At 42.1% G+C, this 60,948-nt stretch overlaps 1 protein-coding gene across 3 annotated transcripts; it reads right to left on the bottom strand.

Moving 5' to 3' along the window:
• Positions 1-1,025: 1,025 nt before the first annotated feature.
• Positions 1,026-34,109, bottom strand: LOC132769175 (hyaluronidase-4-like). 3 transcript variants are annotated; one of them, XM_060765854.2, is made up of 4 exons: positions 33,990-34,103; positions 6,256-7,249; positions 4,518-4,607; positions 1,026-2,060 (listed from the first exon to the last, which is right to left on the bottom strand). In XM_060765854.2, exons 1-4 carry the CDS (start codon positions 34,028-34,030, stop codon positions 1,668-1,670), a joined length of 1,518 nt encoding a protein of 505 aa, XP_060621837.2. In that variant the 5' UTR covers positions 34,031-34,103; the 3' UTR covers positions 1,026-1,667. The 3 variants fall into 3 exon arrangements, with proteins under 3 accessions (XP_060621837.2, XP_060621838.2, XP_060621840.2); XM_060765855.2 differs by lacking the exon at positions 33,990-34,103 and adding an exon at positions 14,773-15,205; XM_060765857.2 differs by lacking the exon at positions 4,518-4,607 and having other exon boundaries at positions 33,990-34,109.
• Positions 34,110-60,948: the final 26,839 nt, after the last annotated feature.

Genomic DNA, 60,948 nt, shown 5'->3' with positions numbered 1-60,948 from the left:
TTCCGGCATGGCAGGGGATTGGTCTGGATGGCCCTTGGGTCTCTTCCAGCTCTAGGATTCTATATCAGGAGTAGGCAATACGAGGGCCTAATGAGCACACTTTTTCTCTCCTGTCTACCATTTTATCCTGACGAAGGCTAACCCTTTTGGGATTCAAACATTTTCCGTCATTCCTTTACTTTCTGCCCATCCCACTCCGGCCTGCCATGCAATCCCCAAGTTAGAAAGTTTGTTCATGCCTGGTGTAGATGCACCTGTAGTGCTATATCTGTCTGGTATGTAAGAGTTCTTATTGACTGAAGAAGGATGGCACAGAAGAAATCTGGAACTCCTTTGATAGATGAAGGAACACAATTTCTGTGCCAGGGATGAGTGTGAGATGGAGTTTTGGGGGTGATCAATTATGCTGTTTTGTGTGAATACTTGGATTTCCAAAACTGTTTTTGGGAGCTGGCTACACTCTGGGAGCCTAAGCAGTTTCCTCCCTGTGCTCCTCCTTGCCTTGCTACCTGACCACCAGACAGAAGCCAGATGTGAGTGTCCTCTGTAATGGTTGCCCATGATCTCGCTTCTGGCCGCTCTAGTTGGGATAATTATGTCTTAAATGTGTGGTTTTTACTATATTGCAGAAAAGGTGCAAATTCTGTTTTTAAATTAGAGTTCAGCACTGTTACGACAGCTGACATTTTCACTAGCAACCCAAAGTCTGACTTGCATGCTCAGTTTTGGATGGCTGCCCCAAGGTTTGGTACTGGTTTGGTCTTCATTTGGGGTAGAACCTTTACAATAACAAAACCATTTAATGAGGTACCATCAGGACATGGCTTACCACTCTGTCATTGTCAACTGTGTTCATTGCATGTGTTAAACCCTGCAGCTGGAAAAGCCATCACAAGACATCTGAATTGGTTGAGTGCATGCACGCATATTGAAAACCTTCCAGAGTTACTCACTCTTGCTCTAGATTGGTTCTAGGCTTTCGATGGACAACTATCTAGAGGAATAAAGTACTGGAACAATGTGTGTCACATGAAAATATTAATTAAAATTTATTTTTTTGAAAAAAAATCTCTCCCCCTTGATAAGAGAGGTAGTTTGTGTACATACACACACGCACTCCAGTTAAACGGCACGAGTCACATTCAGAGGACACATAATTGCTTCAAGTGGAAACTGTTTGCATATAAATTATTTCCTTAAGTGGAGTATAGTGCTGTAAAAATGACTGCATTGCTATGTTAGCCTCATAAATACTAAATCCTGGTTGAATACATTTTATTTCTTTTAAAAAAATAGAAAATGGCTGTTCTTGTCACAGTTCAGGAAAATGTGGCCATTGAGTAGTAAAGATGCTGGTGAAAAGAGAGATAAGTAACTTAAAGGGAGGTGGAGGAAAAAAAATTCTGTATATTGGAAGAATAGAAATCCTGCATAGGTTTATGGATGTTGCTGAGGAGAAATCCACACGTGCCAATTTTTCCAGTGAAACACCACAAGAAGAGAACATCCCAGGAGGCCAGCGGAAATCACAGAACACTTCACAAGACTTTTGTCACCAAACGCCATGCTTGCATTACCCTTCCCTTCTCTCCACCATGCTGTGGGAATGTTAGGTTCACGTCACACCACTGGCTTCACACAGATTTATAGCAACCGGTCCAAGTGGCTCATAAATGCCACATCCATAGCACAGCAAGAACCATCCCAGGAATGCAGCAGCTGCTTGCTTGCAGTCTCAAGCCTTGGCCCCGGGAAAAGCAGCTCTCCCCATTCCAGCCCTGATAACAGTGACAGGTAAACTCTTGCCACATCTTGTCCTTCTGTTGAGAGGTCAAACTGCCTGTCACTGATACTTTGGTTTGATTGCCCTCCATGCTTGTCTGGATCTGGAAGGAACTGGGACTGAGGTGCAAATAGGTGTCCGAGTCCATCCTTCTGCGAACACAGCGGCCATGGTTATTACAGAGGTTTTGGCTGCAAAGTCTGGTTGCTGTAGTCACGTTGAGGATGTAAGGGCCCAAGGTGCTCCTCAAGTACTCTTGAATCTTTAAGCAGTTGGTCTTCAAGAGGAAAAAGCATATAAGAACAGTTAATAGAGATGACAACCAGAGAAAACCTGTTCTGCTAGTTTGTGCAGTCATAAATATAGGACTTCTCTGGTGACAAGTACTTTAAATGACTGAGTTGAGACCAAGTCCCATTGAATTTTGAAAGCAACAAAATCTATGGAAAGAGGTTGTCATTATCTTCAAATTAGCCTCTTGGCTTCAGGTAGGCGACTGTCAGACAGGATACAGGGATTTTAGTTAATTCAGGCAGGGGAATGTCAGACAGGATAGATGTTTTTTAGTCCTTAGCATTACTAATATAAAAATGTATCGCACCAAGCTGTGATCCCACAGTATTTATTTATTTATTTCATGCATTTATACCCTGTCCTTTTCACCCCTGAAGGAGGACTCAGGGCAGCTTTACAACTATTAAATGCTGAACATAATTTAAATAATCATAATTAAACAGAAGTTAAAAACAGTTATAAATATTCATTTTAAAGTTCCACCAGTCCAAAAATCATGGTCCAAGGCCAGTCCATTGCTGGTCACGCAAAATCATTGTCATTCAAATCGCTACATCTATTGCTCAAATGCTTAATCCCAAAGCCAAGATTTAAGTTTTGTACAAAAGGCCAGGAAGGAGGGGGCAGATCTGATTTCATTGGGGAGGGTGTTCCACAGCCGAGGAGCCACCACTGAGAAGGCCCCATCTCTCGTCCCCACTAGTCGCACTTGCAAGGGTGGTGGAACCAAAAGCAGGGCTTCCTCAGATGATCTTAGCCTTCTTGATGGTTCATAGAGGGAGATACAGTAGTTATGCAATCACAGATAGTGGCAGCATACTACGATTGTCAACTTTGCTATCACACCTCTTGGCATTTTACACGACTGTGCCATTTCATCATCCACAATCATACTTCTGCTTATGTTTGAAATGCTGCCTTCCCACCATTCCGCTGTTCCACTATATATATATATATATGTGTGTGTGTGTGTGTGTGTGTGTGTGTGTGTGTGTGTGCGCGCGTGCACAGTTCCAACTAGTTTGGGAATAATGGGAGGAGGAGTGTGTGAGAGAAGGAAAATCCTGCACCCTAACATCATGCTGGTGTGAAAGCAAAACAGCCACATTGCAGCACATAAGTGATGGGAATGTGGTGTGATCTGCCACTATTGACATGATTTCTCATCCATAGCAGGAGATGGACTTATCATAGGGGGATACCAGACTAGCAATGGGATCTGTACAGCATCATGCAATAGGAAGTATAATCAAAGATCATGATCCTGCTTCAATGCTGGTTTGGCCAATCTGCTGAAAAAGTGACTGATTTTAATCTTTCAAAAACTACTAGATCATTATGCTCCACTGCTATGTGTCAATTTACAAAACAAGAGTGCATGATCAGGCTATATTAATAACCACACACTCTTATCTGGTGACATGCAAAGAATGCACTGAGAAATATCTAAGAAATTGCAAGATTCCTTATAGGGACAGTCCTGTCTGTCCATTATCTGTAGGACATAGAGTATTAGCTCTTTGGTCATTCCAGTTCAATGCACTGTGCCTCACCAACATCTACCTGCTATCATCTAAGCTGGTTCTCAATCTGTGGGTCCCCAGATGTTTTGGCCTTCAACTCCCAGAAATCCTAAAAACTAGCAAACTGGCTGGGATTTCTGGGAGTTGTAGGCCAAAACCCACAGGTTGAGAACCACCGATCTAAGCCTTTCTTTGGATACATAGAACTTCCTCCCAATGCCCCCTTCCCCACAACCATTTTATGGCTGGAGATAGTCAGAGAAGCATTTGACTGTGTCCTCATAGCCTGATGCAAACTGAGGAAGTCTTCTCCTGGGATCCACTGTAGTCCTCTGGAGATCTCAACAAATGAGTCTTTGGTTTGTATCTGCCTACAGGAACATAGCCAGACACATCTCAAATCCCCTATGCTCTTCAATACTAACAGAATTGTTATTGGGGTGATTATGGGAATATCATTGTGGCTCTTTGGTGGAGACTTTGATCAGTAAAGAGAGTGAGAGAGAATCCCACATCCACAATGACCAAAAAAATCACAAACAAAAAAAGTAAAGTGGACTTAAACCTGTAAAAGTCATTGAGAGAAATTTGGTTTACAGAAATTTTTATACAAATTGTCAGTCATGTTCTGATCTACAGTGCTGTAACGCAATCTCCAATGATCTTTCAGTAGTAAATACATTCCAGCAGGGGTGGGCACAGTGCAGCTCCCCAGGTGTTGCTGGGCTAGAGCTACCATCGTATCTAGTCAGCAAAGCTAATGGTGAGGAATGTGGAAGTGGCAACATCGGACAACATCTGAAGGGTCAATGTTTTCTCCTGAGCTAATCTACATTGTACTTCAGAATAATAAACAGAAGAGAAGAGAGAGTTGAAAAGAATAAGAAAAGCAGCTTTAATAGCTACTGTGCAATTACCCGGTTGCGAGAATAGTCTGCCTCTCCCCAAAGTACAATGCCGTGTGCTCCCATGGCGGCTGCTTGCCCAATGGTGTACTCCAAATCTGTCTAGAATAGCAACAGAAACCAGTACACGTGAATTTGCAGGAATAAGACAGACACCAAGCCATTTCTGATGGATATCTTGGCCCCTTCCACACTTGTTCAATATATTCCCAGGGCTTAGAGATTTGGTTCACAGAAGAAGGATCAAGGGCCCCTTTCACACTGCCCCTATATCCCAGAATATCCCAGATTGTCTGTTTATCCCAGGTAATCTGGCAGTGGGGAGTCATATAACCAATCTCAAAGCAGATAATCTGGGATCAGATCCTGAGATATAGGGCGCTGTGGAAGGGGCCCTTGAGCTTTCTTCTGTGGACCAAATCTCTAAACTCTGGGAATATATTAAACAAGAGTAGACACATTGAATTCACTGTTGAATGGTGATCCAACACATAGGAACATTCAATGGAGTCAAGGATTCGACTCTAGTTATTTCGAGGGGCTACATATCCCAGGATCCCATCTTCTAACCAACACGATCACTTTTTTTTAAAGAACAACTTTCTCAAGCTGTAGGAAAAATGACATGTTCATCTGCTTCTGCATAAAAAGGGAGGAGTGGGGAAATCCAGTAGCACCCTTGATTTATTTTCTGGATCCACTTCTTCAGTTTGGCTTCTTAGATCAGGGCCTGCCATTTTATGAAGATGAATTAAGGAAATGATGGGTTGTACCTTGCAGCAGTTGCCAATATTGTTTTTGCTAAGAGTCACACAGGACCCTTCCACACAGCCCTATATCCCAGAATATCAAGGCAGAAAACCGCATTGCTTTGAACTGGATTATCTGAGTCCACACTCAGATAATGTGGGGTTTTCTGACTTGATATTCTGGGATATAGGGCTGTGTGGAAGGGCTCACAGACTTGATCAAAAGGGCTTTAAATCGGGTTATGTGTGGGAGGGAGACTATTCTTGAGGGCAGCAGTTCATCAAGTGCTGGAGAATATAGACTGTTATAGCGAGGAGAGACGTGCTTAAATATTTGAAAGGATGTCATATTGAAGTTGAAGCCAGCTTGATTTCTGCTGCTCCAGAAAATATGACATGGTCCAATGCTTTCAAACTAAACATTAAGAAGAATGTCTTGATGAAGAGCTGTTTAAGACTAGAACATGCTGTCTTAAGAGTGTGGTGAAGTCCCCTCTGCATGTTTTTAAACAGAGACTAAATAGCCACTTGTTTAACATGCTTTGTTTGTGTATTCTTACATTTCAGGGAGTGGGACTGAATGGGCTGTATCACTTTTTTGAATTTTGATTCTATGAAGTGAATAAATAAATGGACTCCTACATCAGTGAAGAAATGGCAGCATGAGAGACTCATCCTGGCAGGTAGTGAATCAAATGATATCTTCTTTTTTCAGTTCCTCTGGGCCACAGTATTTCTTGTATAGCTTTAATTAAGCATATCTGTCTAATGCTGTGGGTTGATCACAGGCTTCTTGATGATATCACCAACTTTTCAAGCTAAACACATAGGTTACATTTGCCCTCCCTCCCAGATGTGGCTGAAATCCAGCTCCCATTGGTTCCAGAAACATAGTTGGTTTATCCAATATGATAGCAATTGTGTCCCATTACATCTGGATTTGCAAATGCATCTATCCAAAGTGTAGTTTGGGGGCAAATGGAGGAGGGGAAGCATCTCACCTGGGTCAACTCCTTCAGTGTGTAGGTATAGAATGGCCTGGCATACACAAAGACAGGCAAGGAATGCTGTGTAGATGGCAGTTCAGCCACTCTCAGGGCTTCACCCATTTTGGCCTGCACAAATCTCTTCCCTTGGATGGAAGATCTCAGGACCTCCTCCACGTAAATGGAAGGATAGAGCGCCTTGCTGTTCTCCCAAAGCCAAATCAGCTTATTGTTACGCTCCACCTCCAATGGAGGGCAGTGCCCTGTGAAGTTTGCAAAGTTTTCCAAGTACTGGTAGTTGTAGCACTCTGGGAAGAGATAGTAGCCCCACCAGCCATTGGGCCGCAGAGACTGAGAAAGCTGCAGGGTGTCCAACATGAATTTCTCTGCAGCTGTCTCAAATTCCCACTTGGCCTTCATTTCTGCCTGTGGATCAGACAAACTGGGGCTCCATTTCTTGACAAGCTGGAGCGACATGTTCCGATATACCATTTTCTTATCCCAGTTCCGAATCCACTGAGGCCTCCAGTGCTCCCAGTCAATCACAGAGAGGCCTGCAAAGGATTCTGAAGGTATGATGGTCCCAATATCACTCTTCATTTTGTCCAAGTGTCCTGTCAGGCTGGAGTTCTGGGGGCAGCCCCCATTAACCGCAGTGGGGGGCACCGTTGTGTCCAAGTAATAAGGATACAAGCCCAGCTGATCATAGTAGAAAATGGTGATGTTTCCTCCAGCAAAGGCTTCTTGGGAGTTCACCAGGATGCCATAGGAGTCAAGGTTCAGGGGGGCCTCATAGGCCGATGAACACCGAGCAGTTGGTGCATTCCAGGTCACTAGGAAAGGGTTGTTTTTTATAATTGGAGGCAGGGATGGTTTCAAGTTGTAAGAGGCTGCAGGTAGATCTGGGAATATGAGCAGCAGTAGCAAGAAATGCTTGTGAAGCCTCAAGAGTATCAAAGTCCGCTGGGGTGGTCCAGCTGAACACAAGGTTTCCACATTGTGGGCAACACTGCAGGAAGAGAAGAAGAGACAGTCCATTGAATGACACACTGCATTATCAGATATCACCCATTTTAAAATAAACTCCTCATTCTCCCAGTCTTGAACTTCTGTTTATTGATTATTTGTGTGTTATATTTATATACTTCCTTCAACATAGTTGATACACTTTTCCACTTTATAAGAACCCCCAATAACAGGTGTGGTTTTGTGGCTTGGGATGGGCAGAACAATTTGCATCCTCCAAGTCTCAGTCTAACTCCTACAGCTTGCTAGCTCATTCCTATATAAGAGTACGATTACTTCAGGGTTATCGCAAGCACTAGATATGTGCAGGATCGTGTACTGTGGATGGTGTCATCTGACAGACATTATTCATTTTAGGAGTATCATGGAGCTCCTAAAGTTTCTGAAAGTTAGGCTCCCCATGTTCAGTCACTCTTGCTAACCATGTTTGCCGTTAATCAATTACAGGCAGTCCCCAAGATATGAACAAGATAGGTTCTGTAGGCTTATTCTTAAGTAGAATATGTATGTAAGTCAGAACAGGTGCATTTTAAAGTGTAATTACAGCCTAGATAGATAGATAGATAGATAGATAGATAGATAGATAGATAATTTTGGATATCACAGGGAAGGGCTCACACCATTGTGGAGTTTGTTTTGCTATCTGTGCCCCTATACAGAAGATTTCCCCTAACTTTCTGTCCCTGTAATAATTGATTTTGAAAAATTTGGCTTGTTGTGGAAATAAGTATTGGTTATAAAACTTCAATGGAGACTCCTTTCACCCATGATAACTCTTTCAGGAGTGAATTTCTCTTCCTGGGGGAAGATTTCTCATGCTTCCTATTGTCTCACTCCTATTCTTAGCTATGAGTAATTTGTAAGTCAGATATTTGTAACTTGCATCGCTTCCTTGGCACTTGGAGGGTAAATGGGGTGGGACCTGCCAAGTGTCATCTGATTACACTCAGCAGACCCCGTCCCCAAAATGCTTCAAAGGGGCAAAATGCCCCAGTGTGATGAAGTGGCAAGGAACAACTGTTCTAAGAATAATAAACCATCTTCTCCTCCCCTTTGGGCATTTGGAATACCAGTGACACAACTGAGGATGAACTGACATGCTTTTGAAAGTCTCCTTTCTAGAAAGTCTAGAGAGAGGCTGTCTGTTTGCTAATTGCCTTTGCTGTGGGAGATTTCTCAAAGCTAATTTGCTGAGTAATTCAATTGGCAGTATACACAAATGAGGTGGCAAGGGAACACACATGGCTACTGCACTTTAGAGATCATTCGACTCTGGGGTCATGAATCTGCCTGCAGGGCGATTCACTAACAGGGGGGAAAGCTAGCCTCCCCTTGCTAGGTCACTTGCTGCACTCACTTTATCACTAGCCTTTCTGTTTAAAATGTAATCCCTTGTAGAATTTAATCCCCTTTCAAAAGGAAACAAAATCCTACTGCCTTTGCACTGAAAGGTTTACGGGTCATCATGGATGCAAGTTCTGAACCGAGAGCCGCGAGGCTCCAGTTGTTATTAGTAGACACATGTAGACACACAGAAACATGCTTTCAGGATGCTCTTTGCTGACACTGCCCTAGCAATGGAAGCTTCTTTTCCTCCTCTTGTAATGCTCTCCAACTTCACGGGGCCAATTCCACTGGGAGCTGAGCAGTCACATTAACCTCATTCTGCATAGGCCACAGAGCAGACATCCAATGATTACAGCCTTCAATCACTGCTGACCTGTATTAAGCCTACTATTCCCTTAGAAATGGAACACGTCATTGTCAAATGCATTATCCGCTAATGTCCTGAGCTCTAAGAAAACCTCCTATATTAACCTGATGGAACAAGGGCAACTGGAGAGAGTATCACTGGGAGCAGGTGTGGCACTCATGCAGAGGGTAGGGCATGAATCTGCCCTGGATTTCAGACCAAACTTTAAAGGAAAGATATCTGGAAATGGGGCAGTCCCTAGCCATAGCGGGGATGGACATTGGTCCTAATGTGCAACAGTCAATCCCCTGGCTCCTCTACTTAGTAGACACATAACAACCCCTTTTTGGATTCAGACATTATGAAACTGCTCATGTCTACTTCCTGAAGATCCAAGTTCCTTACTGAATTCCAGCCCATATCATTTTTGTTGTTGCCACTTCTGACTTATGGCAGGCCTAAAATGAACCTAGCACAGATTTTTGAGTGCTGAGCGTGTAGGGCTCAGCCAAAGTCACTCAGTGGGTTTCCATGGCTGAGTGGGAAGTCAAACCCTAGTTTCTAGAGGCGTAGTTCAACATGCAAAGCATTATACCACATTGGCTTATCATTCATTTTTCACAAATGCCAATTAAAGTTCACCCCATCCTGTTTTCTTGTAAAAGAGGCACAAAGCCCCTCATTCTTGTTAGCTTAAGTACTGTCTTCTTATCCTGCTTGGGTCTACTAAACAGTGGGCTTGTCTGTGAATGAATGACAATGGAGCTCTTTCATAAATACAAATCCGTGTTTGAGGTGCTGAATTTATTGGTAGGAGACAGAGTTCAGCACTTTGGACAGCTCCATAAACAAAAGCCATGGAAGCCAACAGCTCAACTTCTCTAGAATAGAGAAGTTGAGCTGTTGTTAATATTTCACCAGTGTCACCTAAATACCCTGCAATTGCCAGATCTCATATGATTTAGGGAACAAAGCAAGGACAACTCTGGTTAGTACTTGGAAGGGAGACACAAAAAAACCTATGATATTCAGGGGTTTGTTATAAGGCAACAGGTGACTTGAAGACACATACTTCAGATTACCTTAATACCCTACCTATTGGTAAAAAAATCAATTAATTTAATGAGGCTCCAGACATGTGTAAATAAATTGCCTTCAACTACTGTGTGCTGTTTTGATGGGCTTCAATATGAAATCCCACATCTTATGTGAACATCTAAGCTAACATGTAACTCAACAAACACTAGAATTTCACAAGACTTCTTCTCATAACATGCTGTTCTGTCTTTGTGCAATGATAAATGTGCCACTTTTCTTCCTGTGAAAAGTGGAATGCCCACCTTCCAAATTCCCCTCCCTTTAAGCTGAATAGGAGGAGTTAATTTATCTGAGCACTTGCAACTATACGTACAGTGAATATGAAATGACAACACACTTTTTTTTCATGTCAGGAGCGACTTAAGAAACTGCAAGTTTCTTCTGGTCTGAGAGAATTGGCCATCTGCAAGGACATTACCCGAGGACACCCGGATGGTTGGGGTTTTTTTATGTTTTACCATCCTTGTGGGAGACTTCTCTCATGCCCCCACATGGGGAGCTGGAGCTGACTGAGGGAGCTCATCCACGCTCTTCCTGGATTTGAACCTGCGACTTGTGTGTCTTCAGTCCTGCCGGCACAAGGGCTTAACTCATTGTGGCACTGGGGGCTCCTGACAAAACACTGGATACAATACTAAGATTTCTTCTGTGGACATCACAGCCCTTAGCACTAGATATTTCATAGAAGCAGGTAGGATAGATTGAAATCCTATTCAAACTAGAAATACTTTAGCCTTGTCTTCACTTCCAGCATTTAGGGGTAACATATTAGATCAATATTTCAGTCTCAGATATAACAATTCATTTACTAGAAATGTGAATCATGTGGCTCCTGAGAGGTTGTTGGACTGCAACAACCAGCATGCTTTATTGTTGATTGTGCTGACTAGGGCTGTGGGATCTGCAGTTCAATACCATTTGGAGGGCTGAAGGATTCCTACCCTTGCTCTAGCTAAATAGGGGTGCTGCTAAATATCCTTTTGCATTTTGGCATGATTTCCATCTGCACAGAGAGATGTTTGCATGTAGCTCACATCCATATACGAGTTTTCTTAATAATAATAATAATAGCTGCAGCATTTAATTATAGTGCTTTCTCTTTAAGTGTACAAAGCGCTTCTCAGTAATCCATAGAGTACCCCTACTGTAAGCAGCTGGCATGACTACCCCCATTTTGCAGATCAGAGGCTAAGACTAGGAGAAGGGCTATGCTAAGGCCACCCAGTGAGCTCTCAGAGAAGAATTCAGGAGATTTCCTGCTTCTAGTCCATTCTTTGAGGACCCTTCCACACAGCTGTATAAAATCCACATTGAACTGGATTACATGGCAGTGTGGACAGATAATCTAGTTCAGATATTATGGTTTATTTGCCTTGATATTCTGGGTTATATGGCTGTTCATTTGGCCATTAATTCAGCTTCTTGCAAATGCGGGAAGGCAGCCTACTGATTTGAGGACAGAATGATATATAAGCTATATGAGATATATACTAGGAGTGGTAAATGTGGATGCCTACTGCCATAGTTGGGACACCCCCCCCTCCTTCCTTCCTTCCTTCCTTCCTTCCTTCCTTCCTTCCTTCCTTCTTTCCATTTTTCTTCATTATTTCTTGTTTTCTTTAATTTTTGAGAAGATTACAGAGCAAATAATCCATGCGTTTTTTGGGTTTCAGTTCCCACAAACATCAGAAACTATGGCCGCTAGATTCTGGGAGCTACAGTCCAGAAACATTATTTTTCCTAAGTTTTCACATCAGCAGTGCTTAAAATAAAAGTACACAACTGTGGTGGATCCAGAGGTGCATTTTCTGTTCCAGGAAACACTAGAAGTTGCATGGATTGCAAATTGCCAAAAGCTATGGCTGTGCAGTTAAGTTTTGAAGCAGATAGGATTGCCAGAGTGTAAAACAGAGAGGGATCACATACCTTTTATTATTATGTAGAAGAGAGTATTTCAGCAGGTGTTGAACTAGAGAGGCTTGCAATCCCTCTTCACTTTTCATTTTGACAATTATAAGCATGCATATTTCCAGTTTCTCAAACAGAATAACAGGGCTCTCTCTTTGAAATTATGCATTATCCTCACCCTGCATGGCATTGTAAGTACTCTCCCCACCCCAGATTCAAATAAGGCCACCTACTGATAACTCAAAGCACAATCTAGCTCATAGTTCCTTGCACATTCTTGGCCCCTGACCCTCTCTTAAAGGATTCTCACAGCACGTGAACAGCATTGCACATCAAAACAGACACAGATAAATCTAGGTACCATCGCATTTTGCCAGTCTAACTCATGATTTTTCTGAGACAATGACTGGGGCAGAGAAAAAATAGATTTTGCTGTGATTTTCCTGGGGGGAAATGGGACAACTTTTTCCCCCAGGAAAATCATAGCAAAATCTTTTTTCTTCTCTGCCCCAGTCATTGTCTCAGAAAAATCATGAGTTAGACTGGCAAAATGCGATGGTACCTAGATTTATCTGTATCTGTTTTGATGGAGGGAAATGGGACAACTGGAGCCCCCGGTGGCGCAGTGGGTTAAACCCCTGTGCCGGCAGGACTGAAGACCGACAGGTCGCAGGTTCGAATCCGGGGAGAGGTAGATGAGCTTCCTCTATCAGCTCCAGCTCCTCATGCGGGGACATGAGAGAAGCCTCCCACAAGGATGATAAAACATCAAAAATCATCCAGGCGTCCCCTGGGCAACGTCCTTGCAGACGGCCAGTTCTCTCACAACAGGAGCGGTTGCTCCTGACACGACAAAAATAATAATAATGGGACAACTAGAAGGCATTGGTCAGATAGTGATGGACAGGAGACAGATGTAAAGTATTGTGCATCTGGATGAGAAAGAAGTGATGAAATGAGTGTGACACAGGAGCAGGGAGATATGTTGTGTGTGTGTTCATTTCATGAAAAAGATGTGCCAATGTGTATTCACGTACACGTGTATGTGAGAGAAAAGGAGAGAGTTTCTTTGTATAAGATTGATCTCTAAGCATGGCAATATTCCATTCTTTGGCTCCTTCTTTGGAGGCTTTTAAACAGAGGCTGGATAGCCATCTGTTGGGGATGCTTTGAATGTGATTTTCATGCTTCTTGGCAGGGGGTTGGACTGGATGGCTCACGAGGATTTTTTTCCAACTCTATGATTCTATTATTCTAAATTACAATGCAATTATACACACTCAGAAGTAAGCTTCCATGAGTCCAGTGGGTCTTATTCTCTGGTGAATATATTTGTGTCCAGCAATGCTCTGATGTTGGTCATTCCATGTCCTAATTTTCATCTGTGGAATGCTGGGGGACATGTCACTCCCTGTCTCATCAATTGCTTCCTAAAGAAGATGCCTGGGCTCTCAAGTTTGCTGTGCTGATGTGGCTTTCGGTTTCTGTGTAAACAGACTGTTTGTTAAAGTTGGTCATCCATTTAAAACCTGATCAATTTTGCAAGGATGTAGTGCTCCCCTCCTCGGGGTCATGTTTTTAGCCACTATGGAATGGGTCTCTAGTGTATAGGAGAGTGTTCAGAGTCCATTTCTTTAGAGAGAGCCATCACATCATCTCTTTGGGCAGCTATTGATTCTGTAAATTGTAAATCCAGGTGGAATTTCTGATGTGACTATTACAAATATGCAAGATTAGTCCCCATGCCCCCATTTTCCATAAAGCTCTTAGCCTGCTGGACATCTCTCTGAGCACATCCTTTCAAAAGAATTAACATTACACTGCTGCCTGAAAATCCATCAAAAGCAGCATAATGAGAAGTGGAGATGGGACATTCTTAGCACAGGATGATATGAAATGTAAAGACCAAGCTATATGAGGACTTTGCAGACAGCCAAGTAAAGAAATCCCTAATGTTGCCTTTCAATGAGTACTTTCTTATAAGATAATAATTTGGGACATGAATCAAGCCAAGTTAATCAACCCAACGCATTCAACACCTTTGCCTCTCGAAGCAGCAGGATTTTGCTCTGTTCAGCAACTTGTGTCATACCAGAAACAAGGTATATTCTTAACATAAGAATTATTACCTCTCTAACACTCCTCTGCTAAACAAAACAGGCAGTGTTTTAACTACAGCTTTCCAGAGAGAAGAAAGTCGGTCAAAAATGCAGAGCCTCTTTAGACTATCATTATCTATTGGCAAGCACTACTGTGAATTACAGGATGAAAACTATAGGAAAATTAGAAAACACATTCTAGCAGTGCACATTCCCATTTACAAGCGGGTTGGGGGGGGGGATATATTTTGAAAGGAATGGGACAGGAATTTCCCTTAGGGTTTCGATGTTCCAGCTGCTCGCATCAGAAAGTGTTCATTCTCTGAGCCCTTTTCCAGCCTTATGCCGTTTGTTATTTCCAGCACTGCTTATTTTCATTTGCCGAAACTCACACAAATGAGCAAAAGTAAACTAAGACAAAAAGTGGAGCTTGTCCTGAATTTCAAAATCCTGAAGAACTTGTGGCAGACTTCCATGCCTGCAACCCAAAATATTCAAATTCTAAGAAATAAGAACCTTCCTCTTTAGATTTCCCGTAACTCCACATTCAGGCTGAAGGGTTAAAATGCCACTGTTTGCTCTGACAGGTGAACCCTGGAACTGTCCAAGACAATCCTGAATATTTTCCCTTGCTTTCCAAAACAGAGCTTTACAAAAACAATTGTTCTGAAAAACACAGGAATCTCTCTGTGAGAAAGAGCCACTTACCTGAAGAGTTTTGCAGCCATGGGACCCGGTCTCTGCCTCCAACTCCTCCTAGCGGCACCCTGCCAACTCCAACGCTCTGCCTTCCTCCTTAGATCCAGGCTCAGACTTGGCACAATATCAGGGCACCTGCTACACCATCTCCCTTAGTGGGTCTGCTTTAGCTCAGCCCCCCTGCCTTTTTCCTCAGGATGCCCAAGGTGCCCGAGAGCCTCTCACTTGCCTCCCATCCAGATGCGTTTTGCATCTCAGTCTTATCCTCCAAGTGCCCAGGAGGTGTCCCTTAGACCAAGAGAATAGGCGGGGAGGGGAACTACCTGTGGCTGCTCTCCCCTGCTTTGCCAGTGGTACAGTCCATGTCTGTGTGCTCGTTGAGCAGCTGTGTTTATGAGCACCTCCTCCAGACGAACCTCGTGCTTCGTTGGGGCAACTGTGTGTGTTGTGTTCATTCAGTCAGAAAGAAACTCTACTACATTTCTGGCCCTTTCAATGACTAGTTGGTGCTTGGCAATTGACTGACAGAAACAGCCTGCACCCTCCTTCCTCAACATTTACTAACTCCTTTCGTACCAAGAGGCAGCTATGATGTGCAGACTGAACCTCCAAAACATCAGCTGAGACACCCCTATTTACAAACATTAAAAAAAAATTGATTGACTATATCAGTGCTTTAAATGGCTTCTAGCCTCCAAGCATTAGAATGAAGACTGACAAAGGTCTCACTGATGGGCTCAAAGTCACACTGGCTAGGCAAATAACGACAGGAAAATGAGACAGTAAGACATGAATTGTGCTCCATTAAGTTGACATGTTGTTTTCTGGATTTCTGAGCAGAAACCATTTTACATAGGGGGGAAAAAGCTGACCTTTCTGTATCAAAATCCTTCCAAAAAAAAGAGAAATCCTTCCAAAAAAAAGCCAGAAGGAAATTCTCCCAGATATGCAACAGATCCCAGCATGAAGAGAACTACAGTGTTACTTGATACATTCAAAATAGTTTTCAAAATACTAATTTCATATTATTATTGTTGTTGCTATTTTTATCCCTAATATGAAGACAAATTTAGATTTGGAAAATTTCAATCACCAATTTTTTTTTCAGCCACCTTTCTTGTCAGTGAAACTGGTGGCTTCTATGCCATCAGGATACTGAATCCACTCTGGGTTTTTGTCTGAACTGTAAAGAACTTATTTTGGAGATAGAGATTCACCACCACCCTTAGAGAAGGAGACTCCACCACACTCTAAGGCAGCATATTCCACTGTCAAATGTTGTTACTACTGTGTTTTTATTGGCAGGAATAAGGAGTGTGGTGGAGGCCTTTTAAATAGAGGTTGGATGGCCATCTGCTAGGGGTGCTTTGAATGCAATTTTCTTGCTTCTTGGCAGAGGGTTGTACTGCATGGCCCATGAGGTCTCTTCCAACTTTATGATTCTATGATTCTAGAGGTGCTTGTGGGAATTTCTGCCTCACATGTTAAGATAATGTGGCATATTGTGGGTACTATGCAGCTTTATTTGAGTGTACCAGTGATGGCAGGCAGTGAGGCAGATTTCCTCTTTTGCCTCAGAAAGAAAAATACTTTTGGCTTTTTCCAGTAAGTAATGTTACCATTAGAGCTGAGAGCTTTGTGAAAATAATCAAGGACATATTTACCAATCACCAGAGTGAATTGAACCTATGCCAGGCAGCATGGGGCAATGGAAATGGGGTGGAGAAAAATAGGATGGGAACAATTGGTGGTGGTATGGCATTCCTAGAGGCACAGTGTGAATTTGAATCTCTGTTCAGCCCCAGAAACCCACTGGGTGGCTTTGAGTAAGTCACATTCTCTCAGCCTCACAGGAAGGCAAGTCTGAATAAATCTTACACAGAAAATCCTGTGATAGAGATGTCTTGGGGTCACCATGCATTGGAAGTAACTTGAAGCCACTCAAGAACACAACATGGCATTCCTAGGGATGCCCCCCCCCCCCCCAAGTGATGGCCCTATCAAACACACAGAGAACGGTAGTTTGGAAAGATGCCATGTTGGCTCTAGCTCAGGAAGCAAAGTACCAACTAAACACCTTCAGTTATTTTACAGATGAAAGTACAGTGCAGTTCCCCCCAAATCCTTTGCATTTGTGCTGCAGGAAGGCCATCAACCTTAGAAAGGTCTGAAACACAAGAATGTTTCTAACTAATTTCTAAAGCAAAGCTGGCAGCCAATGTTGGCCAGAGATATTTCAACTGGTTGTTTGGATCTCTGATGAGTCTCTCAGACTAAATACCATCTGGTCATATGGAAAAAATGCCCCAAAATGAAAGGGGTAGAGCTGGCCAAACTGCTCCTCAAAGAAGCCCTGCTTCTCTGTCAGAGCTTCCTGAAGAACTTCATGATACTATACTTCCTTAGTGACACATCCTAATAAATTATTCCCAAAGGAAGAAGAGAAATACCTTGAAACATCACTCCTACTTCTCAAAAAGTAACTCTAAGCTTTAGTTTTACATACAAACTCCATATTTCCTGTGACCTTCTCATTTCACCTGATGTCAATACACACACAAGTTCAACAAAAACCACTGAGCTTATTTCTACAAAAAGATGAGAGGCAATGAAATGAAAATAATTCTGATTCTTTCTCCAATTTGACATTTTAAAAATTATCCTAGCTAGTTTCCAGGATACAGTTTTTTTCCCTGCAATATACTTATAATATAAGTATATATCATACTGGTGGTGCAGCAGGTTAACCCGCTGAGCTGCTGAACTTGCTGACAAAAAAGGTCAGCAGTTCAAATCCTGGGAGCAGGGTGAGCTCCTGCTTTTAGCCCCAGCTTCTGCTAACCTAGCAGTTTGAAAACATGCAAATGTGAGTATATCAATAGCTACTGTTTCTGTGGGAAGGTAATGGTGCTCCATGCAGTCATGGCGGCCACATGACCTTGGAAGTGTCTACAGACAACGCTGGCTCTTCAGCTTATAGATGGATATGAGCATAACCCCCCCCCCCCCCCCCCCAGAGTCGGACACTTAATCTTAGGGGAAACCTTTACTTTTACTATACTTACAATGTTTGCACAAGGGAGGAGGAGAGTCTGCAAATGAAGGATCATTTTCTGTAGCACTTCATTATTTTTATTTTTAAAAGGCAAATGGTGTGCTGATTAGGTTTAAAGAAACAGTGAACCTGTGCCACTGCACAACTGTTTGCCAGCACAACAGTCCTGTACATGTGAGCTCCATGTTGGAGTGAATGTATCAGACAGTTGGTGCATAACTGCAATTGTTCTGATATCATTCATGTAAAAAAATAGAAATCTTCAACATGTGTATGAAAAAGAAGAGATAGTTTGGATTGGCATGGCAAGGGATGAAACAAGTTAAACAAGACAAACATGTGCATACAAATCCAGCCGTAAGGATTTTTTTTTTTTAAAAAAAAAACATAAACAGAAAGACCTTCAGGTCTAACCATTTTTTTGCTGGAGTGCCTCAAAATATTGGCTTCCAAAAACTTCAAGCTGTCTCGTTGTGACCTGCCTTCCTTGTGTTCAGTTGAGACACACTTTCTAGCCAAGGACAAAAAATATTTGCAGATCTGGCCATGAAAATCCACCAGGTGACTTGGAGCAAGTCACATGCTCTCAGTCTCAGGGGAAGGCAAAAGCAACTCCCCTCTGAGCAAAATTTCCAAGAAAAACCTGACATATGTTTTTAAAAAAACCCCGTGAGGCATTCAGTGACAAATTCTTTACATCCTTAGAGGACCAATCAGGAAATAAAACTAACAATTTGTGTGGAAGGAAGAGCAGAACTCTCAAAGAGTGAATCAAAGAGACTATGAAGAAAAGAGGAGAATTCAAGAATAGAAAAGTCTGAATTTTGGAACTATATTGCTGGATCCCAAAAGTTTACTCAGCACTAGAATCATAAGAGTGAAAGAGCTGCCTTTTACCCCATCAGTCCACAAGATGGAGGAAGGTATTTTTGGACTACATTTTCCACCTAACATTTATGTTTTTGCTATTGTTCCATGTAGCCCAGTATGGTCAATGGTTTATCCTAGCCCAGTATTGCCTGTAGTCTGACTGGTAGCAAAACAAACAAACAAGCAAACACCAGAGAGCTCAATATAGGCCTTTTCGCACAAAACATCTGCCTTACCAGCACAATTTGTGAGCTGGGACTGGGAACTGGAACCCTTTAGACCAGTGGTTCTCAACCTGTTGGTCCCCAGATATTTTGGCCTTCAACTCCCAGAAATCTTAACAGCTGGTAAATTGGCTGGGATTTCTGGGAGTTGAAGGCCAAAACACCTGGGGACCAACAGGTTGAGAACCACTGCTTTAGATTATCTGTTTGGTTTTAACTACCTGACTAAGGCATCAGATGTGTGTCCATGCTTCTGTATTTTTAACCAGTTTTCCCTCAAAGGAGACAAATTCTACCTCTCTCTCCAGTGATGAGTGAAGAAGTGATGACTGTTAGAAAACTCCCTTTTGTGCAAAAATTAAAATGGTCCAGAAGCTTTGTTCCATATGGCAGCTACAGTGTATACTTTATGCCCCCTGTTATCATTGCATCCATGTGCTGCTCCCCATGCAGATGGCTCGTCTGTCACAGAGACTGGCGAGCGACAGGCTGGCATCTGGAAGCTAGCTCACGCCACTGCCAGCATCAGAGTCCTTCCTTTTTACCAGACTGCTCCCACTGGTTCTCAGCCATTCATAGCTGAGTTAACGGCCTGGAGATAATGTAGCTCTGGTGGGATTTTGTTTACTCCAAAGACCGGCATCCGGAAATCTCCCTCTCAAATAGGTTAAGTTAAAGGAGGATCCACAGGAGCTTGGAGATGTGCAATTTCCTGAAAGCTATACCGGTGTGCATCATTCCACCTGCTGTGGTTCATTACACAATCCAGTACCATTAAGAAATATGAGAGAGATTTAGAAGTTATTTGTTTCTCCTCCTGGGTACCAGAAAACTGCCAAGCAAACAGGCTCCAAATATTTTCTGCACTAGAAGACTTGGTATGGGAGAGATGGCTAGGATAGGAAGCTGAAATGAGGCAGTTCGAAGTCCCTGGAATCCAACCTCCAGGGCCAAAGCTACTTTCCTCAAATGAACTGTAGAAGCACAGCCTTAGTTCCTTTTACTGTCCCTACTTTATGAATGGCCTATCAAAACTTTTCACTATCAGATGATAACCACTTTAAAGCAACCAGCAGAGGTGATGGGAGGTGGGGGGATAAAAGCACCATAAACCTGGAGGTATATGGAGCCAAGTTGAGGAAGCCTTCTAGTTCATAAAGTCATAGATGGCAGGGGCATCAAAGGCCATGTAGTCTACTCCCCTGTCATGCAGGAACATACATTTCAAGTATTCCTGAGAGATGGGCTTCTGTTAAAAAGTCGCCAAGGTAGGTGCTAAGAGCACGTGTTTTGAGGAATGAAGTTCCTGGGTGCATCAGTGGCAGCCTTAGACAATGAGAATAGGGAAAGTGTCCCACTAGAAGCCCTAGTCATTTAGACCAGGAATGAGTAGAAAGCGGGCCAGGCTGTATTAGATTGTTAGGCAATTTGTTGTTGATCAAACCGTTTCATTTTTCCCCTGTGAAGATTATGTGTTGGTCTTTGTGCACCAGTTTCCACTCATAAAACAAACTCATGCACAGGTATTTTCCAAGTAAACCAAAACCAACACAAGTCCCATGGTGATTGGCAAGTGGTGACAGGAAAGGACTGAGTAATCTGGAAGTCGCTGGCTATGTACTGGCACATGGGCGGTGTATATGGACTCAGTCATTTTAACTCAAGAGCCAAGGCACTACAGCAGTTCAGTAGCCATATCCATAACTGAACACTTATTGAGGATCCACTCTGCTCACCCCATATGAGAGCAACCCCCATTGGCGCAATACATTAAACCCTTGTGCCGGCAAGACCAACAGGTCGCAGGTGGTTTGCCCTAGCTTTTCTCAGAGGCTGAATGTGTGTGGTTGTCCAAAATCACCCGGTGGGTATCTGAGAAGTGAAACTTCATCTCCTAGTAACCTAACCCATGTTGGCCCTAACTTACACCTGCACAACTCATTCAGCGGGGGAGAGGGTGGCACAGATCAGAATCCTCTACCAACCACACAATGACAAAAAATTATTCCCAATGCCATGTTTTAGCTGTTGTTAGGCCCTCTGCGAGGCTAGTTACCAACTAGTGGGTAGATATCTGACACCTTCAAGGACCTGGAGAGGAAACCTTAGAGGTGAAGGATTCCTATTGCTATGCATCTAGTTATAGGAAAAGAGCAAGATGGTACTTCTCCACCATTACCTGCTCTCCGGCATTAGGAATGGGCTCTGTTGTGTAGGTGACAGCAGCTAGAAAGAGTTTTTGAAGGGGTGTGGGATAGGGAAACATCTGTGTGAAACTATGATATGTTCCCAAGGCAGAATCTCAACCTCATGTAAACTGCTTTCACAGAAACCTTAACATCTCAAGAGAGTCCTAAAAAGACAAATAGGTTCAGCTATATTTGATCCAAAAGTATCACTAATTTAAATTTGATCAGACATGCATTCATGATTTATTTATACTTTAATCAGGACAAAAGCAATTTCCTGGGATTCACTTGGCATAGATATAATGTGTTGTTCAGTGGCATGAATACCCCCTGCAGCTTCTTCATTAACTTCACGTATTGAACAGAGAAGAGTTTCTGTGCTGATATACAAATGGCTGTTTCAAGGCCATCTCAGTTTTCACTGCTAGCATTCAGCGCATGTTCAACATGGTCATTTGCATTATGATTGTTTTTTCTTTTTTCTTGTACTATAAATGATGGCATTTTAAAAACTCATAAACTATAGGAAAGGACAGACAAAACTATGTGTTTTCTTGATCTGGTAAACCTTTAGTGCAAATTTTCTTTCCATAAATTGCACTGGAAGAACACAGGAAAGCTTAAATATTTTTTTGATTATTTATATACAGTATTTAGAAAAAAAGAAACCATTAATTATAAAAATTGTATCATGATTGGCCACTTGGTGCTAATCGTAATTCTTGTATAAAGTTTCCCCCTCAAAGTCTCTATGCTATTGGTTAATATAGATCAGTGGTTCTTAACTTGTGGGCCATGGACCACCAGTGGGCCGCAAGGATGAAAATCTGGTCCGTGAGCCTCCTGCCTCTTTATTTTATTTTATTTTATTTTATGTCCGCTCCTTTCGTGCCGTCAAGCAGCTAGCCTATAGTCCTGAAGGGTAAAAGCAATGCTTGAAACAATGTTAAGGAAGTCAGTCCCACCACAGCACTACCTTTTTGTGGTGGTGGGATTGCATGCCCTTGTGAGGCAAGACGCAATGCTAAAAAGTGAAGAAAACTGATAGGAAGAAAATCCTTTTTTTTTTTTTTTTGTGAAGAATTCTATAGATGCTACTTTTTTATTGTGTCAGAAGCCATTTGAGAAACTGCAAGTTGCTTCTGGTGTGAGAGAATTGGACATCTGCAGAGACATTGCCCCAGGGACGCATAGATGTGTTACCATCCTTGTGGGAGGCTTCTCTTATGTCCCCGCATGGGAAGCTGGAGCTGACAAATGAGAGCTCACCCTGTCTCAGGGATTTGAACCGCAGACCTTCAGGTCAGCAGTTCAGCCAGCATAAGAGTTTAACCCATTGCACCTGGATGCTAAAGACCACTAAAGCAAAAACAAACCCAAATAAATGGATTCTAGAGCAAAGCAACCCTGAACTCTCCCCATAAGCCAAGATGGCTGAACCGAAGCATTCCGACTTTGGTCATATCATGAGAAGACATGACACACTAGAAAAGACATTCATGCTTGGGAAGGTAAAAAGCAATTGGAAAAGAGGAAGAGCACATTTCACATGGAGAGATTTATTCAACAACGCTACAGCCCTGAGTCTGCAAGACCTAAGCAGGGCTTTTGAGGATAAGGTGACTTGGAGGTTTCGAATTCATGGAGGTTAACAGCAACAAGGAAGTCAGTACTTCTAAAATGAGTTTGCAGAAAAGCTAAGTAATACTTAAGAATTACTTGGGCAATACTTAAGCGACACTTGAGGAGCTACCCAAGAAAAATATGAAAAAAAATGCTAAAGAAAATCAGTTCCTTGAAACTGGGAAACTCTTGTGAGGACATTTCTTACGTATATGAGAAATTGTGAGGACTCAAATACTAATATATGTAGTGTGTCCAGAAGCCATTTATTTGTACCTATTTTTGTGGTGCTGATCTGAAATCTTCATTTCATATAGCAGATGCTATTGGTTCTCGTGCTGCGCTGTACTGACTGGAGGGAATTTACTGAGAACAGAAGACCTGACCTGGCATGGGCTGCCTGGGACCATGAATGCTCCTAACCTTCTGGTTCCCTCGTGCTTTCCCCATATACCGCTACATCAGGAAACAAGTAAGCAGTCCATTTCGTAGATGAATTCATACTGGTCTTGGAAATATGTTAGAATATATTAAAACAGTTGCAATATATGGTCAGAGCAGCTAGATTGTTTTATGCACAGAAATGGAAGAACTCAGCAGCACCAACAACAGAAGATTGGATGATTAAAATGATGGATTGGGCAGAAGTGGATAAATTAACCTGCTTATTAAAACAAGGGACACGGAGAAAAAAATTGATTTGACTTTTTGCATGAAGAAGAAAAGGGTTTATCTATTTTAAGTTTTGAAGGCTAATTTGAAAAGTGTTTTTGCTTGAGAAAAGAAGAAGAAACCTGGAGGATGACACCTATGTTAGTGTTTGTAGCTGATTGAATATTGATGGGAAGTCAAGGACTTTTCTTTCTTTTTTATTCTTTTTTTCTTCCTTTCTATGTTTCATTCTGTTTTCTTGACACATTTTGTGTTTCTATTCCATCCTTTTTATCTTAATTCTCTTTCTTAACTTTAATGTAACTTTTTAAATCTTTCAATAAAAACAAGTATGGATTGTCAATGTTGCAATCCTAGGTAGGATTGACAAGAAGCAACTGGAAAAGCTTACACAATATAAGGATTTAAAGATAGAACTGCAAAGACTCTGGGATAAGCCAGTAAAGGTGGTCCCAGTGGTGATAGGCACCCTTGGTGCAGTGCCTAAAGACCTTGACCTGCACTTAAAAACAGTCGGTGCTGACAAAATTACCATCTGTCAATTGCAAAAGGCCACCCTACTCAGATCTGCATGCATTATCTGCCGATACATCACACAATCTTGAGAAGTGTCCGATGTTTGATCAAATACAAAAGATAGCATAGGGATATTGTTTGCTGTGTACTAATCTTGTTATGTATCAAATAATAATAATAATAATAATAATAATAATAATAATAATAATAATCTTTATTTATAACCCACCCTATTGCCTTAGGGGGACTCAGGGCGGTTTCCAGACAGAAGTGGCAAACATTCAAAGCCATGATAAAACAGAGGAAGAACAAATCAAATCAAACAATAAGTAAAACAACATTGATAACTTGTAATAACTAATCCCAAAATAGTACTTAAATAAACAAAATATATCACAACCTTCCTCTATACACCAATTGGGAAATATGGGAAGCAAACGTGATAAGGTTTCCTACTGGCAACTGACTGCTCATTGTATGAACATAATGTTGGACTATTTAGACATGTAATCCAATCCACCATGGCTTTTTATATTATTAATATTCTTAAATAATGAGGGAAGATCCTGTCTGAACTTGGAAGCTAAGCAAGGCCAAGCCTAGATAGCTCTTGGAGAGGGGACTGACAAGGAAAACTTGCAAAATTAATGTGGTTGCCATAAGTTGACAGGTGAATAGAAGGCACAGGCACACAGGCACACAAATAATTAAAGCTATATGACTAGACTTTGCTGATATGGATAAAGTCATACATGGGTGACAATGTTTAAAACAAACAAATGAGGTAAAAGCAACTTTCAATATTTTGCAGGTCCCATTATGGCAAGATGGCGGAGTGGCTTCTCTTGAAGAGGAAAGGAGTATTTTTGTGTAGACTAGAGCTATCAGAGAAATAACAGCATATGTCTGGGATTGCAGACAACAGTGTGCACGCTGATGGCAACTCTATGCCTTAAAGGGAATCCCAGGGGAACACACTTTTAATTTTGAATTTTGCCTGGGTTGAGAGAGGCATTTCACCAAAATTCCAGTTGCTGACATTCTTCTGGTACAGAAAACATACCAATTACAGAATATTATGTTTTGTGTTTAGAGATGTGTATAGATCTAGTAGGAGCCCCCGGTGGTGCAGTGGGTTAAAGTGCTGAGCTACTGAACTTGCTGACCAAAAGGTTGCAGATTCCAATCCAGTCAGCAGCATGAGCCCCCGCTCTTAGCCCCAGCTTCTACCAACCTATCTGTTTGAAAACATTCAAATGTGAGTGGATCAATAGGTACCGCTTCTGCAGGAAGGTAATGGCACTCCTTGCAGGGAGCGGCGTGAGCTCCCACTCTTAGCCCCAGCTTCTGCCAGCCTATCAGTTTGAAACCATGCAAATGTGAGTAGATCAATAGGTACCGCTTCTGCGGGAAGGTAACGACGCTCCTTGCAGTCATGCTGGCCACATGACCTTGGAGGTGTCAATGGGCAACACCGGCTCTTCGGCTTAGAAATGGAAATGAGCACCAACCCCCAGAGTCAGACACGACTGGACTTAATGTCAGGGGAAAACCTTTACCTTTACTAAAGGTCTAGTAGGACTTGCTGAATGTATGGTAGCTTTCCTGCTTCAACCTGAGAATCATGGTTGAGTATCATGATAGCAAAATGATTATTTGAACTAAAAATTTACAATCCAGTCCTCAATAAGACCATTGTTTTTCGTGGCTGATCCCCTCCACTCCAACCCTGAATAGTACCAGATTGTAATTGATATTACATTCAAAGCCTCATTCATGAAAAGTTTGGTCTGTGGGGCTTTCAAAGCCAGGGAAACGTAGTTACATTTATACGGTCTTACAATTACAAACTGCTCTTTGAAGGCAACCATAAGGCTGATGTGGCCCTCATAAAAATGAGATTGACATACCTGTTTGAGTTGGAGATCCTCCATTGATGTGCTAGACTCAATGGCCCATGAGGCTTTTTCATCCAGCTCTATGATTCATCAATCAGTGTCTAATATGACTGCTATAATATCAATAAGCAACCATTTCAGGGTCACAAATTTGGGGGGGGGGGGGACACTAAACTGAACATGTTGAATATTTGCACTCTATGATCAAAACATACTATAGTTGGGAGCAACATTTATTCATTCAGTATTCTAGTAACAGAGCATTTTAAAATCTTCCAGATCTTTGTTTTTAAAAAGGCATGGTTAGTTTAAACCAGTAACTTTCACCTTCAACCATAAACAATCTGAAGAAGCCAACCAGTTTTTCTGCCTTTTCCTTACTTGAGTCAAACTTAGGTCATAAGTATTTCCTCTCTAGGAAGATGATTCTATCCAACATAGCACTAAACTGGTTTAAGACTTGGTGGTCCAGTCGTGGCAACTTGTTTGACAGGGAAAACAAGACAACTCTCAGCTTTGCCAAATACCTGACTGAAGCCAATAACTGTTACCTGAAAGTCTAGATATTCTCCCTCTTTCCCCTTTTCTCTCTACCACTTTCACACTGTTCTTTCTAATTTGCAATAATTTTTTCACCCTAAGTAGGTTATAATAAAGCATTCCACACACAGGAGCATAACTGGAAGAGCAAGCTTTGCACCTTGCATCCATATTAATAGAAATATTCACGTCCTAACATACTGCTGAGCAATTAAGTAATACGCCATGCTTATAGTATACCATCCAAGTCCTTTCTGTTTTCTATAAAAAAATTTGCATAGGCAAGCCATCCACTGGAGACCATGATAATGAACCCCATTCTCTGAACTATTCTGGCATTTCTAATTGCACGGCAAGACACTTTTTACATATGTGGAAGTAAACAAACCATAAAAGGCATCCAAGAATCCACTGAACATTAAAGAATACAGGGAATGGGATGGGGGAGAGGATGCAAGGACAGCAGAGCGGAGCTGGATTTCAGATCAGATTAGTTTCAGACAGGAATTATTTCACTCTGTTCATTTACTGCAGTTCTCCATCCCTTTAGCAATGACGGCATACACCACTGCTTCAGTCAGTTTCATTTTTTGCCTTTCAAGGCAACTGACACTAATTCTTCAAAGACGGTCTCCAAGCTTAAGGTGCTAAGCTGTGATTATCAGGTACCCTCAAACACATACATCCACACAAAATAAAATGTATTCACTCACAGAGATGTATAAAGGTTAGGCAGCAAACTGGCAAATGCAAAGAATGAGAAATAAACTATCAGACCAATGAAAGCACACTCCAGAAGAGCACAGCCGATTTTTTTTTCAAAATTACAATTCCCAGAATTCTTGTCCAGTATGACCAAGCTGCTTATGGAAATCTACACATTCAAAAAAGCAATTGTTCCAAGCTTAACAAACTGACACAGGAATTGCATAAGTCCATACAGCTAAACAAATCATGAACTGGCTTGCCCATTAGTGCTCATCATTATACCAACACACCTTCCAACATTTCACAGAGGAAATTGGGACATGTGTGACCAAACAATATAGAAATGTGGTCAAAATGGCAAAAGTTACTAATCAGCAAAAGACAGACAAGCTAGGAGAGAGGCAGCAACAAACTGGCTTTTTTCTAAGAATCAAGAGATTCTGCCATCTCTTTCCCACCTGCTGAGTACAATTTACTTTGAAAAGGGGGGAAAGTGGGAGGAGGAAAAAGAAACTCCAACATTTTAAAAGTAGCTGAAAAAGTGGGATGATAGAGAATTAACAAGAACTGTCTCTGCTAAATTGGAACATTTGGAAGGAACTGAACAGTCGACGGCTTCAAAAGTTAAGCCAGGCAAAACAAGTTGTTGTCATTACCTTAGTTTAGCAAAGTTGCTAAAAGTACAACAAACTCTTTTAAGCCTGGAAATTCTTTCATTCTCACAATGAGGTGGAACGGTAAGGCTCAAAAGCAGATCCTTGAAAAATTTGGGTGTTTGGGTAACAAGTCCCAGCATGCCACAACCATTGGCCATCCTTATTGTGGCATGCTGGAATCAAAAGCCCCTAAATATAAATTTGCTAAGGTCAGTACATCTAAACATTTGGAAGAACTGGAGGTTTCAGCTAGCATTTGAGAATGGCTAGGCCCTTGTTATAAATGCCCATTCCCTAGGTCAACTGATAATATTTCATTCTCTGCACTTCATCCAATACCCCAGCCCTATGGTATGCTGCTTTGCACTATTCCATGCCCACCCCTTTTTATTGCCTGGTCACGTCCATTGTATTACTGGTTATTGGTTTTGCTGAGCATTGTTCTGAGTTTCAATGTTGCTGTTTTATATTCTTATGTTTTATCTAATTGTGTTTTATCTGGATTGTTATATTTCGCTATGCTCTTATTTTAATTGTATTTTTGTTTAAATGGATTGTTTTGCTTTTATGTTTTGTGGGCAATGCATCTTGACCCATATGTAAGCCACCTGAGTCCCTTTGGGGAGATTTGGTGGGATATAAGATTATTATTATTATTATTATTATTATTATTATTATTATTATTATTAACTTCCTGATGATAGGAACTGTTTGCCTCTGGAATATGCTGCCTCGGAGCTTGGTTGAGTCTCCTTCTCTGGAGGTTTTAAAGCAGAGGTTAGATGGCCATTTGTCGGGAGTGCTTTGGTTATGTATTCCTGCATGGCTGGATGAACCTTGTGGTCTCTTTCGACTCTATGATTCTAAGGGGTATTGTTTTTTGCTTGAAGTCCTTGTGGGTGCAATTCAAGAGCACTCTTTATGTCACCCCTGTGTAGGATACACATGGAAGAGCAGGATGGGTGCTTCCAATGTAAGCAAAAGGCAAATCCACTTTGAATTTTAGTCTGAAATATAAAGAAGCTAACCAATGTGCCCAGCCTCCTCGGAGTTACTGTTCTCGGTGCCTTGGATAGTTCCCTCAAAGTTCAGGCTAAAAAGCAAAGCAAATCACCCTGCCACTGACATGGAAGCTACCATTGGGTTGAAGTAGGTTATTGTACAAAGGAGATGAAGAGAGACAGGCTAACTGGCAGGTTCATGGCAACAGAGGATTTTAGTCAACTTGTGATGACTCCCAATTTTGTTTTATTTGTGATACACCAGTCATGTACCTGTTGATGGTGTAAGTGAAGCAACCATTTGCATTTTGCTAAAATTGTGCCACAAGTCCATTTTGAAGTGGATAGACAAGTTGTTGGATTTAAGAAAACAGCACTTCATGATGGCAAACTAAATAAAATATGGAGAAAGCTATTTCCTGTTTCTGCTACTCCAGAGGACAGACCCCAAACTCATGGTTTCATGTTACAAGGAAAGAGATTCTCACCAAACTTCAGGAAGAACTTAACTCATCATGGCTCTGTAATAGTGGACTATTCAAAAGGCCACGGACTGCCTTTTGCTGGAGATTTTAAAACAGGCAACATGGCCATCTGTCATGCTTTAGTGGTTTATTTCTGCATTGGCAAAGGATTGGACTAGATGATCTCATGGGACCCTTCCATTTGATGTGATTCTCAAGGTAAATGGAGCAAATTAAACTAAAAAATTCTCATGAGCTATCAATAAAAAGTCAACTGACAAAAATCAGTGGTATTCCTGAGGGCTGTAGGAATAATGAAATGGAAAATAGCTTTTGGCCTTTTGTTAGGCATAGGCGTCTCTCTGTCCTCACCCTGTTTGTTCCAGGTGTGGAAATCTCTGTGAATATGTGCAATGCTCTTAAGTAAAGGCTTTTGACCAAGGATGGCATGTAATGTCGGGGAGAAAGAAAATCCCAAAGTGGGGGAGTGTGCCCCAGGATCTAAGCATTTGCACTCAATTGTTTCACCTAATCAGAGCATTATTAAGTAGATTAGACTATTAGTGGCATGGCATTCCTTAAAGAGTTTGTCACATGCTTTCACAGGCAACACTGACTAACATTCAAAATGCATGAAATCCTTGGGTGGGTGTTGCAGATGTTGTACAGAAAATTCACCCGATAACCTTTTCGCACCTTGTGTATGTGGCTCAAGATGATCTGAGTTGCAGTCCAGTATGGCCAAGGCAAGATGGCTAGCATTTTTTGCCCAAACTTGTACAAAATATGTAGCAATATTTATTTTTTTAATTCTTCAGCTTTTATAAAACTTTTGAAAATTAATCCTTTGGGTTGTTGTAGGTTTTTTTGGGCTGTATGGCCATGTTCTAGAGGCATTCTCTCCTGACGTTTCGCCTGCATCTATGGCAGGCATCCTCAGAGGTTGTGAGGTCTGACTTCACAACCTCTGAGGATGCTTGCCATAGATGCAGGCGAAACGTCAGGAGAGAATGCCTCTAGAACATGGCCATACAGCCTGAAACAACCTACAACAATTCCAGCCATGAAAGCCTTCAACAATTAATCCTTCCCTTCTTTCAACTTTTAAATGGTCTTAAAACTGAGTTTATTTAGGCAGCGTCCTGGTATCTTGGCATATTGGAGAGAAGATAAGGATAAAAAATAAATAAACATGCTGCTAAGATTTTTTGGCACTTTGTTTTGTTTATGCTATAATACTTTTGATATCTCTTCATCGGTAAACCAGTCCTTCCAGGATATGATACCAGCCTATTTTTTTAACATTAAAATGGTATCATTGTATATTTTTTCTTCTTTCCTTCCTTTTGTCTGTGCATGTGTCTCACACACACACTTTTGAGAGGGCTTAAGATTTTAGGTTGTCTTCCTTGTAAAACACCATGGACATTGATGGTGCTCTATAATTAAATGATGATAACGATAACAAATAACAAATAAAGAGCACTGAGTTGAGAAGGGTATTGAATTATAGAGTTGTTAGAGAGCACAAAGACCATCCAGACCAGCCATGCAGAAACACAGACTCAAAACACACCTGATGGCCACTCAGCCTCTACCTCTGGAGAGAAGACTTTCTCACACTCCAAGGCAGCATATTCCACTGCCAAACATCTCTAAAAGTAAAAAAGTTCTTCCTAATGTTTACATGGAATATTTTTCCCTACCGTTTCAATCCACTGCTCCATGTCCTAGTCTCCAGAGCAGCAAAACATAAGTTTGCCCCCTCCTCAATGGGACATGATTACAAACATGGCTGTCATGTCTCCCCTCAGCCTTCTTTTCTCCAAGCTATATCCAGCTCCCTCAGCTATTCCTTATGTCTGCTACTCATATTCTTAGTTTGCAGGGCAGCAGAAAACAAGCTTGCTCCCTCTTCCTTATGTGGGCCATACAAATATTTAAGCATGGCAATCATATCTCCTCTCAACCTTCTCTTCTTCAGGCTAAACATACCCAGCTCTTTAAGACGTTCCTCATAGGGTCTGCTTTCAACCTTTGATCATTTTAGTCACCCTCCTCTGGACACCTTCCAGCTTGTCAATGTCCTTCTTGAATTGTGATCCTCAGAACTGGACACAGTTTTATTCCAGGTGAGGTTTAACTAAAGCAGAATAAAGGGGCATCATGGCTTCCCGTGATCTAGACACTATACTCTTACATCCAACAGTGTCGACCAGTCTAACCATGTGAACAGAATACTGGGAGATGTAGTGTAGCAGTCTGAGTGTTGGATTAAGGCACATCTATACAGACCATCAGGTCGGTGTGAAATCAGCAGAGAAGGAAGCAATTTTTATTATGACATGTGAAGCCCAGGAACTGATTGGAAGCCAGGATGGTGCTTATATGCACCACAGTTGTTGGCCTCAAACTGTTTCCAGGACACAGAGAATCCACTTTCACATCCATGGATGATTTGCTTTTTAACCCCCACCCCCACCCACCCACTGTAATGTGCATGGACAGATTGCTGCTGGTGCACCAGCCCCCTGATCAGTTCCACCATGAGGTTTACACCTCAGCTCTATTTCAGAATATTCTCCAGACTTTGCTTATCCTAGTTTAAAGCCCTTGATGTGTGTTGCTGAAGTCATTTGCAATGCATGCAAGCTGACTTCAAACTGTGTTGTGGGAGGCTTTCATGGCCAGAATCACTGGGTTGCTGTGAGTTTTCCGGGCTGTATGGCCATGTTCCAGACACATTCTCTCCTGACTTTTCACCTGCATCTGTGGCAAGCATCCTCAGAGGTTGTGAGGTTTGTTGGAAACTAGGCAAGTGAGGTTGACTTATATGTGGCATGTTCGGGGTCGGAGAAACACCTCCTAACAAAGGATTCCCCCCAGGCAGGAAGCAGTGAGGGCTTGAGGCTGCAAGACCATTAAATGCTAATCAAGGTTGCCAATTGCAACATTCACACTTGCCTCAAGCAGACAAGAGTTCTTTCTCCCACCCTGGATGCTCCACAGATATATAAACCCCTCTTGCCTAATTTCCAACTGACCTCACAACCTCTGAGGATGCCTGCCATGGATGTGGGTGAAACATCAGGAGAGAATGGCCTGGAAAACTCACAGCAACCCAATCATCATCAACATCATCATCATCATCATCATCATCTATATAAATAAAAATATAATGTTCGTTTGTGAGATTAACACAACTCAAAAACCACTGGGCAAATTGACACCAACTTTGGACACAAGACACCTATCTGGCCAACAAATGACCATCACTCATAAAAACACTGAAAAACACAGCAGAAGGGATTTAAAAAGCAAAAAAAAAACACATTACAATGCATGCACAAAACCACACACACACATATATACACACACACACACAAACAAAAATAAATATATACACATATATACACACACAAAACCACATATACAAAGACTGTTCCACAGCAACACATGGCAGGGGATGGCTAGTAGTAGTAGTAGCAGTAGTAGTAACAACAACAACAACACGATATGAGGATTAAAGATAGAACTGCAAAGACTCTGGCATGTAAAGCCAGTAAAGGTGGTCCCAGTGGTGATTGGCACACTGGGTGCAGTGCCTAAAGACCTTGGCCTGCACTTAAAAACAATTGGCACTAACAAAATTACCACCTGTCAGCTGCAAAAGGCCACCCTACTCGGATCTGCACGCATTATCCATCACATATTCCTAGGCACTTGGGAAATGTCTGATGTGTGATCAAATACAAAAACCAGTATAGTGATCTTGTTTGCCATGTACTAATCTTGTGGTGTTCCTAATAATAATAATAATAATAATAATAATAATAATAATACAGGTAGTCCCAGTGGTCATCGGCACACTGGGTGCTGTGCCAAAAGATCTCAGCTGGCATTTGGAAACAAAATCACGATCTGTCAACTGCAAAAGGCCACCTTACTTGGATCTGCATGCATCATTTGAAAATACATCACACAGTCCTAGACACTTGGGAAGTGTTCGACTTGTGATTTTGTGATACGAAATCCAGCATATAGATCTCGTTTGCTGTGACATACTGTGCTTTTGTGTCAATAATAATAATAATAATAATAATAATGAAGAGCCTTGATGAGAGGTGCCTGGTTAATGGAAACACTGAGTGCATGGACTAGAGGCGCCTGCCTAGGATGGCAAGAAAAGCCAGGAGAAAGGAAGAAAGGGTTGCTGTAGGTTTTGGGGGCTGTATGGCCATGTTCTAGAAGCATTCTCTCCTGACGCTTTGCCTGCATTTATGGCAGGCATTCTCAGAGGTTGTGAGGTCTCACAACCTCTGAGGATGCCTGCCACAGATGCAGGAGAAACGTCAGGAGAGAATGCTTCTAGATCATAGCCATACAGCCCCCCAAAACCTACAGCAACCCAGTGATTCCGGCCATGAAAACCTTGGGCAATGCACTTCCTCCATGGCGCTGGCTGCCAGGCATTGAAGGGAGCTCCTGCAACAGGTGATTCTTCGCGCCGGGAAAAAGGGGAGCCAAGCCCTGAAGGAGAGGTTAAGGGGGACACCCTGACATTGAGGGGATACTGTCCGAAAGGAGGAGGAGGAGGGAGGATGCTGTGGCCATGGGGAGACCTCGGGATGTGCCTGAGTGAGAAAGTCGACCTCCCCAAACAAAAGGGGTGGGGGGGTGGGGGTGGAAACAACTCCCAAGGGGAGAGGGAAAGGAAAACGGGGGGTCAGTCTAGACACCAGCCGAGAGGAAGAAGCTTCTCCACAAAGAAGGAGGAGGGAAAAGAGGGAAGAGAGGGAAGGATTCTCACCCGCCGCTGCCTCCGCCGCCGCTCCGGAGTTTGGGGCTCATCTCTCCCGATGCCTCCGACGTCCCTGGGCTGGACCACGAGCAGCCGGCAGCGAGGGCACTGCTCACCTGGGAGGGAAGGGCCGCCTTTCACCTGCACAGGGCCACGCCCCCAAGTGGCAGGCCACGCCCCCGCCCCACCCTCACCCGCGCGGACCCACGCCCTGGGACCTTCCTGCCTCCTTGAACAGGTCAAGGATGTGCACACCTCTGAGTCACGGCCTCTGACGAAGCCACAGAGAAAGGCTGCCTTGCCCCTTCGGCCCAAAGTCCAGCCTGGCCGGGAGGAGGCCCAAGGAGGAAGGAGGCTTCACCTGTTGGATCATAGAACCATAGAATCATGGCCCCTGAGGTCGCTTCCAACTCTATGATTCTATAGAGTTGAATGAGACCTCATGGGCCATCCAGTCCAACCCCATTCTGCCAAGAAGCAGGACAATCGCATTCAAAGCACCCCCGACAGATGCCCATCCAGCCTCTGTTTACAAGCCTCCATAGAAGAAACCTACCCCACACTCCGGGAAGAGAGTTCCACTGCTGAACAGCTCTCACACTCAGGAAGTTCTTCCTCATGTTCAGGTGGAATCTCCTTTCCTGTAGTTTGAAGCCATTGTCCCGTTTCCTAGTCTCCAGGGCAGCAGAAAATAAGCTTGTTCCCTCTTCCCTATGACTTCCCCTCACATATTTATACATGGCTATCATGTCTCCTCTCAGCCTTCTCTTCTTCAGGCTAAACATGCCCAGCTCTTTAAGCCGCTCCTCACAGGGCTTGTTCTCCAGAACCTTGATCATTTTAGTCGCCCTCCTCTGGACACATTCAAGCTTATCAACTTCTCCCTTCAATTGTGGCACCAGAATTGAACACAATATTCCAGGTGTGGTCTGACCAAGGCAGAATACAGGGGTAGCATGACTTCCATGGATCTAGACACTATGCTCCTTTTAATACAGGCCAACATCCCATTGGCTTTTTTTGCCTTCACATCACATTGTTGGCTCATGTTTAACTTGTTGTCCATGGGGACTCCAAGATCTTTTCACACGTACTGCTCTCGAGCCAGGCATTGTCCCCCATTCTGAATCTTTGCATTTCGTTTTTTCTGCCCAAGTGGACTATCTTGCATTTGTCATTGTTGAGCTTCATTTTGTTAGTTTTGACCCTTCTATCTAATCCTGCTCCTGTCTTCTGGAGCATTGGCTATCCCTCCCAATTTGGTGTTGTCTGCAAACTTGATGATCCTGCCTTATAAACCTTCATCTAAGTCATTAATAAAGATGTTGAACAAAACTGGGCCCAGGACAGAACTCCGCTTCTGGCACTCCACTCGTCACTTCTTTCCAGGATGAAGAGGAAGCATTGGGGAGAATCATCCTCTGCGTTCGTTCATTTAACCAATTACAGATCCACCTCACCGTAGTTTTGCCTAGCCACATTTGACTAGTTTGCTTGCCAGAAGATCATGAGGTACTGTGTGAAAGGTGTTACTGAAATCCAGATATGCTACATCCATGGCATTCCCTGCATCTACCCAGCTTATAACTCTAGCAAAAAAAAAAGAGAGAGAGAGAGAGAGAGAGATTAAATTAGTCTGGCATGACTTGTTTTTGCCTGGCTTTGCTTTCTGATGTGCCTTTATTCAAGCCCTTTCTGACCTTGGATGGCCCTCAAACTCCTCCAAGGTGAGAGAGTGTGGTTTGCCCAAGGTCACCCAGTGGGAGATCATAGAATCAAAGAGTTGGAAGAGACCTCGTGGACCATCCAGTCCAACCCCCTGCCAAGTAGCAGGAAAATCACACCCAACAGATGGTCATCCAACCTCTGCTTAAAAGCCTTCAAAAAAGGAGCCTCTACCACACTCTGGGGTAGAGAGTTCCACTGCTGAACAACTCTTGCAGTCAGGAAGTTCTTTCTCATGTTCAGGTGGAATCTCCTTTCCTGTGGTTTGAAGTCATTGTTCCACATCCTAGTCTCCAGGGCAGCAGAAAACAAGCTTGCTTCCTATGGTATCCCACCACATATTCATACATGGCTATTATCATGTCTCCTCTCAGCCTTCACTTCTGAAGGCTAAACATGTCCTGCTCTTTAAGATGTAGGACATCAGGAGGGAGACCACCAGGGGAGAAGGCTGGCAAGAGGGAAAACTGGCTATCAAAAGAGACCAAGGGTGGGACATGGTATCTGGTGAGTCCCATGCCAGAGTGGTTGTGAACCTGCATTGGGTTTGACTCCAAACTTTGAAGGTGCTCTCCAAGGGCAAAACCTATTGGGGGCAGATTCAGGCCCCACTGGCAAGATGAGGATTGGTAAGGCAAGCTGCCTGGCAATCGAATGCCTTGCATCTCAGTGCAGTCTCCTTCTCTGAGGGTTTGAAGCAGAGGCTGGATGGTCATCTGCCAGGAGTGCTTTGAAGAAGCTTCCCAACAAAGACAATGCAGTGTGTTGTCAAAGGCTTTCATGGCCAGAATCACTGGGTTCCTGTGAGTTTTCCAGGCTGCATGACCATGTTCCAGAAGCATTCTGTCCTGATGTTTCCCCTACATCTATAGCAGGCATATTCAGAAGTTGTGAGGTTTGTTGGAGACTAGGCAAGTGAGGTTTTTTTTATCTGTGGAATGTTCAGGGTGGGAGAAAGAACTCTTGTCTGCTGGATGCAAGTGTGAATGTTGCAATTGATCACCTTGATTAGCACTGAATAGCCTTGCAGCTTCAAAGCTTGGCTGTTTCCTGCCTGGGGGAGTCATTTGTTGGGAGGTGATTAGCTGGCCTTGATTGTTTCTTGTCTGGAATTCACCTGCTTTCAGACTGTTGTTCTTTATTTACTGTGCTGTTTCAGAGTTTTTAAATACTGGAAGCCAGATTTTGTTCATTTTCATGATTATGGATTTCAGTGACTTCTCTGTGTAGTCTGACGTGGTAGTTGTTACAGTGGTCCAGCATTTCTGTGTTCTCATATAATATGCTGTGTCCAGGTTGGTTTATCAGGTGCTTTGCTATGACTGATTTTTCTGATTGAGTTAGTCTGCAGTGCCTTTCCCACAGGCAGGAAGCAACCAAGCTTTGAAGCTGCAAGGCTTTCAGTGCTAATAATGTGATCAATTGCAACATTCATACTTGCCTCAAACAGACAGGAGTTCTTTCTCTCATTCTGGACATTCCACAGATATATAAATCTCACTTGCCTAATTTCCAACACCTCACAACCTCTGAGGATGCCTGCCATAGATGTGGGTGAAACATCAGGAGAGAATGCTTCTGGAACATGACCATACAGCTTGGAAAAGTCACAGCAAACCAGTGATTCTGGCCATGAAAGCCTTCGAGAACACATTAAACATATAGTCTTTTCTCTACAATATGGATTTGACGTTCAAATTAAGGGAGGCATTGAGAAAGAGGCAACCTGGTGTCATGGGTTGAGTGTTGGACTAGGACAAAGGGAGATCAAGGTTTGAATTCCAACACAGCAATGGGAAGCCAATGAGTGGCAGTGGAGAAGTCACAATCTCTCAGCCTCAGAGGATGGCAAATATGTAAAATTGTCTCTACATATTTCTGCCAGAAAATGTCTTCATCTTAGGGTCACCCTGATTCAAAAATGATGTGAAAACACACAGCACCTAAAAAGAAGGCTGTGATCACACCTTAGGGCATAGATTTTAGTGAGGCGAAGGAAATAGGTCTAAGATTTCAAGATTCCCTTAAAGGAAGAATTTATGTCTCATGCAGCTTATTCTTAAAGGTATTCCTAGATTCAGAAGTAAGTGCCCTGGAGTTCAACAGGACTTGAGCATATATAAGGTCATAACCTTTCAATTCCAGATGTAGAGAATGGCAGTTGGGAGTGAAGGCAGCACAATCTGCAGGAGTCTACCATATACCATGCAGCTGTAGACAGGTCTACATAGGAACCACCAAACGCAGCGCCCAAACATGAATCAAGGAACATGAAAGGCACTGCAGACTACTTCAACCAGAGAAATCAGCCATAGCAGAGCACCCGATGAATCAACCTGGACACAGCATATTATTTGAGAACACAGAAATGCTGGACCACTCTCACAACCACCATGTCAGACTACACAGAGAAGCCAATGAAATACACAAGCATGTGGACAATTTCAACAGAAAGGAGGAAACCATGAAAATGAACAAAATCTGGCTACCAGTATTAAACAAACTCTAAAATTACAACAGCACAACAACAGAGAGGAAACAAACAAGGACATCTAATCACCTCTCAACAAAAGTTTGCTCCAGGCACTGTCAGGCCATTATATGCTAATCAAGGTGGTCAGTTGAAACATTCACACCTAGCTCCAGAAGACAAGAGTCCTTTGTCTCACCCTGGTCATTCCACAGATATATAAACCCACTTTCCTACTTCCAACAGACCTCACTACCTCTGAGGATGCTTGCCATAGATGCAGGCGAAATGCCAGGAGAGAATGCCTCTAGACCATGGCCATATAGCCCGAAAAAAACTACAGCAACTCACAATCTACATATGCTCAGGGGTCTGTTGCCCTTTTGTTGTTTCTTGTTAACTACTCTCAAGTTGATTGATGGTGGCCCTATGAAAAAGAGGCCTTCCGGTTACTTCTCAGGTCTTACAAATTCAGGGCTGTGGCTTCCCTTGAGTGAATCTATCCAACTGGAATGTGGTCTTCCTCATCAACTGCTGTCTTTACCTTTCTTGTTTTTCCTGGTGAGTCACGCCTTCTCATGATATGAACAAAGTATGACAGTTTCCGTTGTCTTCTAGGGAGAGTTTTTTTAGCAGTCCATAGTATCTGTTGAACCTTCTCCAGGAATAACACATTTCTTTTTCTATTTGCCTCCTTCGCTCTTTAGTCTGCCATGCAATAGATTGGTTTGGGGTACAAGTTTGGCCTTTTTTATTTGTTTTGCACACTACACATATTCTCACACCACGTAAAACCTCCTCCCTGTGAGGCCCCTTTTATAAGGTCTTCTTTCTGGCTCCCCACTAGCACCCCACTGCATTCCAAAAAGCCCTTCCACCATTCATATGGTTATCTACCCATCTTGGCTTTGGGCAAGGCCCTCCTTCCTGTCTTTGTTCCCCAACAACCATTGTTGAAACTGAACTTGTCACCTCACTTCCATACCCCCATGTTTTGCATTACTATGAGTGTCCATGCATACAATCTGCCTATAAAAACCTGTCCCTAGGCACTACGTTCCATACATCTGAGGAAGTACACTTTCAGCTTATGCTGTCAACTTCATTCCCTCAGTTAGTCTCCAAGGGGCTCCAAGATCACTTTGTATACCAATTTTTCTAACATAGTTTATTGTTCTGGAAAGGCCTTTGCAGGTAAGAGACATGTGGCAAATAGGCAGCTAAAAGGTTCCAATGCTAATGTGCAACATGCCTGATGTTTCAACAATCATGGTCTGAGTGACCTGTAATTTGCTATTGCTACCTTTCCTTTTTTGGAGCCCCCAGTGACACAGTGGGTTAAACTGCTGAGCTGTTCCCCATATTTGCAGGTTTGAATATGGGGAGTGGCGTGAGCTTCCACTGTTAGCCCCAGCTTCTGTCAGCTGAGCAGTTCAAAAACATGCAAATGTGAGTAGATCAATAAGTACCGCTCCGGCAGAAAGGTAACGGCGTGCCAAGCACTCATGCCAGCCACATGACCTTGGAGGAGTCTATGGACAACGCCGGCTCTTCAGCTTAGAAATGGAGATGAGCACCAACCCCCAGAGCTAGACCCGACTAAGCAATATCAAGGGGAAACCTTTACCACTACTATGAGTTAAATATATAGATGAAGTGTAATTTCTAGACAAATTAGAGAGGAGGAATTTAGGAGTTAAAATATGACCACAGAAAAGATAGTAAGAACTCACATTTTTTACTTTTTGCTTTCTTTTGTTAATTGTAGTTTTTATTATACTGTATACTTAGGCAGTTCTTAGGCAGACTGGACTTAATGTCAGGGGAAAACCTTTACCTTTACCTTTACTTACCTGTCCTTTAGTGAGTTTATCAAGATTGGAAATTATGGTTAAATGCAAATATGAAGAATTCTCGAGAACTTGAATGCACATCTGTGGCATTTTAGATGGTACAAAAAGGTATTTCACACATGTGGATCTTTGTTTTTCTTTTCTTTTCTCATGAAGACTTTTTCTAAACCAGGTAATCTATCATCATCACCATCATCATCTTTATTTCTTTCCCACCTTTCTCCCCAATGGGGACTCAAGGCTGCTGTCATCTATCAATGTATGTGGAAGTCAAGCTATTACATTTCCTGCTTACTCTATCATGACTGACTCAAAGCCATTGCCTCCTTTAGGGCCCTTCCTACCCAAATCATAGCATCACAGAGTTGGAAGAGACTTCGTGGGTCATCCAATCCAACACCCTGCCAAGATCAGGACAATTGTGTTCAAAGCACCCCCAACAGATGGCCATCCAGTCTCTGTTTAAAAGCCTCCATAGAAGGAGCTTCCACCACACTTTGGGGCAGAGAGTTCCACTGCTGAATGGCTCTCACAGTCAGGAAGTTCTTCCTAATGTTCAGGTGGAATCTCCCTTCCTGTGGTTTTAAGCCATTGTCCATGTCCTAGTCTCCAGGGCAGCAGAAAACAAGCTTGCTCCCTCTTCCCTATGACTTCCTCTCACATATTTATACATGGCTATCATGTCTCCTCTCAGCCTTCTCCAGGCTAAACATGCTCAGTTCTTTAAGCTGCTCCTCATAGGGCTTGTTCTCCAGACCCTTGATCATTTTAGTCGCTGTCCTCTGGACACATTCCAGCTTGTCAATATCCCTCTTCAATTGTGGTGCCCAGAATTGGACACAATATTCCAGGTGTGGTCTAACCAAGGCAGAATAGAGGAGTAGCATGACTTCCCTGGATCTAGGCACAATACCCCTATTCATGCACCCAAAACCCCATTGGCTTTTTTTACCAGCAGCATCACATTGTTGGCTCATGTTTAACTTGTTGTCCAGTATTTTAATCTGGATGTGACTAAGGTGTATACTATCATGACCAGATCACGCTTGTCAAGTTATGGGCGCAGTTGGTGCACCAGCCTTAGCTGTGTGAAGGCCCTTCCGGCCACCGCCAACACCCGGGCCTCCAGAGTCAGCACTGAGTCCAGGAGGATCTCAGACTGCAGACCTGTACCTTCACGTGGAGTGTGACATAAGAGACACCAGCTACTGCTGTTCTCTTAGCAAGAGCTATCTCAAGCATTTTGTTGCCTGAAGCAAAGGACAAGGTGGCACTCCCTCTTGGTTCATATACAGAATAGATTAGGAGCTGAATCATATTTTGGCATTAGTCATTACATCCATCTTTCACTACTGAATCTGCAGGCTAACTTGGGTGACCAAGAGTAAGCTGTATCCTTCCTCAGCATACGTTTCTGTTTATAAAACTTCCCTCTGTTCCCTCTCTTTTCTGTATCTGCTGTATGAGGCAGCTGCCTCACGAATCCTCATCTCTTAGCCATGGTTGAAGGAGAGGAGAGCTAGTACAAATTATGAAGGCCCAGCTGTGGCGCAGATGGCTGAGTGTTAGCTGCATTAAGATCACTTTTGACCGAAAGATCGTGAGTTCGAAGCCATCCCGGGTCGGAGTGAGCTTCCGACCAATTGTGTAGCTTGTTGTCTACCTTTGCAACTGTCAAGTAAGAAAATTAGGTACCACCTATGTGTGGGGAGACTAATTTAACTAATTTACGAGGCCATAAAAAAGACTCCAACAAAGCATGCGGGGAATGTGGAAGTACTTCATCAATGTCACAGATGGACGATGAAAGCGACAGCTCCCCTGGCAGGCAGAAAAGTTAAATAGCCTCTGACTGTCTGTCTATATGTGTTGTGTGTCTTTGGCATTGAATGTTTGCCATATATGTGTATATTGTAATCCACCCTGAGTCCCCTGTAGGGTGAGAAGGGCAGAATATAAATACTCTAAATAAATAAATATGTTCCATATGATTTTGTCTGTCTTGGGAGGATCAATATTTGTTAACCTTTTGTGAACATCCACCGTAAAACTGGTTAATTGATGCAATAGAGAGCAGAACTGGGGTCCAAGCAACAGGTGAGTATAGAGTTGTAATAGCACCAGTGAAGAAGGAATTAGGGGGAGGGTACTTGGTCTCAGAAGTCATCTGGAAAGCTCTAGACCTCCCGGGATGGTGACCAGAAACAAAGACCCAGAGGCCATCAGCCCACTGTGGCCTCAATAGCACAGATAAAAAGGATCCTCAATTTTTTTTACCTCTGTGACCTGGGTGTACAGCTCTCCCAATTTTTCATCCACTCATCTGCCTCTCATAATAGCTCCCAAAGATTTCCTAGGCATGAAGTGGGAACAGGCAATATCATAGTTTGGATTGAAGGGTGAAGACAAGCAAGTGGCTGAGGAGGAGAGTACTGGTTGTGAGTGATGGTAGCTGTGTGTTTAATCTGCTCCAGTACTTAGATTTGAAGAGCCTAAGGGGAATAAGCAAGCTTGTGAACTTCCTGGACTCAAACCTGGTCTTGGCCGTCCTGCTCCTAGCACTATCTTACATCTGGCAATGAATCCTTAGGTCTGAAGATCTTTCCTCTTTGCTTGTGCTACCTTGCTGTTCTATTTTCCAAGATGGAACCACATTCTATGGAGCTCCCATAAGTTGGAGGGTGACTAGGGGGGTGGGTTACAACTCACACATCCCCCCAGCTTAGTCAAGTGTCTAACTATATTAGTGATTCTGGGAATTGTCATCCAATGAAGAAGTTTTCCAAGTTCAAGGAGCACTTTCCCCCATTCTAAACTGAAAGCCTTACCCCACTGTTTCATTTTCTTGCCCCCCCCCTCATTTACATATTTCCTATTTCTAACTTACCCAGGCTTTTATCATTTTTTCTTGTCCATTTGACCTGCCCATCCTGTTCGATTTTATATTGTGTAAATTTGCTTTATTATTTCATTTTGTTATTGTAATTTATTTTCTAATGTATTTTGTTTTTTGTATTCTGTATTTTACAGTGCTGTATTGTATTTTTAGAAGGGCTTGGCCTCATGTTAACTGCCCCGAGTCCCCATTGGGGAGATCGTGGCGGGTATAAATAAAGATCATCATCATCATCATCATCATCATCATCATCATCATCATCATCATCATGGTTGCCTTTAGACAAGAAATGGAGCAATGCTCAACCACTAGACACCTTGACCTATAGCTCTCTTGCCATTGGCCAGCAAAGGCGGAGTTGTAGGCCTAAATATCTGGAGGGACAACATTTCTACAGCCCTGGTTAAAGCAATACCCATATCATTGGATGTGTTCAACCACATCAAGAACTCAGTACCTGCCTGGGCTACATGAGGATCCTCCATCCTATATATATATTGTTTCCATATTAGGGACTACAAACTCTTTGTGCATCAGTCAAAGATTTGGGAAACCTTGTGCCTCATGACAGAAGTGAGTAGTGTATCATATCATTCAACTGTCCTGATATGGCAGGAACAGGACCATTTAATTCTCTGCTGTCCACTAATTCAGTTGCCCCACTCCCCCCCCCCCCCACCCCATTTTCATTTGTTCTCATTTTTACCCCTGCTTTTGGTTTATCTAAACCAGCATTTCTCAACTTGGGGGTCAGGACCTCTGAGGAACTGCAAGGGGGTGTCAGAGGGGTCACCAAAGACCATCGCAAAACACAGTATTTTCTGTTGTTCATGTGGGTTCTTTGTGGGAAGTTTGGGCCAATTTTATCGTTGATGGGGGTTCAGAATGCTCTTTAATTGTATGTGAATCCCAGCTATTACAACTCCCAAGTGTCAAGGTCTATTTTCCCTAAACTTCACCAGTATTCACATTTGGGCATATTGAGTATTCATGACAAGTTTGGTCCAGATCCATCGTTGTTTGAGTCCACAGTTCTCTCTGGATGTAGGTGAACTACAACTCCAAAACTCAAGATCAATGCTTACCCTTCCAGTATTTTCTGTTGGTTAGGGGAGTTCTGTGTGCCAAGTTTGGCTCAATTCCATCGTTGGTGGAGTTCAGAATGTTCTTTGATTGTAGGTTAACTATAAATGACAGCAACGGCAACACCCAAATGACAAAATCAATCTCCTCCCAACTCCACCAGTATTCACATTTGGGCATATGGGGCATTTGTGCCAAATTTGGTCAAGTGGATGAAAATACTTCCTGCATATCAGATATTTGCATTACAATTCATAACAGTAGCAAAATTATAGTTATGAAGTAGCAATGAAAATATTTTTATGGTTGGGTGTCACCATAACATGAGAAACTGTATTAAGGGGTTGCGGCATTAGGAAGGTTGAGAATCACTGATCTAAGCTATTGCCTTTGGCTGTTTTAAGCTATTACAAACTGATCTGAAAGTTTAGAAATGGTTTTGTACTCAGTTAACTCAGAAAGGGAAATGAAGGGAATCCCTTCCATGTAGACCTCGGGAAAAGCAAACTGCTGCAGCTTCTCCTAGAATGTCTCTTCTTTCTGATTACTAAACTTTGCCATCACCACACTCTAATGGTGACAAGTGTGGCTTTCATCTCTGAAAAGCTGGAGGGTATGGTGCAACTATGAAAGAAGCTGGGTTTTTACAGATGCCAGTGCCTCCAATTCTTAGGACTTCGTTGCATGAATCTGCCATTTCACTGCAGTTATGTGATCATTGATAATGGATACATACCTGGTTGAGCACCTTTGATATCACGCCCCTCTTTAGTCCCACTAAATTTGCCACTCCATGGTCCTATGATTGTACTACCATGCACCCCCATAACCCTGTCTTCCCACACTACTGCAGTTCCTTAATTTTTATTTTTAGCACCACTGCGCAATGCCAGCATTTGAAAACAACATCAAAGAAAACACATATAAATCTATATATGTAAAAATGTAATGTTCATTTGTGGGATGCACAGAACTAAAAAACTACGGGACGAATTGACACAAAACTTGGACACAAAACATCTATCAGGCCAACTAGTGACCATCACACATGAAAACACAAAAAACACAGTGGCAAGGACATAAAACCCCAAAAACAAAAAGACATTACAGCGCATGCAGAAAAATGAGTCCTCGGGCCCCACCCCCTCCTGTGCGAAGGAAGAAAAACAAACAGCTGCAGGTTTGCTTCTGGTGTGAGAGAATTGGCCATCTCCAAGGATGTTCCCCAGGGTGTGCCCAGATATTTTACCATCATGGGGGAGGCTTTTCTGTATAGATCTGTGAAAGTTCCAGGGTGGGAGAAATAACTCTTTTCTACTTGACCCAAGTGTGAATGTTGCAATTGTCCACCTTGATTACCATTGAAGAGCCATGCAGCTTCAAACTCTGGCTTGTTCTTGCTTGCAGGAAACCTTTGTTGGGAGGTGTTACCTGGCCCAGACTGTTTCATCTCTGGAATTCCTGTTTTCTGTGTACAGATAGTATAAAATAAAAGGAAAACAGAGAGCTTGGGAATAGTGAAGCGGAGTGAGGGGAAAGGTGGAGAATCCTGCTCCCCAATATTGATTTATTCAAATCAAAATAGTTTATTCTACGAGCCCAAGGCCATGACAAAAAGCACCACATGTGCACAATAGTACCCTCAGAGCAACAGGCACCAAAGATGCTAAATAGAAATCATAATCATGCTCCCACAAAGAGCAAAAACAATGCAAGTGAGCAGTAATTAAAGTGCATTTTGGGAGAGGGTCCACTTAACCCTTAGAGTCTCCTTGCCAGTTGATGTCAGTTTTATCAAACTCTGTCTTTCTGATCTTTTTTGCAGATAGAGCAAAAAGGGCTACTTTGTAAGTTACATACTCATTTGTGTCGCTCAGCAGAAACGGCACTATTTCTACAATAGAGTTCCCTTTACTCTATTGACAGCAAGGGTTTCAGGTGTGTTTCTCTTGGGCAGACTAACAGATAACGCACAATGTCTTCTACCATATCACTTTATTACTAGCATGTCAGTACAGACGTCAATGGAGCTCATCACACCCAATTAGGTGACAGGTATGTTGCGGGATTGAGAGCTATTGGCAGGTTTTACTCATTAATAGCTAGTGACAGGGGAATCATGGGGAGAAGGCACAACAGCAATGGGATGTGCATTATGTGTGATAGGGACTGTCACCAAAGGTCCAGCTGCAATGCTGATTTACCTGACTTGTGCAATAAAGTCCACTGCCCACTTTGACCTCTCCCTCACATTGCTGTTCTGTCTTGTCTTTTTCTTCCATTTCTTGAGGGCCAAAGGGGCTGTGCTGCTCCATTGCTCTCCACTTCCCGTTCTGGTTTTGCACTGCCTTCAGAACCATCTGCTTTGTGCCCCTAACTAACCTGCCTTTGGGGCCCCCTCCCCATTCATTGGCTCTGCCTGCATGAGACAGACATCGGCTGTGTACACTGTGGTCTTTGTTCCCATACAGGGTGCTTACCACACCATGCCTAAGTGCTCAGAAGCTTGCAAGGCTCAGTGTAGCAATTGTCCCTTGTGAATTTCCAAGTGATTATGAACCGCCAGGAAGTAAAGCTCTTTGTCCCCCCTCCACTTCTTCTGAAACAGATGAAAGGTATCCTTTGTCATTCTCTTCCTCATCCCCCCTCAGACTGACTTCTCACAATCTATCCATTTTGCTCCTCAGGTACCCAACCTAGTGCCATGGAAGCTTGAGTTTCTAAAGGTTGCCATTTCTCACTGCTTCTTCACCACAAGCCCCAAATCTCCAGATCTTTCTTGCCCTATCAGTGCTGATAAGGATGATAAATGAATCATCTGCCACTCTAGTGCTAAGGGACAGTATACTAAATAAGTCTTCCTTCTGGAAATATGTGTTACCTAATAAAGCCTCTCTGCTTTAATGTAAAACTTCACCAGTACTGTCATGCTTATTTCTCTCCATGTTGCCCAAGAACCACATACAATCTGCCATGTGTGTGCCATGACTTTTGCCCAAGTTCCTTGCATTTTTGTGTTTGTTGTGTATACATATTTAGATTAGTATTTATGAGAACATGTGACTGAGGACATGTAACAACTCTGATACAAAACAGTAGCCTTCTCTCAGCTTTTCAATATGTCTAGTTGGCCCTCAGTGGCACAGTGGGTTAAAGTGCTGAGCTGCTGAACGTACAGACCGAACAGTTGCAGATTCAAATCCAAGGAGTGGCATGAGCTCCCGCTGTTAGCCCCAGCTTCTGCCAACCTAGCAGTTTGAAAACATGCAAATGTGAGTAGATCAATAGGTACCGCTCCAGCGGGAAGGTAACAACGCTCCATGCAGTCCTCCACCTGACCTTGGAGGTATCTATGGACAATGCAAGTTCTTTGGCTTAGAGCACCAACCCCCAGAGTCAGACACGACTGGACTTGATGTCAGGGGTAAACCTTTACCTTTACCTTACAGTTGGCTTCATGTATTCACAGATTCTGTAGCCATGGATTTAAACATCCATGGCTTGAAAACATTTGTAAAAATCCCCAAAGCAAACCTTGATTACATCAGTTTACATAAGGGACGCCAATATACTATATCATTGTCTATTAAATTCTTCAGCATCCATGGATGTTGGATCTTTGTCACACTTATATGTCTCATATTTCATCCTAAAAGTTCCAGATAGCATATATCACTTGTCATTATTTGATAGTGCTTTGATTGCAATTTTCCTGCTTCTTGTCAGAGGGTTGGAATAGATGGACCACAAGGTATTTTCCAACTATATGATTTTTTAAATTATTCTGTTGTCAAAACAATAATACTGAGCTGTAGGTCAAATAAGATAATAGGCACAAGGTGAGCTTTGTGGCTCAGTGAGGGTTCAAAAATGGGTCTCTTTAATCCCAATCCAACACAGTAACCACATCATATTGGTAACCTTCCAGCTGGTCTCATATCTTATAGGTATGCAATTCCAATTAATCACAGCAGATACGTCATATACAATATTTTCTTATGCTGTATAGCAATTGTTAATCACAAAAAAACAAACATTCTGTAAAATCACTGGTAAAATGAAGGGTTATTTATGTTACAGCCTGGTCTTGAAAGTATAAACAGTAGGTTGCCCACTTTCACACAGGTTAAGGACACAAGGCCCAGTGAAAGTGAAAAATCATTAATTAAAAAACTCATGATTTTATTTGTATGAAACAGAATCTCTAGGAAACTTTAGGTTCTTTAGCATGGCTCCTTGGTCAACTTCCAGTGAAAGTTGGCAATAAAATCATGGTGGAGGACCTAAAGAGAACATATTAACCAAATCTGTGAATAATCAAATCGATAAAAGTCAAAAACACAAACTGTTTAGGAGTTACAAATTCATAGTGAACATAGGGCTCTATCAAGTCAAAGTTCTCACCTGTCATGAAAAGAGAAAGTAAAAACAGTGTTGAGATCTCTTGATTGCACCTACTAAGCTTTACCTTCAAAATATGTTCAGTCCATAGTTCATCTCTGGGGAAGGAGAGCAATGTAAGGAAAGGCCCACCCTCATGAGATATTGTAACTGTAGACAGACAGTATAGAGCTGGTTGAATTGCACGGTTCAGACACTGGCAGAAAAGCTTATGTTTGTGATAGAAAATGAAATGCAGACTTTCAGTTAACCAGAATTCAAGTAATTGATAAAAAAAATAGATGAAATAATACTTTAAATAAAAAATAAAATAAAATAAAATCAATTTTTTGCAGAAATCTTATAATAGATAGATAGATAGATAGATAGATAGATAGATAGATAGAGGATGGTGTAGTATGAAATACAGACCTCTGAAGATACCAGCCACAGATGCAGATGAGATGTCAGAAGACAATGCTACTGGAACATGGCCATACCACACAAAAAGCTCACAGCAACCCAATGATATATTATTATTATTATTATTATTATTATTATTATTATTGAGCCGAGGTGGTGCAATGGGTTAAATCATTGAGGTGCTGAACTTGCTGACCTGAAGGTTGGCATTTCAAATCCACAGGATGGGATGAGCTCCTGCTGTAACAGGTCCTGCCAACCTAGCAGTTTGAAAACATGTAAATGTGAGAAGATCAATAGATACCTCAACAGGAAGGTAGCCCCTCGGTTGTGGAATGCCCTCCCCAGGGATATTAGATCAGCCCCCACCCTCTTAATGTTTCGCAAAAAAAGTTAAACCTGGCTATATGAGCAGACCTTTCCAAACGCAGTGTAGCTATTAAACTCTGATCTCGGAACAGTTGGACAACGTGATTGGATAATGACTGGTAATGAAATGCGGAGGGCTTATGGTTTTTATTGTGTTACTGATGTTAATTGTAATGAATTTTTACCTGTGTTAAATGTTTTTAATGTTTAAATTATTTTTGTACTGTTGTGGGCATCGAATTGTGCCATTTTGTAAACCGCCATGAGTCGCCCTGGGGCTGAGAATGGCGGTATAGAAGCATAGTAAATAAATAATAAACAGCACTCTATGCAGTCATGCTGGCCACATGACCGAGGTGTCTAAGAACAACGCAGGCTCTTAGACACCTTAGAAATGGAGATGAGCTTAGAAATGGAGATGAGCATCACCCCCAGAGCCAGAGATTCAGGGGAAGCCTTTAGCTCAGTGGTTCTCAACCTGTGGATCCCCAGATGTTTTGGCATTCAACTCCCAGAAATCTTAACAACTGGTAAACTGGCTGGGATTTCTGGGAGTTGTAGGGCAAAACACCTGGGGACCCACAGGTTGAGAACCACTGCTTCAGCTTTATCTGTGTATCTGTCTTTCATTGTTTTGAGGCATTGAATGTTTGCCTGTGTCTGTATATGTTGAAATCCACCCTGAGTCCACTCGAGGAGAAAGTAATAAAGTGTTATTATTAAAAATGTGATATTAAGTTTTTCTTTATTTGTCTTGATTCAATTTAATTACTGTATTTCAATATTAATATCAAGTCAATACAGTATTTATGGTATGGTGTAGTATGGCATACAGTAACTATTAAAAATACTTACTCTCAAGCAACCAGAAACTACATTCATCAGCACCTACCAATCCCTAAGGCTTAATTGAAAGTTTATCGTAATGACTTGTGACTGCTGTTGTAGAGGATAGTGGACAGCACCACCTGCTGACATAAAAGATTAGAGCAAGAATGAAAATAAATGATTAAGCTCTTGAAGCAAGGTTGAATACTTTTCAAGTGCGTGCTCTAAACACAGCTTACCCTTATTTCAAGATCTCTCTCTCTTTTAATGATCAGGGCCAAATCATTTTTTGTTTTATGAGAAATAAGTCACATCTCCCATTTTCGTGGAATTGTTTTGTTTGCTGTTAGTCTACTTTATCTTTCACAGTGGTTCCCAACCTTTGGGCCTCCAGGTGTTTTGGACTTTGGCTCCCACATGACTACCATGAGAGTGAAAACTGGAAAAATTAAAAAACATATTTTAAAAATGAGGTAACACTCTCTAGTGATCTATATGTCTTCCAACATGACTCTAAGGTCCACCTCTGCCAGATGATGGCCATGGAGGTGCACTTGAGCAGGGCTTCTTTTCTACTCGCAACCCCTTTTTGCCTGAGAAATTTTTATGTGAATGCAGGTATATAAAAAAGGTATAAAAATCACTTTTACTGATACGAATTCAGCATTTGCAAGGCTTGCAGGCTGATTTTCCTTTTTTGAAATACAGCTGAAGCATCTTCTGCAGGGTCCACTGTAAATACTGCACATTACTGCTAACAGATTTCATAGAATCATAGAACAGACCTCGTGGGCCGTCCAATCCAACCCTCTGCCAAGAAGTAAGAAAAGTGCATTCAAAGCACCCCCTGACACCCTCTGCTTAAAAACCTCCAAAGAAGGAGCCTCCACCACACCCTGGGCCAGAGAGTTCCGCTGCTGAACAGCTCTCAGTCAGGAAGTTTTCCCTAATGTTCAGGTGGAATCTCCTTTCCTGTAGTTTGAAGCCACTGTTCCACATCCTAGTCTCCAGGGCAGCAGAAAACAAGCTTGCTCCCTCCTCCCTATGACTTCCCTTCACTTATTTATACATGGCCATCATGTCTCCTCTCAGTCTTCTCTTCTGTAGGCTAAACATGCCTAGCTCTTGTTCTCCAGACCCTTGATCATTTTAGTTGCCCTCCTCTGGACACATTCCAGCTTGTCAACACCTCCCTTCATTGTGGTGTCCAGAAATGGACACAGTATGGTTCCAAGTGTGGTCTGACCAAGGCAGAATAGAGTGGTAGCATGACTTCCCTGGATCTAGACACTATACTCCTATTTATACAGGTCAACATCCCATTGGCTCTTTTAGCTGCTGCATGACATTGTTGGCTCATGGTTAACTTGTTGTCCACGAGGACTCCAAGATCTTTTTCACACATACTGCTGCCAAGATAGGTAAATAAGTAAATGGGTGGCATTCAGATGACTTTTCCTGTTGCCGAATTTTTCATGACCCCAACATTGAGCCAAGGGGACTCCTCCATTTGGGGTCAGGACCCACAATTTAAGAAGCAATGCACTAGAAGACTTAGAGATTCCTAGACAGAATATTTTGATCCAATTTGCAAACAATCAGAACTGCAAAAGTCAAAATCACAAATGTGGAGAGCCAACTCTATTTATTATGTATGTATCTAGGCAGTTGTTTTACTTCCACAAAAACCTTGTGAAGTGGTTTATTTTGAGGGACTGTAGCAGACCCAAAGCTACCTGTTGAATTTCAAAGCTGGAAAGAGAATGTAATTTTGGTTTTGCACATTCATCCCACATACACCCCAGCAGCACTCTAGCCATTTTGTGATCCTGCTTTATTGAGTCTTGAAAGCCTCTAACAGAGTGAACGTGTGCTTCATACTCCCAAGGCAATGAGGATGAGGGCGATGGGGTGAGTGCAAACCGATGCTTAGGAATGCGCTACGCAGAAAACACCACTAGTGTAGCCATGGCAACATAATGGCTGTGTAAATTGTTTGTTAAGTTTCCCTCCGTTATGAATAAATGGACAAGGATGTCTTTCTATCATTTATTAAAATGCCAGCTAATAAGGATCAGCCGAAGGCACCTTGCTCCCTGAAAGCAAACAGCAAATGTGGCAAAGCCAAGGTGTGTGTGTCTACCATTCAAGATTTTGGGCCCTAAGACCAAAAAATCCCACCAGTGCTTCTCCTGGAAGTATAAATACAATAGCCATAGTGATGACTCATGGTGTCCATGTCAGCCAGGTGATGAATCCACTCTGAGGCTTTAAAGTACAGAATAAAATCCAGAATGGATTCACTACTTCCCTGATATGGAAGCCATCGGGTGGTGTTTTTAAGACACCCAGGCCCCTTTCACACAGCTATATAAAATCCACATTGAACTGGCTTATATGGCATTGTGGACTCAGATAACCCAGTTCAAAGCAGATATTGTGGATATGCCTTGATATTCTGGGTTATATGGCTATGTGGAAAGGCCCGCACTTCCTCCGTTGCATATTAATCCATCAGAGCTTCAACCCCTTCCACAGGGTTCATCCAGATTTTTCCAGCATTTATCAGTCTCTGAAATGTGCAGCAGCAAGTAATAAGGAGATAAGGTCCTTGCGGAGTAAATTCTCATTTTCTTCAGTGAACACAGACCGAAACACTTCACAGTATTTGCCAATTTATTATCTGATTTTGACAGGGCCAGTATTTATTCTGAGAATATGGAGATTTGGTGATGATACAGCCATGCATGGAGCTCTCTTCTCCGCAATCTCTCTAGCACATGGGCAACATGGGACACAGTCTAGGGAGGAATGATCTTGAAGGCATTTTAATATGATTATGCAGAAAGGGAATTAATATGATTATGCAGAAAGGGTGGGGGAACACTTGTTGAGGGAAATGAATCTAAACTAGTATCGCAAGACCAGCTTAATATCATTATTCTTTCACGAGTCATATCAATTAACCAGCTACATATTAGAATAAGTTGACTATTTGTAACATTTTATCTAGGGGTAATGCAACATGGGCCCTCTGGTGGCGCAGCGGGTTAAATTGCTGAGCTGCTGAACTTGCTGACCAAAAAGTTGGAGATTAAAATCTGGGGGAGCTGAGTGAGCTCCCGCTGTTAGCCCCAGCTTCTGCAAACCGAGCAGGTTGAAAACATGCATATGTGAGTAGATCAATAGGTACCACTTCTGTGGTACCATGCAGTTATTTTGGCTACATGACCTTGGAGGTGTCTATGGACAATGCTGGCTCTCCAGCTTACAAATGGAGCTGAGCACCAACCCCTAGAGTCGGACATGAGTAGACTTAATGTCAGGGGAAACTTTTACCTTTACCTAATACAACATGACCTGTATATATGTGGAACTGGTTTCATTTTATCCACAACCAACAAAATGTTCTCTCTATACGTTTTCTAGACGTTCATGCAATTCTACGCTTTGTCCAGAGGAAAAGAGTGACTTTTTGATGAATAAGGCCATCACAATGACCACTAGGGGGCACTTTCATATATAAAATCAAGCAACGCTGCTTCTCTTGCAAGACCTTCCTGCTTCAAAAAATACTGTGGATCTCACTTGGTCAAATGAGGACTATTTTGCAAACAACAGAATTGTGAGAGAAAATGGAAACGTGCACCAATAGCATTCCAAGAACCCTCTAACAGAAGAAGCAGAGGGTAACAAGAATACTTAAAACTGAGGGCAAGGTTGAAAGAGAAAAAGATCCAAGACATTGCTGTCTGTGTCAACGGAGCAACCCCTACCAAACCCACAAATCAAAACAATGTCCAAGCTGTGTAGGACCTATAACCAAATTCTGGCGCCTGAGACATGCATTCAGACAATAATATTTTAGTAATCAGTATGTTATGTCTTTGAACTTGCATTTATGAAAAGTCAGCTTTCTGGATAGTACAGAAGTACTTTAACCATTTGAGGACCTGTCTCAGCCTCTTCAGGAATCCTGTTCCACAAAATTTCACTTTACATGGTTTAATTTTACAGGAGAATGGCCCATATTTTTGTTGTGACATCTCTTATCAATGTTACATTCTGTATTTCTCTTCCCAGAATAATCTCTCCATGCGACCTGGGATCCTGGGCATTGCAGCCCAAAATTAAGTTTTCCAAGCTTTACATCCTCAGTCAATATATTGAGGACCAGAGCTGAACATTGTGACCCATTCAGAGGTGAATATTGTGACAATGTATGTGCTCATATGCATTATTCTGCAACCCATGAGTTTAAATCATAGTTGTGCAAGTTAGTGCTTGACAAGTCATGGCTGCCCCATGTCTTAAAATTTCAGGGTCCAAACTTGAAGCCTAGGAGTGACATTCCCTTGTGTGGGCACAGGGGAAGGACCCTAGTGACGTCACAAAGGTGATGTTACAAGGGCTGGCCCCTGCTCATGCCATTAAGCATCAGCCATAATTGCATGAATAGGCTAGTTAATTTTTTTAAAACTCATCAAATCTAACATTTTTGGCCTGTGTATACTGATGTCACCTATATGGCTAAGTAAAACAAAAAAAATGGATAAAATAAGGATCAAACACATGCCTGTTACTGTTGCGTGACTTTAAGTCATTTCTGACTTAAGGTGACGCTAAGGCTTTCACGGGGTTTCTTTGGCTGAGAATATATGACCTGGCCTGGACTAGCCAGTGGGTTTCCATGGAAAAATGGGGAACTGAGAGTTGTAGGTAGCACTCAAATCTCTATATTATGCTGGCTCTCACCTCCCTGGACCAGACTTAAAATAAAATCAGTACTTTCCCCCCATTCTCTCCCTCTTTGTATAATAGCCAGCAAATACTGGACTAGATCTCTGCTTTGACTCCTATTCCAGATGTCTGGTTAACTTCTATGGCTTCACAGTGGACTTGATCAGAAGTGATTATGTGTCAGGTTTAGCCACTGGCCTCAGTCAGTGTTGATGAGGTCTAAATTTGAATTTGAAGCTCAATCGTACAAATGATGAACAGGTAATTGGTTAAATGTATATACTTTTGTGAAAATATAAGATAGAAAACAAACAAGTAAAAGGTTGCATGATAAAATGGGCTAGAAAATAGAAATTATCTAATTGTGATGGCATGCCCAAGCCTTTGGGGAAACTATAGTGTCTGGCTTTACTCGGAGGCTATCTGATACCTTTTTTTTTAAAGATTAAGACCCTTAGCAGACAGAGGCATTTTGTGGTGAAAAGATTACCAAATAAGTTTACTGGAACAAGGTGAAAAAAGGGTTAACATCACTCAGGACTATCACAGGATAACTTAAAACAATACATTACAAAAGGAGAACTTGCTGGTTGCTGGCATCTTTCTGGGGTATTTGAAAGTCTCTTTTGCCTCTGGTGCAAAGCAATGCCTTAATCTTCTTTCCTGTGAAGCTTAGGCTGGACAAAAGCCTTTGTTATCTTTTGGACTGGTGGTATAAAATACTGCTAAATGCAGCATCATGAGAAGGTGCTAAGAATGCCTGTTTGGCCTAGGATTCCAGACAATATCATAGAATCATAGAATCATAGAGTTGGAAGAGACCTCATGGGCCATCCAGTCCAACCCCTGCCAAGAAGCAGGAATATTGCATTCAAATCACCCCTGACAGATGGCCATCCAGCCTCTGTTTAAAAGCTTCCAAAGAAGGAGCCTCCACCACACTCCGGGGCAGAGAGTTCCACTGCTGAATGGCTCTCACAGTCAGGAAGTTCTTCCTCATGTTCAGATGGAATCTCCTCTCTTGAAGTTTGAAGCCATTGTTCCGTGTCCTAGTCTGCAGGGAAGCAGAAAACAAGTTCACTCCCTCCTCCTGTATACTTAGGCAGTTCAGATCCAGGTCTCTAAGGCTCTGCTGCAGAAAAAGGAGGAGTCCAGAAAAGAGCTCTGTGCAGGGAAATAGGATAGACCAACTGAGACTGGCCTCTGAGGGATGTTTTAAGCTCCACCCAAAAACTAATACATAGGAAGGTCTACACTATTGGGAAGGCCTATAAACAGGGGGAACTGAAGCAGAGGAGAAGAAGGCAAAGCCAAGACTTCCCACTGATGGTGCCTCTACACTGTGGAATTAATGTTGTTTGGCACCACTTTAACTGCCATGACTCAATCTTACAAAATCATAGCAGTGGCAGTTGTATTTTACAAGGTCTGTAGCCTATTCTGCCAAAGAGTGCCAAACTACAAATCCCAGGATTTGATAGCATTGAGCCATGGCAGTTCAGGTGGTGTTGAACTGTATTAATTCTATAGTGTCGCTATTTTCAAAGATATATTGAAGAACAATGAATGTATGCTGGAAATGGGAAAAAAGGAAAAGGGGCTTTCTATCATATGTTGTGGACCTGTGAAAAGGCTAAAAAGTATAGGTTCATATTTGACACACATGAATATTCAATTAAAACTCGAATGTTGCCTTTTTTAATTATGAATGATGAACTAGAAAGCAACCATGGAAAATACTTCAATATATGACAACAGCTGCAAGAATATTCTATATACTCAAAAATCAATGTGTGACTTATTGTGTACTAAAGAAAATTGGTTATTAAAATTGAATGATTTGCAGAAATTGATAAATTGTCTATTTTGATTAAAAAAAACATTGGAACCCCACCATTGACTTCTGAGGAGCAGGGAAAGGTAACATGTTGATTTTTGGATTTGTTAATCAGTATGAGTTAAATCATTTAACTGCTGAACTTGCTGACTGAAAGGTCAGCAGTTCGAATTTGGGGAGCGGGGTGAGCTCCCGCTGTTAGCCCCAGCTTTTGCCAACCTAGCAGTTTGAAAACATGGAAGTGTGAGTAGATCAATAGGTACCACTTCAACTGGAAGGTAACAGTGCTCCATGCAGTCATGCCTTGCCATATGCCCTTGGAGGCATCTACGGACAATGCCGGCTCTTGGCTTAGAAATTGAGATGAGCACCACCACCCAGAATCAGACACAACTAGACTTAATGTCTGGGGAAACCTTTACATTTACTATGAGTTAAATATATAGATGAAGTATAATGTTTAGACAAAGTAGGCAGGAATTTAGGAGGTAAAATATGACTATAGAAAAGATAGTTGGAAGTCATCTTTTTTTTCTTTCTGCTCTTTTGTTAGTTGTAGTTGTTATTATATTGTACACTTAGGCAGTTCAGATTTGTTTGTAGGTTACGTGGTACATTTTATATTTATTTGTTTGTTTCTTTAGTTTTCTGTGTGGTTTTTGAAGTGTGCACACAATGTTTTTGTTATATTTTATTCAATGTTTATTCTGTACATCTCTTTTTCAATAAATTTTAAAGAAAAGGAATACTGAAGAAGGTGACACTTTGATTTTATTGTGTGGGATAATAATAATAATAATAATAATAATAATAATAATAATAATAATAATGTTTTACCCACCTCTCCTTGTGGTGCAAAGTGGGGTGCAATATCATTAAAGCAAAGAGATAAAGCACTGTTAAAATACAATATTTAGAGTTTAAAAATGTTTCATGCCTTTGCGTTCACCTCATCACTCCTCCCTATTGGCAGCAGTGTTCACTTGCACAATGTCAGCATGCCAAAAAATGGTGAGACGAGAAGTGGGTACATGTATTTGAGTCCATTGTGTACAGAAGGGCAGTGCAGTTCCATCATCACAATTTGTAAACCTGACAGCAGAGACACAATGTCTGGGAATGATCCTTCCTTAAACGGCAACTACATTTTTAGCCTCGCCCTCCTTGTATTCCCAAGAAAAACACAGAAAATAGCAGGATTTTCCTTTCTCTAAACTATATGCAAAAGGTTAGAATAATATCTAATCTACAAATTAAAGTCCTATCAAGCTCAGGTTTTGTCATAATATCCAACCTGAACTTGTTTATGCCTGGGTCAATAATAGGATAGGTATGAATCTTAATATTAGATGACCAAACAATCTTTTCGCCCACACAAGAATGTGATTCAAGAATGCAGCTAATGAAGAAGGGCTCTCCAGGGTAAATACGATTCACAGAATTTGACCAAACTAACTCTTTATGCTGACTCATATTGCTGGGAAAAGATCCAGTCAATGGATAATTGAGTTTCAAATGTTTTTGCCTCTGAGACATCTCAGCTAACATGGTCAATAGTAAGAGACTGTGGGAGAGGTAGTCCAATGCATCTGGCGGAATTGCATTGTACTTGGCTCTATACATGTTTCCTCAGAATTGAGCCTTACTGGATCCAATGGCATGCAATCCCATAACCAGAGAAAACAAAATGCAAGTAAGCAACATTTTGAGTCTTGCCAAAGTGTATATAATTAAGACCAATACTTTATGTAAGCCTATGTGAAAAAAGAGGATCCAATTGGATATATCTGAATAGGTATGAATTATCTTAGATGTCTATTTCTCTTTTCATTTGGGCTGTTGGCTACTTTTGCCCAGTAGGAAACTGAGGTTAAAGTACTGTACTATATTTGTTAATGTACAAAGTTCATGCTATGACTTGGGACACAGGGAAGAGCCTGATCAGTATTGCAGGGCTGTGGTAATGATAAATTACTTTTGAGCCCTGATGTTACTGTGTTTAAAGTGTTTTGGCCCTTTTATCGAGCCACTGCATTCCTCACCCCCAAAGAAATAAAGACAATAAAGAGACTTCAAGCAAGTTATATGATTTATTTTTAAAAACATTTTCTGTGGCTCCAAAGATGAGAAAGGTCAAAGTGCTAGAGGCTCTTGAACGGATCTAGCAGCAGCTGTACCCTACAAACTCTTTCGAATCTAATCCTTCAATAAATGTATAAACTTGAGATTTTATGTGCAACATTTATCTTTTATGTATTGTGTCAATTCTTTAACTGAAAACACTATCAAATGTAAATATCTTGAAGGTAGCTACTGTTCCTCAGTTTGCATAAACTCTTGGGAAACAAGACTATGTCTGGATCCCTCCCAAATCAGATAACTATCAAAAACTTTATGTATATGTAGATAGATGATCCTCTTTGTCACCAGAATAAGCTCAGGATGTTTCTTCATTCAACTTGAGGCATGTCTTAAGCGTAGATGATATAAAAACTTTCAATAAACAAACAAAAACAAATGCAGGTTGAATATCCCTTACTCAAAATGCTTGGAGCCAGAAGTGTTTTGGATTTTAAAATACCTCTAAAAGAGCGAATGAATGAGAGAAGATTGGGTTTATGAATTTATATTAAGCACAATGCTCAGCATAAATGCATGCAATTCCACACATCTTTACATGTCTCTCTCCAGGCTCTTTCCTTTCTCTGGCGAGTCCTCCAGCTACTCACATTTGCCTTGTGAACAAACAAGTGTCACAGCTGCCAACTAGAAGGCAAAAGAGGGTGGCTGGAAGAAAAAATGGAATATTATGGATTTCTGGATAAGAGATGATCAACCTGATGCTGAACCTGCATTGAATTTAATGTTATTTCAATCATAGCAGACATGTATAGTTCAGTGCTATTAAGATTATTTTTTAAACCTGCTGGTTTAAAATGAGAGTTGTGAAGGCTCCACCATATCAAATAAGTGAAAGCTAAGACTAAGATTTTAATAGATGTTCCCGGTAGTCAAGAGTGATGCTTCCTAATGCCACAAAGCATGCTTGCTTACTTGGCAAACGTCTGGGCAGTGGTTCAAGGGCTTTTAAGGTTTTATGCCTCATTAAGCTCTATGAGAGGACATAAGCATGTACATGTGAGTGGGAGAAGAGCCGTCAGAGTCTTTTCGCCTTCAGGATGGCGTACCCTTAAGAGTGTTTGTGCTTAAACCTTTATTCTGGCCCGCTTGCAGAAAAGCCAGGATGGATGCCATTGACATGGACTGAGGATACAACGCATTTTGTCTACATCATCTACAAAACACTTGCCAAGTGGACTAATACAGACACGTAGTAGAGAATATTTCAGTCAAGAGAATGGCTTGAATGACATCCTCCTAATATCCTTAACTCAAACATGGATAAACGTCGGCTCTCCAGGTGTTTTGGACTTCAACTCCGGTAGGCTGTTAGGATCGTGGGAGTTGAAGTCCAAAACAGGGAGGAGGGAGCAAGCTTGTTTTCTGCTGCCCTGGAGACTAGGACGCGGAACAATGGCTTCAAACTACAAGGAGATTCCATCTGAACATTAGGAAGAACTTCCTGACTGTGAGAGCTATTCAGCAGTGGAACTCTCTGCCCCAGTGTGTGGTGGAGGCTCCTTCTTTGGAAGCTTTTAAAGAGAGTCTGGATGGCCATCTGTCAGGGGTGCTTTGAATGCAATGATCCTGCTTCTTGGCAGGGGGTTGGACTGGATGGCCCATGAGGTCTCTTCCAACTCTATGATTCTAAAACACTTGGAGGGTTGAAGTTTGCCCATGTCTGCTTTAACTACTATCCTTTCCCACTCAACTTCCAGGAATGTGATTGTAACCACCCTAGTTTGGGATGAAGACCTATTGGTTTTAGCAGGTCTGGCCACGGTTGTAGAGCCCAACTTTCCTGTCCATACATGAGGCCACCTAGGCACCATGCTATCCCAATCTGCCCCTTTCCATTTCTATTTTCCTTAACATCCGGGCAACCGCACATCTAGAGGAATAATGTAGCACAAAGTTCGGTAAACATGTCATCAGGGCACCAATGTTATTTTGAATCTTATATTAGGAAACCATTGGTAAAAGTCTTGTGGAACTATATTTATGGGTAAATTGTGAATACTAAGGCATTCTGGCATAAAAATAAATCCTAGGCAATACCCCCCCCCCCCCCCCCAAACCAACTACAAGCGTAAAGGACTGAATCTGACATATTTAATTGTTTTCTGAGCTGGTTAAAATTTAACTAGTTTTTTTTGCTCTCTTTTCAGAAAGTAAATTGTACAGGAATATATATGGCCTACAGGTATCATTTACAACTTATACTTGGATCTACAAGGAAGCTA

This window comes from Anolis sagrei, chromosome 2 (assembly GCF_037176765.1).
Source record: "Anolis sagrei isolate rAnoSag1 chromosome 2, rAnoSag1.mat, whole genome shotgun sequence".
NCBI classification, from domain to species: Eukaryota; Metazoa; Chordata; class Lepidosauria; order Squamata; family Dactyloidae; genus Anolis; species Anolis sagrei.
Note: the sequence above shows the minus strand (reverse complement) of the source record. Positions and strands in the feature narration are given on the sequence as shown.

What these genes read in the sequence shown, in the direction of transcription:
- LOC132769175 (XM_060765854.2), bottom strand. Translation starts at nt 34,030, where the DNA reads ATGAGCCCCAAACTCCGGAGCGGCGGCGGAGGCAGCGGCGG. An exon ending in CACTGAAGGAGTTGACCCAG is followed by an intron (nt 4,608 to 6,255) that starts GTGAGATGCTTC and finishes TTGCTATTCTAG; the next exon opens with ACAGATTTGGAGTACACCAT. An exon ending in CAGACTATTCTCGCAACCGG is followed by an intron (nt 2,061 to 4,517) that starts GTAATTGCACAG and finishes TTCCTCTTGAAG; the next exon opens with ACCAACTGCTTAAAGATTCA.